The sequence below is a fragment of the Aegilops tauschii genome, chromosome 1 (genome assembly GCF_002575655.3).
Source record: "Aegilops tauschii subsp. strangulata cultivar AL8/78 chromosome 1, Aet v6.0, whole genome shotgun sequence".
Lineage (NCBI taxonomy): Eukaryota > Viridiplantae > Streptophyta > Magnoliopsida > Poales > Poaceae > Aegilops > Aegilops tauschii.
Genome location: NC_053035.3, coordinates 494,263,341 through 494,334,222, shown reverse-complemented (window position 1 = coordinate 494,334,222; position 70,882 = coordinate 494,263,341). Strand labels below are relative to the sequence as shown.

The following is a 70,882-nucleotide window of genomic DNA, read 5'->3' as shown; positions in this document are numbered from 1 at the left end:
GAATGAGAAAGACAATACCCAGTTTAACACCTTCCTTGACCATTTATCCGTAAGTAATGTTATTCATCGCAATTAGTAATATTGTCTTGCTCTGTCCCATACTTTCTAGCTTCCTCCTAATAAGACTCACATTCTTTTTGAAGGAAATATGCCCTAGAGGCAATAATAAAGTTATTATTTATTTACTTATATCATGATAAATGTTTATTATTCATGCTAGAATTGTATTAACCGGAAACTTGATACATGTGTGAATACATAGACAAACAGAGTGTCACTAGTATGCCTCTACTTGACTAGCTCGTTGATCAAAGATGGTTATGTTTCCTAGCCATAGACATGAGTTGTCATTTGATTAACGGGATCACATCATTAGGAGAATGATGTGATTGACTTGACCCATTACGTTAGCTTAGCACTCGATCGTTTAGTATGTTGCTATTGCTTTCTTCATGACTTATACATGTTCCTATGACTATGAGATTATGCAACTCCCGTTTACCGGAGGAACACTTTGTGTGCTACCAAACGTCACAACGTAACTGGGTGATTATAAAGGTGCTCTACAGGTGTCTCCGAAGGTACTTGTTGGGTTGGCGTATTTCGAGATTAGGATTTGTCACTCCGATTGTCGGAGAGGTATCTCTGGGCCCACTCGGTAATGCACATCACTATAAGCCTTGCAAGCATTGCAACTAATGAGCTAGTTGCGGGATGATGTATTACGGAACGAGTAAAGAGACTTGCCAGTAACGAGATTGAACTAGGTATTGAGATACCGACGATCGAATCTCGGGCAAGTAACATATCGATGACAAAGGGAACAACGTATGTTGTTATGCGGTTTGACCGATAAAGATCTTCGTAGAATATGTGGGAGCCAATATGGGCATCCAGGTCCCGCTATTGGTTATTGACCGAAGACGTGTCTCGGTCATGTATACATAGTTCTCGAACCCGTAGGGTCCGCACGCTTAACGTTACGATGACAGTTTTATTATGAGTTTATGAGTTTTGATGTACCGAAGGAGTTCGGAGTCCCGTATGAGATCAGGGACATGACGAGGAGTCTCGAAATGGTCGAGACATAAAGATCGATATATTGGACGACTATATTCGGACATCGGAAAGGTTCGGAGTGATTCGGGTATTTTTCGGAGTACCAGAGAGTTACGGGAATTCGTATTGGGCCTTAATGAGCCATACGGGAAAGGAGAGAAAGGCCCCAAAGGGTGGACGCACCCCTCCCCTTGGACTAGTCCGAATTGGACTAGGGAGGGGGGGCGCCCCCTTCCTTCCTTCTCCTTCTCCCTTCCCTTCTCCTACTCCAACAAGGAAAGGAGGAGTCCTACTCCCGGTGGGAGTAGGACTCCCCCCTTGGCGCGCCCTCCTCCTTGGCCGGCCGCCTCCCCCCTTGCTCCTTTATATATGGGGGCAGGGGGCACCCCATAGACACAACAATTGATCTCTTGATCTCTTAACCGTGTGCGGTGCCCCCCTCCACCATAATCCACCTCGATTATATCGTAGCGGTGCTTAGGTGAAGCCCTGCATCGGTAGAACATCATCATTGTCACCACGCCGTGGTGCTGACGAAACTTTCCCTCAACACTCGGCTGGATCGGAGTTCGAGGGACGTCATCGAGCTGAACGTGTGCTGAACTCGGAGGTGCCGTGCGTTCGGTACTTGATCGGTCGGATCGTAAAGACGTACGACTACATCAACCGCGTTGTGTTAACGCTTCCGCTTTCGGTCTACGAGGGTACGTGGACAACACTCTCCCCTCTCGTTGTTATGCATCACCATGATCTTGCGTGTGCGTAGGAATTTTTTTGAAATTACTACGTTCCCCAACAGTGGCATCCGAGCCTGGTTTTATGCGTAGATGTCATATGCACGAGTAGAACACAAGTGAGTTGTGGGCGATATAAGTCATACTGCTTACCAGCATGTCATACTTTGGTTCGGTGGTATTGTTGGATGAAGCGGCCCGGACCGACATTACGCGTACGCTTACGCGAGACTGGTTCTACCGACGTGCTTTGCACATAGGTGGCTGGCGGGTGTCAGTTTCTCCAACTTTAGTTGAACCGAGTGTGGCTACGCCCGGTCCTTGCGAAGGTTAAAACAGCACCAACTTGACAAACTATCGTTGTGGTTTTGATGCGTAGGTAAGAACGGTTCTTGCTAAGCCGTAGCATCCACGTAAAACTTGCAACAACAAAGTAGAGGACGTCTAACTTGTTTTTGCAGGGCATGTTGTGATGTGATATGGTCAAGACATGATGCTAAATTTTATTGTATGAGATGATCATGTTTTGTAACCGAGTTATCGGCAACTGGCAGGAGCCATATGGTTGTCGCTTTATTGTATGCAATGCAATCGCCTTGTAATGCTTTACTTTATCACTAAGCGGTAGCGATAGTCGTAGAAGCATAAGATTGGCGAGACGACAACGATGCTACGATGGAGATCAATGTGTCGCGCCGGTGACGATGGTGATCATGACGGTGCTTCGGAGATGGAGATCACAAGCACAAGATGATGATGGCCATATCATATCACTTATATTGATTGCATGTGATGTTTATCTTTTATGCATCTTATCTTGCTTTGATTGACGGTAGCATTATAAGATGATCCCTCACTAAATTATCAAAGTATAAGTGTTCTCCCTGAGTATTCACCGTTGCGAAAGTTCTTCGTGCTGAGACACCACGTGATGATCGGGTGTGATAGGCTCTACGTTCAAATACAACGGGTGCAAAACAGTTGCACACGTGGAATACTCAGGTTAAGCTTGACGAGCCTAGCATATAACAGATATGGCCTCGGAACACGGAGACCGAAAGGTCGAGCGTGAATCATATAGTAGATATGATCAACATAGTGATGTTCACCGTTGAAACTACTCCATCTCACGTGATGATTGGACATGGTTTAGTTGATATGGATCACGTGATCACTTAGAGGATTAGAGGGATGTCTATCTAAGTGGGAGTTCTTAAGTAATATGATTAATTGAACTTAAATTTATCATGAACTTAGTCCTGATAGTATTTTGCAAATTATGTTGTAGATCAATAGCTCGCGTTGTTGCTTCCCTGTGTTTATTTTTGATATGTTCCTAGAGAAAAATTATGTTGAAAGATGTTAGTAGCAAAGATGCGGATTGGATCCGTGATCTGAGGATTATCCTCATTGCTGCATAGAAGAATTATGTCCTTGATGCACCGCTAGGTGACAGACCTATTGTTGCAGGAGCAAATGCAGACGTTATGAACGTTTTGACAAAAGCTAGGTATAATGACTACTTGATAGTTTAGTGCACCATACTTAACGGCTTAGAATCGGGACTTCAAAGACATTTTGAACGTCATGGACCATATGAGATGTTCCAGGAGATGAAGTTAATATTTCAAGCAAATACCCGAGTTGAGAGATATGAAGTCTCCAACAAGTTCTATAGCTAAAAGATGGAGGAGAATAGCTCAAGCAGTGAGCATGTGCTCAGATTGTCTGGGTACTACAATCGCTTGAATCAAGTGGGAGTTAATCTTCCAGATAAAATAGTGATTGACATAATTCTCTAGTCACCATCACCAAGTTAGTAGAACTTCGTGATGAACTATAGTATGTAAGGGATGACGAAAGTAATTCCCGAGCTCTTCACGATGCTGAAATCGACGAAGGTAGAAATCAAGAAAGAGCATCAAGTGTTGATGGTTAACAAGACCACTAGTTTCAAGAAAAGGGCAAAGGGATAGAAGGGGAACTTCAAGAAGAACGGCAAGCAAGTTGCTACTCAAGTGAAGAAGCCCAAGTCTATACCTAAGCCTGAGACTAAGTGCTTCTACTGCAAAGGGACTGGTCACTGAAAGCGGAACCGCCCCAAGTATTTGGCGGATAAGAAGGATGGCAAAGTTAACAAGCTATATTTGATATACATATATTGATGTGTACCTTACTAGTGTTTATAGTAGCCCCTGGGTATTTGATACTTGTTCGGTTGCTAAAAATTAGTAACTCGAAACAGGAGTTACAGAATGAACAGAGACTAGTTAAGGGTGAAGTGACGATGTGTGTTGGAAGTGGTTCCAAGATTGATATGATCATCATCGCACGCTCCCTACACTTTCGGGATTAGTGTTGAACCTAAATAAGTGTTATTTGGTGTTTGCGTTGAGCATGAATATGATTTGATCATGTTTATTGCAATACGGTTATTCATTTAAGTTAGAGAATAATTGTTGTTCTGTTTACATGAATAAAACCTTATATGGTTACACACCCAATGAAAATGGTTCGTTGGATCTCGATCGTAGTGATACACATATTCATAATATTGAAGCCAAAAGATGCAAAGTTAATAATGATAGTGCAACTTATTTGTGGCACTGCCGTTTAGGTCATATTGGTGTAAAGCGCATGAAGAAACTCCATGCTGATGGGCTTTTGGAATCACTTGATTATGAATCACTTGATACTTGCGAACCATGCCTTATGGGCAAAATGACTAAGACTCCGTTCTCCGGAACAATGGAGCGAGCAACTGACTTATTGGAAATAATACATACTGATGTATGCGATCCGATGAGTGTTGAGGCTCGCGGCGGGTATCGTTATTTTCTGACCTTCACAGATGATTTGAGCAGATATGGGTATATCTACTTGATGAAACATAACTCTGAAACATTTGAGAAGTTCAAAGAATTTCAGAGTGAAGTGGAAAATCATCGTGACAAGAAAATAAGGTTTCTACGATCTGATCGCGGAGACAAATATTTGAGTTACGAGTTTGGCCTTCAGTTAAAACAATGTGAAATAGTTTCACTACTCACGCCACCTGGAACACCACAGTTTAATGGTGTGTCCGAACATCGTAACCGTACTTTATTAGATATGGTGCGATATATGATGTCTCTTACCGCTCTACCACTATCGTTTTGGGGTTATGCATTAGAGACAGCTGCATTCACGTTAAATAGGGTACCATCTAAATCCGTTGAGACGACATCTTATGAACTGTGGTTTGGCAAGAAACCAAAGTTGTCGTTTCTTAAAGTTTGGGGTTGCGATGCTTATGTGAAAAAGTTTCATCCTGATAAGCTCAAACCCAAATCGGAGAAATGTGTCTTCATAGGATACCCAAAGGAGACAGTTGGGTACACCTTCTATCACAGATCCGAAGGCAAGACATTCGTTGCTAAGAATGGATCCTTTCTAGAGAAGGAGTTTCTCTCGAAAGAAGTGAGTGGGAGGAAAGTAGAACTTGATGAGGTAACTATACCTGCTCCCTTATTGGAAAGTAGTTCATCACAGAAATCAGTTTCTGTGACTCCTACACCAATTAGTGAGGAAGCTAATGATGATGATCATGTAACTTCAGATCAAGTTACTACCGAACCTCGTAGGTCAGCCAGAGTAAGGTCCGCACCAGAGTGGTTCGGTAATCCTGTTCTGGAGGTCATGTTACTTGACCATGACGAACCTACGAACTATGAGGAAGCGATGATGAGCCCAGATTCCGCGAAATGGCTTGAGGCCATGAAATCTGAGATGAGATCCATGTATGAGAACAAAGTATGGACTTTGATTGACTTGCCCAATGATCGGCGAGCCATTGAGATTAAATGGATCTTCAAGAGGAAGACGGACAGTGATAGTAGTGTTACTGTCTACAAAGCTAGAATTGTCGCAAAAAGGTTTTCGACAAGTTCAAGGTGTTGACTACGATGAGAGTTTCTTACTCGTATCTATGCTTAAGTCTGCCCGAATCATGTTAGCAATTGCCGCATTTTATGAAATCTGGCAAATGGATAAACAAAACTGCATTCCTTAATGGATTTATTAAAGAAGAGTTGTATATGATGCAACCAGAAGGTTTTGTCAATCCTAAAGGTGCTAACAAAATATGCAAGCTCCAGCGATCCATCTATGGACTGGTGCAAGCATCTCGGAGTTGGAATATACTCTTTGATAAGTTGATCAAAGGATATAGTTTTATACAAACTTTCGGTGAAGCCTGTATTTACAAGAAAGTGAGTGGGAGCACTACAGCATTTCTGATAAGTATATGTGAATGACATATTGTTGATCGGAAATAATGTAGAATTATTCTGCAAAGCATAAAGGAGTGTTTGAAAGGAGTTTTTCAAAGAAAGACCTCGGTGAAGCTGCTTACATATTGAGCATCAAGATCTATAGAGATAGATCAAGACGCTTGATAAGTTTTTTCAATGAGTACATACCTTAACAAGATTTTGAAGTGGTTCAAAATGGAACAGTCAAAGAAAGAGTTTCTTGCCTGTGTTACAAGGTGTGAAATTTGAGTAAGACTCAAAGCCTGACCACGGCAGAAGATAGAAAAAGAATGAAAGTCATTTCCTATGCCTCGGCCATAGGTTCTATAAAGTATGCCATGCTGTGTACCAGATCTATTGTATACCCTACACTGATTTTGGCAAGGGAGTACAATAGTGATCTAGGAGTAGATCACTGGACAGCGGTCAAAATTATCCTTAGTGGAAAAAGGATATGTTTCTCGATTATGGAAGTGACAAAAGGTTCGTCGTAAAGGGTTACGTCGATGCAAGTTTTGACACTAGTCTAGATGACTCTAAGTCTCGGTCTAGATACATATTGAAAGTGGGAGCAATTAGCTAGAGTAGCTCCACACAGAGCATTGTCGACATAGAAATTTGCAAAATACTTACGGATCTGAATGTCACAGACCCGTTGACTAAAATTATCTCACAAGCAAAACATGATCAGACCTTAGTACTCTTTGGGTGTTAATCACATAGCGATGTGAACTAGATTACTGACTCTAGTAAACCCTTTGGGTGTTGGTCACATGACGATGTGAACCATGGGTGTTAATCACATGGTGATGTGAACTATTGATGTTAAATCACATGGCGATGTGAACTAGATTATTGACTCTAGTGCAAGTGGGAGACTGAAGGAAATATGCCCTAGAGGCAATAATAAAGTTATTATTTATTTCCTTATATCATGATAAATGTTTATTACTCATGCTAGAATTGTATTAACCGGAAACTTGATACATGTGTGAATACATAGACAAACAGAGTGTCACTAGTATGCCTCTACTTGACTAGCTCGTTGATCAAAGATGGTTATGTTTCCTAGCCATAGACATGAGTTGTCATTTGATTAACGGGATCACATCATTAGGAGAATGATGTGATTGACTTGACCCATTACGTTAGCTTAGCACTCGATCGTTTAGTATGTTGCTATTGCTTTCTTCATGACTTATACATGTTCCTATGACTATGAGATTATGCAACTCCCGTTTACCGGAGGAACACTTTGTGTGCTACCAAACGTCACAACGTAACTGGGTGATTATAAAGGTGCTCTACAGGTGTCTCCGAAGGTACTTGTTGGGTTGGCGTATTTCGAGATTAGGATTTGTCAATCCGATTGTCGGAGAGGTATCTCTGGGCCCACTCGGTAATGCACATCACTATAAGCATTGCAACTAATGAGCTAGTTGCGGGATGATGTATTACGGAACGAGTAAAGAGACTTGCCGGTAACGAGATTGAACTAGGTATTGAGATACCGACGATCGAATCTCGGGCAAGTAACATACCGATGACAAAGGGAACAACGTATGTTGTTATGCGGTTTGACCGATAAAGATCTTCGTAGAATATGTGGGAGCCAATATGGGCATCCAGGTCCCGCTATTGGTTATTGACCGGAGACGTGTCTCGGTCATGTATACATAGTTCTCGAACCCGTAGGGTCCGCACGCTTAACGTTGCGATGACAGTTTTATTATGAGTTTATGAGTTTTGATGTACCGAAGGAGTTCGGAGTCCCGGATGAGATCAGGGACATGATGAGGAGTCTCGAAATGGTCGAGACGTAAAGATCGATATATTGGACGACTATATTCGGACATCGGAAAGGTTCCGAGTGATTCGGGTATTTTTCGGAGTACCGGAGAGTTACGGGAATTCGTATTGGGCCTTAATGGGCCATACGGGAAAGGAGAGAAAGGCCCCAAAGGGTGGCCGCACCCCTCCCCTTGGACTAGTCCGAATTGGACTAGGGAGGGGGGCGCCCCCTTCCTTCCTTCTCCTTCTCCCTTCCCTTCTCCTACTCCAACAAGGAAAGGAGGAGTCCTACTCCCGGTGGGAGTAGGACTCCCCCCTTGGCGCGCCCTCCTCCTTGGTCGGCCGCCTCCCCCCTTGCTCCTTTATATATGGGGGCAGGGGGGCACCCCATAGACACAACAATTGATCTCTTGATCTCTTAGCCGTGTGCGGTTCCCTCCTCCACCATAATCCACCTCGATTATATCATAGCGGTGCTTAGGTGAAGCCCTGCGTCGGTAGAACATCATCATCGTCACCACGCCGTCGTGCTGACGAAACTCTCCCTCAACACTCGGCTGGATCGGAGTTCAAGGGACGTCATCGAGCTGAACGTGTGCTGAACTCGGAGGTGTCGTGCGTTCGGTACTTGATCGGTCGGATCGTGAAGACGTACGACTACATCAACCGCGTTGTGTTAACGCTTCCGCTTTCGGTCTACGAGGGTACGTGGACAACACTCTCCCCTCTCGTTGTTATGCATCACCATGATCTTGCGTGTGCGTAGGAATTTTTTTGAAATTACTACGTTCCCCAACACTTTTTTCAACAGATGAGGTTCAAGTTGGATCCGAAAGATGATGCAACTAAACAAGCATGCACTCATGTTTTTTAGTCTGCTCTGTGACAGTATCGGTACCACCTTAGAAAATCTCACTTTGAAGGCAAGGCTAACAATGAAATCGCCCAAATATCTCCAGTGGAATATATTACAGATGAAGACTGGACAGCCCTCGTTAAACACTGGTCTGATCCAAAGTATCAGGTAGGCTATATGTATTTGATCAAACAACATATTGAACTTGTATTTATGTATGTGCCTTACAAGTGTATCTTCTTCTAGGCTAACTGTTTGAAGAACAAGACCAACCGTTCTAAAGTGAAATTCCAACAGACAACAGGATCTCGTAGCTATATTGCACACTGCGAGGCTCTTGTAAATAGCTGCTACTTCCTTCTTTTTTCGGTGTCATATTATCGTATCTATATTGACTTGTTCCAAATACAGAGGAAAGCCCGTGCGGACCAAAAAGAACCTGAACCGAATGCAGTGCAAATCTTCAAGGATTGTCACACCAGCAAGATGAAGGGCATGAGCACACCAGTTCAAGCCGTTGTTGTAAGTCCTTACTCCTTCTGCCTTTGAACTGATTGGTACTGTGATGTGTTCATTTAACTACTTGGTTTGCCGCCAATCTCAGTTACTCTGTTCACTTTTATACACAGTTGTCTTAACGTATCATTTCACCTTACATGGTTTAAAAGAGATGAAGGATATTCTTTTGGTCTTGATCTGTAATCTAGTTGTTATGTTCACGTGCGCACACAATGATAAAATAGCCTGTTTGTTTTATATCTGTTTGCCCATGATATGAATGATGTCATACTATGTTCATCCTACTTTAAACCATGTCTCTTTATCCTTAGATGTCAACGAATGTGAGGAAATAGACAATACAGTAGGCATGCTACATGGACATATGTTCCGAAAGTGATTCTATTATGTAGTTGGCACTACAATACATGCTAATGTATTACAGTAGTTCACCAAAATAAGTTATTTTTAAACGTGTAACCTACTTTGTTTGTTTGTCTCATTAGTAACTTATCTGGTACACTAATCTACAAGTTCAAACTTTCAGGAAGCTATGGAACAAATGATTGAACAGCCACAACCACCTGAAGGTGACGAGGCTACCACAGGCACAATGTCACCTCTTGCTGCAGTGCGTCAGTATCTCTCCACTAACAGTCTAAAAAGCACCTTCCTGCGTAATTCTGGGTTGGTTGTCAAGGTAACCTCGTCCAAATCGCCTACTGAACAAAATCTTCCTGCTAGACAGAGTGATATATTTGTGCTCCAGACACAAGTCCAATCCCTAATGGACGTCATTTTGGAAACAAGAATAGTGGTTGACAAATGTCATCAAGATATGAATGGTTTTGAAACCAGACTATCAGACATTCGCTTCGTTGTTCAAGAGCAATGGCGGAAAAAAGGTGAAGATCGTGCTGCTCCATCAGATTCTACAACCTGAAACATTAGCACTCAGGTCAGATGATCTGTGCTTCTATACATCTGATGGTGCTTTTATCTGCAAGGACTGTAAACTTTATGCCAACACGCCTTTTGTTGTATGGTTGGAATATATTTTGTTGTGATACAACATTTATGATGCTGCCAAAGGCTGCAGTAATTACGACGCTATTTTTGTATAGTGTAGGTTTATCTTAGTAATGTATTCGGCCGAAAGCTTCGTAGGAGCCCAACATGCCAACATTCGTCGGGCCCATTCCAATTGGGCTAAAAATGATTATGGGCCAAAATTTGCATGTAGCCCACTAAAAATATCTGGGCCTAAATCAGCATAAGCTTTCATATTTTTCTGGTAGGCCTGTGCTCATAGTGGACCTTTAACAGGCCTAAACATAATTTGGGCCCTCAGTAACAATAGACCGTTTACAGGTGTAAATATCTCAAGCCCATAAAAACATGGGTCTTTAATAGACCGAAAGTGAGATTGGGCCCTGATTGTGCCAAATAACCCACTGGTCTTAGCAGGCCAAAATGGTGGCCCATTTACGATGCGGATCTTTCACAGGCCGAAATTCGGATGGGCCGTAAATGCGCCGACCTAATACACGGGCCTTTAACAGGCCGGAAGTTCGGTCGGGCTAGATTATCGTCATTTTTATATGGGCCGTTAATGGGCCCGATGTGACATTGGGCCACATATGGCCCATGGATTTCGTCCGACGTTAACAGGCCGAAAATCACAACAGGACGAAAGTGGCCCAAATCTATAGTGGGCCTCTAACAGGCCGAATGTCAGACATGGCCGAATATGACCCAAATCCTTCACTGTCGTTTATGGGCCAAAAGTTTCAATGGCCTGTAAATGGGCCCAAATGAAGCAGGACCTTTAACAGGCCGAAAATATACCGGGCCGTAATTCGGCCCATATACTTAGCGTACTGTTAACGGGCCAGAAGTGACCATGGGCCGCGATGATGACAAGTTTAGGACAGGCCGTTGACGGGCCGATTTGACACTAGCCGTATGGGCCTTAACTGAGAATGTTGGGCCTTTAGCTGGGGCGGCCCATTATGGTCTGCAAAATCTTGTGGGCCTTTAGCTGGGCTGGCCCATTATGGTCCGCTAAATCTTGTGGGCCTTTAGCTGGGCCGGCCCATTATGGTCTGCAAAATCTTGTGGGCCTTTAGCTGGGCCGGCCCATTATGGTCCGCCAAATCTTGTGGGCCTTTAGTTGGGCCGGCCCATTTAAACTTTATGGGCCACTTTTGGGCCCGTTCACGTGTCAACATATCATAGGCCCATCTCGACCGTTGGATGAGTGACACCTGTGCCAACGCGGAGCTGACGCGTGGTTTCGTCGGCCAATGAGAATTTTACACGTGGAAAATCGGCATTGGTCGTGGCTGTTAGCGGGTTATCGGATCCAAAATCGGACCCGATAGCTTAACGGTGTCCCGTCACGGTGGATGCCACGTGTCGGTCACCCTTGACGAAAACACTTCTATGACGCACGATTTATCGTCATGGAAGTGGACACTTCCGTGATGATAATTTTGGTAATATCATGGAACACTTCTACGACAGCACAGGTATGACTATCCTGATTCTGTCATAAAATCGTCATGGATGTACATGCATGACAAAAAACGCGACCTACTGTGACAAACACGTATCATCACGGAAGTGTATTTTTTTTTGTAGTGATAGCACTGCTAATGGAAACTTCTCTGACCAAGCCTCATTACAAACAGCCCGATCTAGTCTTTCTCGGATCTCACCACGTCTCCACGTGAATTTGTCACCTATAAATTCCATGTCAATCAAAGAGCAGTCAAACAGGCAATCCCTAAAAGCTTGCATCATACGCCCTGGTCTAGGATTGCCACCATCTTTTTCTGATCCGTAGAGGATTTCATTTAGATCACCAATGACCATCTATGCTGAGTTGGAGATCCCTTTAAGACCACGCAGATATTGCCACGAAAGGTGTCTCCTGTCCCAAGCTGGCTCCCCATAGAAGCAAGTTAAACGCCAATCTACATCGTCACCAGACATAAGTACAACATCAATATAGTTTTCTGTCTTGAATTTGACGACCACACCGCTTGTATTGTTACAGAAAATAGCTAGCCCACCCCCCCCCCCCCCCGATCTACCATCACTAGCTACCTCATCCACAAGATCAAAACCCAGCTTCACCCGAAGTTCTCCAGCCTTCTCTTTATTTAAGTGAGATTCAGAAAGAAAAATAACACCAGCCCCCACCCGCTCTTGGAGTTCCAAGAGCTCACGAACCGCCGTGGCCGCCACCATGCCACGGCAGTTCCAAGCTAGGATTTTCATTGCTCCCGGCGGTCCTCCGTCTCGAAGGCCGTCGATATTGTGTTTGTATCAGTTGTAATTGCCACTCTATCCATACTAGCTTGCAAGGAGCAAAGTAGACAGATAGCCAGACTGCACGAACCTTGCTGAGAGATCGGCCAGCCCTGCAGGACAGAAAACCGATCGCGGCCGAAACCAGCGTCGGGACAAAACACCGATCGTTGCCGAAGCCAACGACGGGACAGAAACCTTGAACGATCTTGAGATTGACTCCCAATCCAATCAGCAGCCAAGATCCCGATGCAAAGACACCATGGGAGCCATACGTAACAACACTCTAGATGTAGTCTTCATGGCGTAGAAGCAAATCATGTGAGGATACAGCCGGCGCCGGCGCCGGCGCCGAGAGGCAGACGGCAGTGGCTCAACCCTAATCACGTAGCGAATTTTTCTTGCTAATCAAGTAGGAGTTTACCCACGAGAGTCAGAGGCTGCATCATCAAAGGGGTATAGAAATAATTCAGAAGCACTATGGCCTGAAGCGAAGGGCAGGAACGAACGGAATCAATGTGTTCCAATTTATCCGGTGTAAGGACAACAGCTGAGAAGTGACAAAAAATAGTGTAGACAAAAGGTAGAACCAGATCGTGCGAAGAGCTCTTCGCCCTATTGATTAGGAATGAATGAATGTCCTTTTGAGAAAATGTAGAATAATACACCTACCGAGACGAAAGCCAAGGGCGAGTTTCGTAGGTGGACGTATCGAACTAAAATAAGATCTAAGATTGACATCTTGATACAATGATTTACCATAATAATAAATAGAGTCAATGGTGACAGAGCCGTGGGAAGAGCCGCTTCTTTTTTGCGGCGGGGGCTTCCATTCACCAGCGCAGAGCCGCAGACTACGTACACGTGCTTGCGGCTAGAGATAAATCAAGTCCGTCTGAATACAAACTATCCGGATTGAGGAGATGTAAGTAGAATTCAAAAAGAGATGTTCATCTTCCTATATTTACCAAAGAAAGAGAAGGTTTCTTGTCATGGCAGGAGGCTGCTATGTGAGTCATTCTCGTTAAAGGACATGGGCTGGGGTCCACCTGCAGCAGTACTGCGTTTGTTAAAGTATATGCCGAGATCTAAAAGACATCTTAATTGGATAAGAGTCTAGTTTGCTTAACGTACTTGAATTTTCATCTCTTGTGGTTCAAGTTAGAAGGAGCCTGACTACTATTATAATGTCTGGCCGCGAGTCATGTAATAGTTAGGTTATGTTATTATGAATTAGACATCATTTGTGTTTCGGACATCGGCCATTATCGAGTTTAAAGAATTCTTGTTCGAAATCTCTATTGACGTGTGAGTTCTTGTGACGCGACGCGTAGGGGATTACAAGCTGAGCATATACGGTTTGTCCACGTTATTCCTTCGGATTGAGGGGTTGGCGTGTTGTTTCCGTGGGATTTGCGAACATCTCCGTAAACCCGCGACTTGTTCTTGCTGCGATGGAGATTTGTGCCGTGAAAGATCGGGCCAACAACGGATCGTCCCTCGTCTCGAGGTTCGCTTTTCATCAGTTCTTGGAATTGAAAAAAAATGTTTGTGAATTCAAAAATTATTCATGATTTCGAAAAGGGTGCACAAATTCAAAACAGTATTCAAGATTTTGATAATGTTCATGATTTTTTCTAAATATTTTCACAAAAACCAAATAAAATAAAAGATTGTCGACTCAAAAAAGATTTCTAATTCAATAATTGGTCATAACTTCGAAAAACAATGCACACACTAAAAAATGTTCAACAGAAAAAATGATGAATTCAAATATTGTTTCCGAAATACAGTTGTTTGTCAATTCAAACATGTTTGCTAATTCTAAAAAATATTCACATGTTTCATAAAAATGTTCACAATTGAATAAAAAATGTTCTAATATTTGGGGGAAAATATTCATGAATGCAAAAAAATGATAAATAATTGAAAGTAATGTTCACGCATTTCGACAAAAAGTTCCACAATTTAAAGAATTCACGATTATGTAAGAAAAGGTTCAAAATTTTGAAAAAAAACATGATTTTTGCAAATATTCATGATTTAAAGAAATTGTTCACTAACCAAAAAATTCTCGGAAAATCAATAAAAAAGAAAAGAAAAGTGAAAGTAAAAACTAATGGAAAGGTAAAAACCTGAAAAACCTCACAAAGAACAAACATAAATAAACTGGTGAGGGAAGGTTCTAGATCCTAACCTTCCGAAAGCCGGTAAAAACCTATTTAGCCGGCCCAAAAATGTACGTGCAGGGAGTTGGGGGTGCACGGGTGGTCGCTAACCAGCGAACCGCGTGCCCAATAGGATTGCCTGCGAGGTTAGGGCGCACCTATGTCGAAGAGACTCCCAGTGTACAGTAGGAAAACACAGACGATGTTTGGCCAGGCCAATTGTACGGGATCACTTGTGTTTTCTCACACCAATTTGGTTCTGGACCCTTCCCCGAATCAATTGATTAAGTTTTCTATGTGTTATTTTCTGCTAGTTTCTGGTGGATTACTATTTTAATTTTCGTTTTTTGTATCATTATTCTGTTCCTCATTTTCTCTAATATTTTAAAGCTCTTCTCATTCTTAGTAACATTTTTGTAATTCATGAATATTGGTCAAATTTTGAATTATTTCTTGAATTTATCACATTTTTAAATTTTATAATATATTTGGAATTTTACGAGCATATATTGAATTCATGACTAAATTTTTGAACTCATAACTTTTTAATAAAATTTGGTACAGTTTTAAATCATTATTGTCTTTAAAATCCATGAATAATTCTAAAAATATGAGAACATTTCCATATTCATGAGCATTTTTTGAAATTCATATTTCTGAATGCTTTTTGAAATCCGAAACCTTTTTAACATTGTGTTTTTTTTAATTCATGAACATTTTTTGAAATCCGGGTCAAATACATGAACAGTGTGAAAAGATAAAAGTGAAAAGGAATATAAATAGATTTCCGTTTCAGCAAAAAATACGAATAAATTAAAGTTGAAAGAATAAAAGAAAGGTGCCAGCCCAGACTGCACGGGGGTGCCCTCGTGCCCATGCGCAACCGTGGTGAGCCGGCCCATGTAGAGCGAGATCGATCCCATTTTATGTCTTCTAGGTTTGCTTGATAATATAGGTAAAACAGAACAAAAATAATCGTAAAAACCGAAAAATAAATCATCAGTTCAAAATGTTCATGGATTTTGAAAAAAATCCTGATTTTGAAAAAAGTTCATAGAAGTTGGAAAAAGATCATCAAAAATGAAAAAGTTCATCGATTTTCAAAAAACAACATTGCATTTAGAAAAGTTCATCAAAATTAAAAGTAGTTTGACGAATTTGAAAAAAAACATTGATTTCGAAAACAGTTCATAAAAATTGAAAAAAAACATTAAATATAAAAAAATATCATCTATTTGAAGAAAAAGTTCACGTATTTGCAAACAATTTATCGAACCAGGAAGAAAAAAGAAAAAGGAAAACAAAAAACAAGAAAAAGGAAGAATGAAAGAAGGAAAAGATTGTAAGTTATCATATCCTGCTGGGTGGCGGGGTTGTTACACCAGCCTACCTTGATGAGGTAGGTTGCTGGTTAGATTCACAACCAGCGCACATTTTTTGCAGATTAAAACAGAGAAATAAAAGCTACATGAGAAGCGACAGTTTGCAAAATACACAGTAATGGGCACCTGATGCGCCAAATAGGAACTGCCCGGTGTCTCACTTGTAGCGAATTGGAGGGTGCGCTCGCCAGCAGTGTCGCACATAATGCGACCAACCCAACAGCACAAGCCGTGCGTCGTTTCAAGCATATATTATTTATTTTTCCTACATTTTCGCATTCCTTTTTTTTGTATTTCAAAATTTTAAAATATACTCCCTCTGTACGAAAATACTTATCCGAGAAATGATGTATCTAGACGTAATTTAGTTATAGATATGGCCATTTTATATATTTCTTTGACAAGTATTTCCAGATGGAGGGAGTACAATTTTGAAAATTATTTTGTATTATTTTCTAAATTGCTTGTATCATTCAAAAATAATGTGCGTACCACTCAAAAAAATATTGACAGCTTTCAAGAAAAATGTCTGTGACATTTAGAAAATCTTCGTGGCTTTAAAAAATGATTGTCACATCTTTATAACAATTCTCACAAAATTTAATAATTTTTTTACCATTCTACTAAATATTCACGCGTTTCAAAAATATGCCGATCATATTTTAACAAACTAGTTATACAAATTTAAGAAAAATGTTAGCTTAATTTTGAAAAAATAATTCATACCAATCAAAATAATAAATGTGTCATTTAAGAAAAGTCCACGGGTTTCATGGATATAATTTTGACATTTTTGAAAAATGGTTATGCAATTTAAAATATGTCCGTGTAATTTTTGAAACATATTTCATATCATTATAAAAAATATTGAACATGTTTTCGAAAAATGTAGAACACTTGTTCTAGAAAATGTTGAAACTTGTATACCAAAAAAATGGTCATCATGTGTTTGGGAAATATAAGTGACGTATTCTAGAAAATGTTTCTACCTTTAAAAAAATGTAAGTGACGTTTTAAAGAAACATTCTCGCATTTCCAAAAAAAATTGTGACATTTAAAAAAAATCATGCAGTTTAAAAAAATGTTTTACCATAAAATGTTTCTACATGTATTTGAAATTATTTTACCATGTATTGAAAAAATTGTGCAAAACATACAAAAATTATACGTCGTATATTAGAAAAATGTTTGGCTTCTGTAAAATAATCTTTAACGTGTACACTATTTTTTGTATATTGTAAACATTTAAAAAATGTTTATACAATATAAAATAATGTCCGCGTACTTTGTAAAAATGTATATTATCATATAAAATGTTCAACGTGTCTTTGCAAAAATGTTGACCATGTATTAAAAAAATCAAAGCATGTATTAAATGAAAAATGTACATCTTGTACTTGAAAAATGTTTTACGTGTATCAAATAAATGTTTCAACCGTACACTAAAAATCTATATTGTGTACTTGAAAAAGGTAGACGCGTGTCGAAGAAAAAAGAAACCAAAAAATGACAAATAATAAAGGAAAATAAAGAAAATTGAAAAGGAAAAAGAAAGAAAGCAAAAACTGAAGAAAACTAATGCAAAAGAATGAAACGGTGAAACCCGAGAAGGAAGCAAAGAAAACCGAGAAAAGAAGCAGAGAGAAGTGAAGAAAGAAAAGTAAAAAACCGAGAAAGAAACAAAGAAAAAACCGATTAAAAACAAAGTAAGCATCAATCCTAAGAGAACCATTCAATAATTAATGGAAAAAAAGTACGGGAAAAGGACCAAACCAGTACAAACCAACACCCGTTGCTAGCAAAGAACGACAGGGAGGATAACAAAACGTGTCAGCCCAGTTGTGACACAAAATGCGAATTTCCCTGAGGCGAGACCTCCTAACCAGTGGCTTGTATATCCTTCTCTCCTACGATTTTCCTGGCCATTAACTGCATATTCATTTTTCTGTTCCTTCATCTTGTTCGGAGGAGCATGGCGTGAAAGTTTTTGATGCTACGTGGGATAATTCAGTCCATCACGGATTGGAGGTGGTGAAGTTGTGAGGTGATGTGATAATCCTTTTGCTTGTGTATTGTTTTGTTTCCTAGAGGTTATTCGTTTGGGGAAGAAGAAATGAAGATCATGAGTTGGAATTGCCGCGACATGCTCTCAACGGAGGCAGCTTGCGAGCTCTTGGATCTCCAAGGGTGTGTGAAAGCGGATGTGTGTTTTTTTTCCGAGTCTCGGTTGGATACTGCTAGGGCAAATGAATTTAGAGTTAAACTAGGTTTCGATCTTATTCATATAAATGAGAGCGATGTCCGGTCAGTGATACGTCTCCAATGTATCTATAATTTTTGATTGTTCCATGCTATTGTATTATCTGTTTTGGATGTTTATGGGCTTTACTAAACACTTTCATATTATTTTTGGGACTAACCTATTAACCGGAGGCCCAGCCCAAATTGATGTTTTTTGCCTATTTCAGTGTTTTGAAGAAAAGGAATATCAAACGGAGTCCAAACAGAATGAAACCTTCGGGAGCGTTATTTTTGGAACGGAAGCAATCCAGGAGACTTGGAGTAGACGTCAGGGAAGCTTCGAGGAAGCCACGAGGCAGGGAGGCGCGTCCTCACGCCCCCCACCCTCGTCGGTCCCTCGTGGCTCCCCTGACCGACTTCTTTCGCCTATATATGTCCATATACCCTAAAAACATCGGGGAACAGAATAGATCGGGAGTTCCGCCGCCGCAAGCCTCTGTAGCCACCAAAAACCAATCGGGACCCTGTTTCGGCACCCTGCCGGAGGGGGAATCCCTCATCGGTGGCCATCTTCATCATCCCGGCACTCTCCATGACGAGGAGGGAGTAGTTCACCCTCGGGGCTGAGGGTATGTACCAGTAGCTATGTGTTTGATCTCTCTCTCTCTCTCTCGTGTTCTTGAGGTGATACGATCTTGATGTATCGCGAGCTTTGCTATTATAGTTGGATCTTATGATGTTTCTCCCCCTCTACTCTCTTGTAATGGATTGAGTTTTCCCTTTGAAGTTGTCTTATCGGATTGAGTCTTTAAGGATTTGAGAACACTTGATGTATGTCTTTCATGTGCTTATCTGTGGTGACAATGGGATATTCACGTGATCCACTTGATGTATATTTTGGTGATCAACTTGCGGGTTCCGCTCGTGAACTTATGCATAGGGGTTGGCATATGTTTTCGTCTTGACTCTCCGGTAGAAACTTTGAGGCACTATTTGAAGTTCTTTGTTGGTTGAATAGATGAATCTGAGATTGTGTGATGCATATCGTATAATCATACCCACGGATACTTGAGGTGACATTGGAGAATCTAGGTGACATTAGGGTATTGGTTGATTTGTGTCTTAAGGTGTTATTCTAGTACGAACTCTATGATAGATCGAACGGAAAGAATAGCTTCGTGTTATTTTACTACGGACTCTTGAATAGATCGATCAGAAAGGATAACTTTGAGGTGGTTTCGTACCCTACCATAATCTCTTCGTTTGTTCTCCGCTATTAGTGACTTTGGAGTGACTCCTGGTTGCATGTTGAGGGATAGTTATATGATCCAATTATGTTATTATTGTTGAGAGAACTTGCACTAGTGAAAGTATGAACCCTAGGCCTTGTTTCAACGCATTGCAATACCGTTTGTGCTCACTTTTATCATTAGTTACCTTGCTGTCTTTATATTTTCAGATTACAAAAACCTATATCTATCATCCATATTGCACTTGTATCACCATCTCTTCGCCGAACTAGTGCACCTATATAATTTACCATTGTATTGGGTGTGTTGGGGACACAAGAGACTTTTTGTTATTTGGTTGCAGGGTTGCTTGAGAGAGACCATCTTCATCCTACGCCTCCCACGGATTGATAAACCTTAGGTCATTCACTTGAGGGAAATTTGCTACTGTCCTACAAACCTCTGCACTTGGAGGCCCAACAACGTCTACAAGAAGGAGGTTGCATAGTAGACATCAGTCAGGAGGCCTTGTACCGTTTACAACCTTGCAAATGAATTGGTACTAAATTACTCCTCTCCCAAGTTCATCGATAGGTGACGAGAATAATGATGCATGGAATTTGATGGGATTTAATGGAGAGCCAACTTTTGACATTAAGCATTTGTCATGGGCGTATCTTTCAACGCCATGCGAACTGAGAAAATCCTGGTGCTTACGATGTCACAGATTTGTTAGGCTTCTTTTACCTGATGTTTCCTAAATAGACATGCAGATTGAAAACACTTAAGGTCTAAAAAAAGTATGTAGAAAGAGCGACTTAACAGTTAATTCTAGTGCACATATATTGGCTTTCAATGTGCGTAAAGTCATTATTGTTATATACAAATTTTCTAGGCATGGAAAGCATCGCATCAAGCCAATAACCTTATCCAAATCAAAACATTTCATCATGATACATAAGATCTTGAGAGAATTCATCACCGTTGATAGGCTATCTATGAACAATCCCTTCACTGAGCAAAAAACATAATATTAGTACAAAAAGTGTAGATGATATAAAACTTCCGCGCTCGAATGAATGCAGCTTATGATACAAAAGAGTATATGATAATATACAGTACCTGAATAACTATAGAGCCAAACATGATTTTGGATTCATTAGGCGTATCACAACAATTTCGCGCAAAGGCCTCTAGTTTAGACGCAGAGACGACAATTATTTGCAAACGCGAAAAAAAAACCCTCAGCAATCTTTGAAGTGAAGGGGGCATCCTCGATGATGAGCTCCCCTTTGAAAGAACAAATTCCAATGTAGGGAATCTGAACTTTTCAGGTTTGTCCCATTGATCCATTTATGACTCATTGATGTATGGGTTCCATCCTACAGTGGCATGACGCTGAGGAGTTTAGGGATGAGTTGGCGTTGGTGATAGAGGCAAAGGTGTCCCGTCTTTCGATGAGATGATGGATATCGCTTTGGTGGAAGTCGACTTTGACGATCCGACTACGAACGTGCGATGACGTCGCGCCTTAGCAATCGCTAAACCAACTCCGAGAGGTTATTGACCACGCCGGAGCACGATCAACCTGACCACGAGGGTCTGTTTCCTGCGAGCAAACGAGGAACAAGCAAGAAACTGAGATTGCAATCTGGATATTGCGAATATAAGATGAAAGCTTTATTGATCAAGGTGGGGTTCTGTGACGCCTTTGTCTGGTCGTTGAACACAAACGAAGTACGCGAAGTTGCAGCTATGGCGAACTTTTAATCTAAACAAAACCCAAAGTCTAAAAGACGCCCTAAGGGCTGTATATATGGAGGAAGAGGGGGGAATTTCGTGGCCCTTGGAGAAGGGGTCCGAAACCAACCCTATCTCTTGTTTCCCCACACATACGGACTCTAAAAATAGCCTATACTCAAGTATTTCGAAATTACATGGGCCTGGCCTAATAATAAGGTGACGCAGCACCTAGAATAGCCTCTGGACGAAAGTTATGAAGTAGCATCTTGTATATTTCGTCCAAGGCTTCATGCACGCATTATGGTGGCTTCAATGTCCTGAAATCATCACTTGTAACTCCGTTCTTGTCCTCCATGCGCATGCCATCATCTCCATTCTTGTTCTTGCTCCAATGTTCATCCTTCTCAAAGCTAGGCCCTTCATTTGTAAGCAAAACAAATGTATCCAATTTAGGCAGCATCATATTCTCATGAACATTAGAATCATTACCAAGAAACGAAAGTACCTGGTAATTTAATTGGCGTGCGCGAGCTCTAGTAATTGGTCCAGTATGTATAGCAGCAGGGGCTGTGGGTGTAATAATGGTACTGATGTCCTCATCATCCTCCCCTTCTTGAAATGAAGTCGTCCTCGACGGAAGCTCATCTCCCTCACCCAAATAAGGCTTCAAATCTGCAATGTTAAAAGTGGGACTAACCCCAAAATCTGCAGGCAGCTCAAGTTTATATGCATTATCATTTATTTTCTCTAACACCTTAAAAGGACCATCAGCATGTGGCATTAGCTTTGATTTGCGCAAATCAGGAAATCTATCCATACGCAAATGTAACCAAACAAGATCTCCAGGTGCAAACACAACATGTTTTCTACCCTTATCTCCAGCAAGTTTATATTTAGCATTCATACGCTCAATGTTTTCCTTAGTTAACTCATGCATTTTTAAGATCAATTCAGCACGTTGTTTAGCATCAAAATTAACCTTCTCCGAAGAAGGAAGAGGCAACAAATCAATAGGTGCACGAGGTAGGAAACCATACACAATTTCAAAAAGGCACATCTTAGTAGTAGAATGCAATGAACGATTATAAGCAAACTCAATATGAGGCAAGCATTCTTCCCACATTTTCTTATTATTCTTCAAAACAGCCCTAAGCATAGTAGACAATGTTCTATTGACTACTTCAGTTTGTCCATCAGTTTGGGGGTGACAAGTAGTACTAAAAAGCAGTTTAGTTCCCAACTTAGCCCATAAACATCTCCAAAAGTGGCTAAGAAATTTAGTATCACGATCGGAAACAATAGTATTTGGCACACCATGCAAACGAATAATTTCACGGAAGAACAAATCAGCAACATTAACAGCATCATCGCTTTTATGACATGGTATAAAGTGTGCCATTTTTGAGAATCTATCCACGACAACAAATATGCTATCCCTCCCCTTCTTTGTTCGAGGTAAACCTAAAACAAAGTCCATAGATATATCCTCCCAAGGAACACTAGGTACAGGCAAAGGCATATATAAACCATGAGGATTGAGTCGTGACTTAGCTTTTTGACATGTAGTGCAGCGAGCAACAAAACGCTCAACATCCCGTCTCATCTTTGGCCAAAAGAAATGTGTAGCAAGTACGTCCTCCGTCTTCTTCATGCCAAAGTGTCCCATTAATCCTCCTCCATGCGCCTCCTGCAACAACAAAAGACGAAGAGAGCTAGCTGGAATGCATAGCTTGTTAGCACGGAACACAAATCCATCATTAACGACAAACTTGTTCCAGGTTCTTCCTTTTTTACAATTCTGCAAAATATCTTTAAATTCAGCATCATGCACATATTGATCTTTGATGGTCTCCAAACCAAATATTTTGAAGTCAAGTTGTGAAAGCATAGTATAGCGACGAGACAATGCATCAGCAATAACATTTTCTTTACCCTTCTTGTGTTTAATGACATAAGGGAAAGTTTCAATGAATTCAACCCATTTAGCATGTCTACGATTCAGTTTAGCTTGACTTTTAATATGTTTCAAAGATTCATGATCAGAATGTATAACAAATTCTTTGGGCCATAAATAATGTTGCCATGTTTCTAAAGTCCGAACAAGAGCATATAGTTCTTTATCATAAGTAGAATAATTCAGACTAGGCCCACTCAATTTTTCAGAAAAGTATGCAACAGGTTTACCATCTTGTAATAACACACCTCCTAATCCAATTCCACTAGCATCACATTCAAGCTCAAAAGTCTTATTAAAATCAGGAAGTTGGAGTAAAGGAGCATGTGTCAACTTATCTTTCAATACCGTGAAGGCTTCTTCCTGTGCGGTACCCCAAACAAAAGGCACATCCTTCTTTGTAAGCTCGTTGAGAGGTGCAACAATGGTGCTAAAATCTCTCACAAAACGCCTATAGAAACCAGCGAGTCCAAGAAAACTCTGCACTTGTGTGACCGTTTTGGGCTGCGGCCAACTCTCAATAGCTTCAATCTTGGCTTTATCAACTTCAATTCCCTGTGGAGTAACAACATAGCCAAGAAAAGATACTCGGTCGGTGCAAAAGGTACACTTCCCAAGGTTACCAAACAAATGTGCATCACGTAGAGCAATAAAAACAGCATGTAAATGTTCTTCCAAAGATTTGCTATAAATCAGTATATCATCAAAATAGACTACCACAAATCGTCCAATGAAAGCACGTAAAACTTCGTTCATTAGTCTCATGAAAGTACTAGGTGCATTAGTTAACCCAAAAGGCATGACTAACCACTCATATAAACCAAACTTAGTTTTAAATGCAGTTTTCCATTCATCTCCCAATTTCATACGAATTTGATGGTATCCACTACGCAAATCAACTTTGGAGAATATTGTAGAGCCACTCAATTCATCAAGCATATCATCTATCCTAGGAATAGGATGACGATAACGAATAGTAATATTATTAATGCCTCTACAATCAACACACATACGCGACGTACCATCCTTTTTAGGCACTAGTATAATAGGAACAGCACAAGGACTAGAGATTCGCGTATATAACCTTTGTCGAGCAGCTCCTGTACTTGACGCATAATCTCCTTCGTCTCCTCTGGATTGGTACGGTATGGTGCACGGTTGGGTAGCGATGCACCGGGAATTAAATCAATTTGATGCTCAATCCCTCGAATAGGTGCTAATCCCGGTGGCACGTCTTGTGGGAAGACGTCAGCGAACTCCTGCAAAATGTTAGTGACAGCAGGGGGCAAAGAGGAAGGCACGTCCTCGAATGAAAATAATGCCTCTTTGCACACAAAAGCATAGCAAAAAGATTTGTTGAAATCTAGCTCATCAATATCAGATTTTGTGGCAAGTAAACATGCACTTTTCAATTTAATTTCAGAAACAACACTAGATGGTTTATTATTAGGTTTCATTTGTTGCTCAAATTCTTTTGCCACAATCTGATTTTCACTCTTATTTTTCTCCTGTTTTGCTTTATTAGCTCTATTAATGTCATCTTTTAAAATGGAATCAGGAGTCATAGGAAGCAAAGTAATATTTTTATCCTTATGAACAAGAGTATACTGATTGTTTCTAACATGGTGTACAGAATTTTTATCAAATTGCCATGGTCTACCAAGTAATAAGGAACATGCTTGCATGGGTACCACATCACAATCAACATAATCAGCATATGTAGAGATACTAAAATGCACACGAACAGTACGTGTTACCTTAACCTTGCCGCTGTTGTTGAACCATTGGATGTAGTAAGGATGTGGATGTGGTCTTGTGGTGAGAGATAGTTTCTCCACCATCTCCATGCTAGCCAAGTTGTTACAGCTCCCTCCATCTATGATGACGCGAACAGAACGTTCCTTCACAACTCCCTTTGTATGGAACAAATTATGCCTCTGATTTTGCTCTGCTTGTGTGACCTGCACACTCAAAACACGTTGAGCAACTAAACATTCATACCTGTCAGCGTCTTCAGGAGCCATGTATTGCGTCTCATTTTCAGAATCATCTCCACCATGTTCTTCACGTGTAATAAGAGCCAAAGTCTCCTCATCATAGTCACTAGCGGACTCATACCCACCATCCTCAGTAGCAATCATCACACACTGAGATTTGCATTCTCTCGCATAATGTCCTCTTCCCTTACAACGACGACAAATAATATCACTTGTGTGCCCTGTTGACGCCATGGAAAAAGAAGAGCTCTGCGCAGGCCCGGCAGGTGTGCTCTTGGCAGAGAGTGGTGGTTGTGCCTGCTTTCTTGTATCACGGCTGGAGGTGGCACCTGATGGAGGTGATGGTGAAGTGGAAGTAGAGGATGCACGTGGTGTCCATGATGAAGGTCGACCTGCAGAAAAGTTAGTTCGCGCCAATGCCTGTCGATCCTGCACTTCACGTTCAGCTTTACAAGCAAGATGGAATAAACGAGTGATATTATTATAATCCTTATACTCTAGAATGGTCTGAATCTCTTTATTTAATCCACCCATAAAACGTGCAAGCATAGCTTCATTCTCCTCAACAATACCACATCTAATCATGCCAGTTTGTAATTCCTGATAATATTCTTCTACAGAATTTTTCCCTTGTCTTAAGCGCTGCAATTTTTGAAGTAATTCACGTTGATAATATGGTGGAACCCAACGAGTACGCATAGCAGTTTTCAAAGCAGCCCAAGTAGCTGGAACAGCATATAATCTACAATGTTCAGACCACCAAACACATGCAAAGCTAGTGAAAGCACAAACAGCAGCAGGAACACGTCTCTCCTCAGGATATTGTAAACATGTAAATCGTTGTTCAGTTTCTAACTCCCAAGTAAGATATATATCAGGAACATATCTACCCTCAAATGGTGGAATATTCAATTTCAGTTTAGGGAGATGGTCATGATCTCGTACCTGAGGTGGTGGTGCCGGCCTACCGTTGCGAATATATACCTGAGGTCGACCTGCTGGTGGTGGTGCTTGTGGCTGCACGTAGTTCTGATTTTGATCAACCTCATCCTCATAATCGCCCGCATAATCGTCATCCTCCTCAGCCGCCGCAGTAGCAGGAGCCAAAGAAGCATCAACAGTAGGTGCAGCGGCACCCGAATTTTGACCAGTCTCAATTGGAACGCGCTGTGCTCGTCCCACTTGATTTGGAAGGCGGCGTTGGAGATGTGGTTGTTGTTGTTGTAGAGGTGCGACATATGCAGCCAGTGGTGGTTGGGGAAGACGCTTGAGTAATTCAGTAAACTTGTTATCCAGCTTTGTCTCGAACGACTTCTCCACGACATCTATCTTCTCCATAGCCTCTTCAAATCTTTTTAGCACATCTCCCACCTGGTCACTCATCATTTGCTGAAATTTATCATGCAACTCCTTGTTCGTCATGTTCTCCCAATCAGTCTCATCGGCTTGTGATCCTGTCATGGTTAGCAGCAATAGAAACATAAAAGAATATGATCCTACAGACTACTAGGAAGTGGTGGTGATGGTGGTGTGTCACAAATCCTTCAAGCGAATCTCAAATTCTTACCAGTTCTTACCCAGCAGCAGGTGGTGATCGGCAACCGTTGTAGTCAAAACTCTCAAAGCTTGGATAGAGCGATTACCAGGGAGAGTCAAACGCACGATGTAGATGTATGTGGAGCTGGGAAGGCTTATAATATGGTAGCAAAAATGGTCAGCAATAATCAATTCAGAGATGCAAAGTTGAATAAACGCTCAACGACGGTACTGTGCTGGTCCTAGGTTATACCGTGCTAGAGACGCGAGCCTAGAACACTAACAAAATCACGGCGCTGCACGTAAACAAGGGAAAAGCACACGCTGGATTTTTTTTGCTCTTTTTTTTCGCGCTCTTTTTTTTGCGGAAAAACACTATAATGACGAGTGTCTCAAAACTCTTCTCAGGTCAAACTGACAGGATAGGCACAAAAATTTTTTGACTATTTTTTTTCGGAAATCAGGGCAGCGACGATGAAAAAGTGCGACAAAAAATCACTATGATGGCGAGTGTCTCAAAACACTCCCCGGGACCTAAAAATAGGATAGGGAAAGAATATTTTTGGTCGCCGAAATTTTGGCCTAAAAACTGCCCGGGGGTCTCCAGACTCTTTTTTTTTCGAGACCTACTCAGGCAAGGAAACACGAAACGGAAAATAGATGGATCTCTAAAACAAACCGAATATGAAAAGAACTCGGATTGGTGGTGGATATATGGTTACGGATTCAGAGCGGTGGCCGATAAGCAATGGTGGTAGATGGCAAGGCGATGATGATGGTGTGGCAGCGACGTGACAACTTATGACCAGAACTCGAAACTCTAAAAGACTAGACTCTAAGACCAGCAACTTGACACGACGATGCAACCGCAAATTCAACAAAGCAAAAACCCTAAAAAGATTATGCAAAGGCTCAGATTGGTTCGGATATGATGAACTAACCCTAAATTTTTTTGTGGCTTTTTCGTGGACTGTAGGTATGAAGAACAGACTCGATCTAAACTACGAAAAACTGTAAAATCTCACCGAGCAACCTGGAAATCTGATACCACTTGATAGAGGTAAAGGTGTCCCGTCTTTCTATGAGATGATGGATATCGCTTTGGTGGAAGTCGACTTTGACGATCCGACTACGAACGTGCGATGACGTCGCGCCTTAGCAATCGCTAAACCAACTCCGAGAGGTTATTGACCACGCCGGAGCACGATCAACCTGACCACGAGGGTCTGTTTCCTGCGAGCAAACGAGGAACAAGCAAGAAACTGAGATTGCAATCTGGATATTGCGAATATAAGATGAAAGCTTTATTGATCAAGGTGGGGTTCTGTGACGCCTTTGTCTGGTCGTTGAACACAAACGAAGTACGCGAAGTTGCAGCTATGGCGAACTTTTAATCTAAACAAAACCCAAAGTCTAAACGACATCCAAAGGGCTGTATATATGGAGGAAGAGGGGGGAATTTCGTGGCCCTTGGAGAAGGGGTCCGAAACCAACCATATCTCTTGTTTCCCCACACATACGGACTCTAAAAATAGCCTATACTCAAGTATTTCGAAATTACATGGGCCTGGCCCAATAATAAGGTGACGCAGCACCTAGAATAGCCTCTGGACGAAAGTTATGAAGTAGCATCTTGTATATTTCGTCCAAGGCTTCATGCACGCATTATGGTGGCTTCAATGTCCTGAAATCATCACTTGTAACTCCGTTCTTGTCCCCCATGCGCATGCCATCATCTCCATTCTTGTTCTTGCTCCAATGTTCATCCTTCTCAAAGCTAGGCCCTTCATTTGTAAGCAAAACAAATGTATCCAATTTAGGCAGCATCATATTCTCATGAACATTAGAATCATTACCAAGAAACGAAAGTACCTGGTAATTTAATTGGCGTGCGCGAGCTCTAGTAATTGGTCCAGTATGTATAGCAGCAGGGGCTGTGGGTGTAACAATGGTATTGATGTCCTTATTAGTTGGTGGCATGGACCTGCCAATTAGGGGAGTTAATCTGGACCTGCCAATTAGGGAAGTTAATCTGGACCTGCCAATTAGGGGATTTAATCTCTAGCATATGTAACTCTTTTCAGTCCTCGGTCTCCATCATGCTTGGCTTCCTTGCTCCCGCAAATGTTTTTCAAATGGCGTGTGCCAATCGAACCTGCAGTACTCCTAGCGTAACTGGTTTAGCTTTCCGGCTCCCGCAATGATTTCTAGCATTCCATCGTGTGACAACCTAAGCTGCAGTACTCCCGGTTGATCTATCCAAGTGCACCGTGTCCTAGATGCAATCAAAAGATCAACTCATGTATACAATGCATTGCCTCTTTATTTGCACACCAGCTAACTCCATTTTTAATTGCACTGATTCTCTGCCATGTGATGGATGTAAAGATGCCGGTTGTTGTCTTGATTGATTTGCCAAGGGTGATCGCATAAATTACCATGATAGATCTTCACCGGCCGATTTCCAGAAAGAAGAAATATGTCGTGCATCGCTTGCCCGCACCAGCCTCCAACGCCAGCAAGTAGGGCGTTGATTCTATCAACCACAATAGCGAGAAGAAATAGAATGGCGCCGATGATGAGGAATGGTGGGGTTGGGACGTGGGAGAGAAGGTGACGTTGGCGACGGACTACTTGTCTGGGTAATACGCCATGGCTGTCGTGGACCTCGTGGTCAGATGGACGGGTCTCGATTGAGTTCCAATGCACGTGGGCCATCCAGATGAGAGGGCATTGGCGAAAAGAAAGCGGAGCCGATCGACACATAACGTGGGAAGGGCTTGACCAAAGATGAGCAGAATAGGGAACGATACTCTTTATTTTGATAGGAGAGATATTGTTATCCCCTCCAAACTCTCTGAATCCTTGTATCAAAGCTATCCTATGGATTATTGATTCCTTGGGTGCATAGTAGTGTTGACAACAGGATGTTAGTTGCATGAATTTTCCAATATTCATACATTCCATTAGATTTGATTCATACCACTCCCCATTCACAATCAATGAACTATGTGTTGCTAATCACTGATGCATGTGCACTTTGGGTGGAGCAAGCCCTCGACAAACGACAGGCAGACTACTCCATGGAGGCCCCGGTGATTGAGGATATAAAAGTGCAGGCTAAGCTGTGGTTTCGCATTGTAAGCCAGATGTCAATTCTGCTGCTCATACTCTAGCACAACTGGGATTAAATGTTCCATCGGATGTAATTCTTCAATGGGATGATGATGTACCAGCGGATATTGCTGGGATTATAAGGGCCTATAGTGCCCATATCGTTTTCCAAGGGGAAAATGAACTACGTCTTGCTGGATGGCATGATCACATCTAATGTTCAGACCCTGTACCGCCAAATCCTGTACCGAATGGTCTGCTCATTCTTAGCATATACATCAAACTTAAACAACATGTGTTTCTGATTCCTCTCACTCCTATCGACAACACTCTAAACTTGTATTATTTGGCTTGCTACTTTCCCTTCCATGGATGGGTAGCGAAGTGACAAGGGGCCGGGAGCAAGGCCACATCCTCATATATATAGCATACACTTCTAAGCAAATCAATATTACATGGTACTACTACATGAGATGTGCTATCCTCTAAGGGATAACTCACCGAAATAAATCATAAACACATGCTAGGACGATACGAGCAAAACAATGCTACATGCTACCATGATAGCCGCTATCCTGAAGGGCTCCTCACCTAATATATCTTAAACACGAACTAGGACGATATGTACGCCGCTGCCCACTCAAATACACAAAATCTGATTAATACTCCCTTCGTTTCTAAATACTATAAGTCTTTTTAGAGATTCTAATATGAACTGCATACGGTGTAAAATGAGTGAATCTACACTCTAAAATACATTTATATACATTCTTATGCAGTACATATTAAAATCTTTAAAAACACTTATATTTAGGAACGGAGGGAGTACTTCTCTGTCGCGCTAATATTCGCAAGTGATTTTCAAAGCAGTCTCGAGCTACGTAGTCACAACTCTCAATCAACGGTCTTCCGATAAACACAACTCCACATGAATTTCACACAAAGAAAAATTGTGTACGCGTCATAATACCATAAGAGCAACTCCAATGAGGCTACCCATTTCATCCGCCCATGTCCGTTTGGGTCGCGCGGACAAAAACGCCGGTCCAACACGCCGACCCAAACCCAAAATGCGTCCGCACTAACCCAAACCTAAAATGCGTCCCCTCGGTGTTCGCCGCGGTCCCACATGTTGGCCGGCCAACCACCTCACGCGGTCGTAATTAATGGCGACCACCAACCGCGGGTTCACGTGTCAGCGATGGCGGGCGTCCTTTTTTTAATCCAAGCGTGCGCGGGAGGGGGGGGGGCTCATCCACTTCCAGCCTCCTGTCCCCATTTAGCCACCTTCTTACTCCCCCGTCGGCGACAAACCTAGCGCCACCATGGGCTTCTTCGCCCGCAAGAACATTGGGGTGAAGAGCGACGACAACCATATTCTTTTGCAGAAATTGCTTCCGCTAGCTGTCCGGAACACATTGCCAAAGGAAGTCGGCGTTGCATTGGTTCGTGTCGGTAGGTTTTTCAAGAAAATATATTCTCATGCCATCAAGTGATATGGAGAAGCTAGAGGAGAAAAGGCTGAGACGTTGTGCACTCTTGAGGCCATATTTCTGCCATCATTTTTTGATCTTATGGTTCATCTTCCAACCCAGGTGAGGCTAGGAGGGCCAATAAAGTACAACAACATGTACCCGATAGAAAAGGTCATCCCTAAACCTATTTTCTTGGTATCACATGGTTTCTTCCTTGTTTCCAAAATAATCCGATATATGTTATGTATATACTATATATGAACAATACGAAGCTAAAGGGGTTTGTTCGTACCAAGAGCCATCCTGCCGGGTCAATTGCAGATGGCTATCTATTTGATGAGTCCCTTACATTCTACTCCTGTTATTTACAAGGATGTGAGACTAGATTGAATAGAAAAATGCAGAAATGATGACCCACTAGCCCAATGTATATGCTATGACATTTTTATCAACAAGGGTCGCTTTTTGGCTCTAAAAGCATACAATGACCTTAGATCACAAGTCATGGTTGCAAGAACATCGATATGTTTTGTTTAATTATGATAACATAGGTCCATACTTGAAGTATGTTATTCTAAGATTTTTTTTTCATTTGAGCTTATGACCGATATTTTGTCATAGTGCTGAATTTGCATACTTGTGGGTTCTCACTTCCATCTGAAAAAAAAGAAAAAAAATCCTCACCTCCATCTTAAAAAAGAACGAACCTCACTCAGACAATCATCAAGTGCCACGTGGTAGGTTGTGCACTCGTTTCCATCTAACAATAATAAGCGGATCCTCTCCTCCATCTCAAAAAAGAGAACCCTCACCTCCTCCATCTGAAAAAATTAAAAAAAGGAAAAGGCAAAAAAAAAAAACCATTTCCATCAAAGCCAACCAGAGGGCGCCACTTGGCATAGCCCAATGTTGGCCCTTTCTTCCTCCCGGCTGTGATTCTCTTGTGTGTGGCCTGCGGATGGGCTCGCTACGTGTGTGGCCTGCCCTTGAACAGGCCGAGCACTCCTCCCCGGCCCATCGTATCCACGAACCCCTCCTCGTCCTCCTCCTCTATTTATACGATCCGGTGAACGAACCCTAATCCCAACCCCGCAGCCGCCGCCCGTGCTCCTTCATTAGCCATTGTTTTCTTTTTTTTCTTGTTCGTTCCTGGTATTGTTGATGCGATGAAGAGCTAGTTTCTATTGATCCGCCGTCTTCAATGGCGGCGGCGTGATGCTCACCTTTACTACTGGTTCGTATTCACCGAGCATCCACCCAGCCAGATCTCCCATTCTTGTTTTTGATTTACTTTTCTTTTCTCTCGATCCAAAGATCTATCCGTGCTAGCTTATTTTCGTTCGCCACTTCTTATTTTCTTGTTCGTTCCTCGTATTGATGCCACGAGTTCGTTCCTGGTATTTATGCCATGAAGAGCAGTTCCTATTGATCCGCCGTCTTCAATGGCGCCGGCGTGATGTTCATAGGTTTAGGGTTACCGAGCATCCGTCCAGCCAGACAGCCCATTCTTTGTTCAGATTCAGTTTTCTTTTCTTTCGATCCAAGATCTATTCGTGTTAGCTTCGTACATAAGTTTCGGTTTCTTTCGGCGAAGATCCCAGCAGAGAGGTGTTGAATCTCCCTCGTTGAGTCCTCTCTAACAAATTTTTAATCTTCGCACAGTGACGACGCCGTGGATTTTGTGGATGTGTGATTTTCCTGGTTCTGTCACATCTGTTGCCATGGATACATCTTTTATCATACTAGTATCCAACCTTCTGTTTTTCATCCGAGGGACCTATGGATGGACAGCCCTTCCAGTGCTGTGTCTACCAAGTTTGCCTTCGGACATTATATAGCAAATTGTTCTTCAATCATCTTGCTTGAAACTCTTTTTTTGTGAGATGGAAACGTTTGCTGACATTCAATTTATGTATAATCCAACGAATTTTTGCTCCTAAATTTCTGTCTTATAAAATAGACCCAACGAGCGATGATTCAGGCAGCCTCTTTGTCCCAATCAATGGCAATGGTGGTGTTGCGTTGCTCGGAGAGTAAATCTTCTGCTCTTCAGATTAGCTGAGGGGGTGGCTCTGCTTCCCTCCTTGAAGCTTGTCTAGTAGTCTTAAGAACATCAACTAATCGTCCTTTGTATAACAAGTATAGTTCTGTGACGAGCGATGATTCAGGCAGCCTCTTTACCATTACAGTGGCATTGGAGGTGTTGCGTTGCTCGGAGAGTAAACCTTTTGCTCTTCAGATTAGCTGAGGGGGCGGCTACGGCTTCCCTCCCTGAAGCTGGTCTAGTAGTCTTAAGAACATTATTATCAGTATATTTCTCATACCCAATTTGATTTTGACATTTTTGTTTGTGAAATGGTAGTTCAATTCTTGGTTGGTGATCCATGAAAACAAATGATGATAGCAAGACAGGGACATCAGAACCCTGAATTTCAGGGTTATGACAGACTACGTCTATAATGGGAATCTCTCTGATGTTTTTCGGTTTCCAAGTGATATTGATCTGGTTTTCTTTTTCTCAATCATTCTTTGGAATATGGTTTTCTTTCTCGTTCGCAATTTAGATCTTGGATGACAATGCTCGGCTTAGGTTTGGCCTCATCAAACATTGCGAGTACAGCTACGTAGAACCAATGACTGTTCACACAATTGGCAACTGAAGCTATACAGGAACAATGAACATCTTTAACTAACCCAAGGCTTCCAGACGGCCCTTTCTGAATCGTATGGAAGCAAAACAAATGATGGAAGAAAATCATTTACGTATACTATGAATAAATGGAGCCCTTATGAACCTATATTTGACTGATCATATTCGTTTACCAGGACTCGGAGTGTCAGTTCAACGGTTCCTACAACATTAAGAATAAATCTAAGATTAAACAAAAATGGCATTTGTTTTTTTGCAACTGAAGCTTGACAAACACTTGTGTAATGAGGGATTATTCAGGCAACCTTGTGTTATTGAATTTTAAGTTTCAGCCTTGTGTGAAAAATACCAATCTATACATCAATGCAAATGTTGAGGGACAATTTTTTGAGATATTTTTATTTATTTTTACTGGATATAATCCTTAAAGCTGCCTGATGATGATCAAACTTATACTTTCGTTCTTCTGATGTGCCATTTTGTGGCGCTGTGCGGAAGCAATTTGGAGACCTGAGCTGAGGAAATGCTTGATTATATAGTTCTTACCCAATAATTGCCAATTTTGCTATTTTTTTTCCATGTTTTCTTAGTCTGTGATGAAAAAATGTTTTGTGTTTGTTGCTTCACAACTGGAAGGATGACATGTTGATAACAGTTTGGTCATCCTGTAGAGGGGAGCATAGATGAACGGAAACACCAGCCAGCATTAAACAGCACTGCGCTCTATCAAACCGTGTTGTGTTACCTGTCTTCTGGCACATTTTTTTTATTTCTTGATATTTTAGTTCCTGACTTTGTAGCTTGTTAATCTGGCAAAAGAAATCATTACACGTGCTTCGGTGGAGATATTGCCGTGGAGCAATCGGTGGACTGTTATTGCAGCAGCAATTATTTTATTTTGTAAATGCAAATCCTGTGTCATCAAATTGATGCATTAGGTGGAAGTCGGGTGCATGGGTAGTAGGAATCTGTTTAAACATCACTTTTTTCAAGCAATCAATCAGTTTTGTCTTGTGATGATCAAACTAATAGTTCTTCTGATGCGCAATCTCATGGCGTGGTGCGGAAGCAATTTGGAGACCTGAACTGAGGTACCACTATGTAAAAACAGTTTTGGTTAAAATTTCATATTTTTAGTGTAGTGTTGCAAATGGAAATGATTATTTTTTGTTATACTCTTTTTGCAGTATTGCTGTCTTGGCATGTGCTCCTTCACATCTGTAAAAATACCCTGACATAAACAGTTTTTTTTTTTGCGGGTGGCAAACAGTTTTTTTAACTGCACACATTATACTAATTAACCCATTAATAAAACGGAGTCAGAAAGACCGACATCATACATGCTTCCAGGAAACTTACATCACATAATAAAAAATATTACGAATAAGTCAAACGCCAGTGGTTGAATCTAAAATCTTCCGATCTTTAGATTAGCTGAGGGGGTGGCTTTCCTTAACGTTTGTCTAGTAGCCTTAAGAACGTTTTCTATCTGTTTCATACACAATTTGGTTTCTTTTGGCGAAGATCCCAGCAGAGAGGTGTTGAATCTCCCTCGTTGAGTCCTCTCTAACAAATTTTTAATCTTCGCACAGTGATGAGATGCCGTGGATTTTGTGGATGTGTGATATCTCTGGTTCTGTCACATCTGTTGCCATGGATACATCTTTTATCATACTAGTATCCAACCTTCTGTTTTTCATCCGAGGGACCTATGGATGGACAGCCCTTCCCGTGCTGTGTCTACCAAGTTTGCCTTCGGACATTATATAGCAAATTGTTCTTCAATCATCTTGCTTGAAACTCTTTTTTTGTGAGATGGAAACGTTTGCTGACATTCAATTTATGTATAATCCAACGAATTTTTGCTCCTAAATTTCTGTCTTATAAAATAGACCCAACGAGCGATGATTCAGGCAGCCTCTTTGTCCCAATCAATGGCAATGGTGGTGTTGCGTTGCTCGGAGAGTAAATCTTCTGCTCTTCAGATTAGCTGAGGGGGTGGCTCTGCTTCCCTCCTTGAAGCTTGTCTAGTAGTCTTAAGAACATCAACTAATTGTCCTTTGTATACCAAATTTAGTTTTGTGACGAGCGATGATTCAGGCAGCCTCTTTACCGTTACAGTGGCATTGGAGGTGTTGCGTTGCTCGGAGAGTAAACCTTTTGCTCTTCAGATTAGCTGAGGGGGAGGCTCTGCTTCCCTCCCTGAAGCTGGTCTAGTAGTCTTAAGAACATTATTATCAGTATATTTCTCATACCCAATTTGATTTTGATTTTTTTGTTTGTGAAATGGTAGTTCAATTCTTGGTTGGTGATCCATGAAAACAAATGATGATAACAAGACAGGGACATCAGAACCCTGAATTTCAGGGTTATGACAGACTAAGTCTATAATGGGAATCTCTCTGATGTTTTCGATTTCCCTAAGTTAAATTGATCTGTTTCTCTCCTTTTCAATTATTTTCTCTGAAATATGGTTCTCTTTCTCTTGCAATTCAGATCTTGGATGGCAATGCCCAGCTCATGGTTGGCCTCATCAACATTGTTGTGCATACGCTAGATTGATCCAACGATGTATTAAGAAGGTACACAATTGGCAACTGAAGCTTAATAACATTTTCATGAATATGAACAGACATTTTTTATCCAAAAAACAATGAACATGCTGACCCTGGTCTACTAACCCAAAGGCTTCCTGATGGCCCTACAATGGCAATGGAGGTGTTGTGTTGCTAAATTTTATATTTTGGTCAGTTCAATATTTTGGTCAGTTCAATATTTTGGTTAGTTCAGTATGTGAAACAAATCACTGCACGGTGCCTACAGAGCTTCAACATTAGCATACAGAGAAGATTGATTCAAAGACGCCATCTGTTTACATCATTTGCAACTGAAGCTTAGTCTGTTGCTACATCTGTGCAAATGTTCTGGGGACAACTTCTTTTTGATATTTTTTTCTTGTACTGGATCTAATGCTTAAAGCTGTCCGATGATGATCAAACTAAATACTTTCGTTCTTCTGATGTGCTATCTCATGGCGCGTTGTGGAAGCAATTTGGAGACCTGAACTGAGGAAATGCATTTTTTCCATGTTTTTTTACTTGTAGTTTGCGATGGAAAACATGTTTTTGTGTTTGTTGCTTCACAACTGGAAGGATGGCCTGTTGATAACAGTTTGGTCATCCTGTAGAGGGAAGCATAGATGAACGGAAACACCGGCCAGCATTAAACAGCATGATGCTCTATTAAACCGCGTCATGTTACCTGTCTTCTGGCACATTTCTAACATACATAGTGCATATTTTTATTTTTTGAGATTTTAGCTCCTGATTCTGCAGCTTGTTAATTTGGTGGAAGAAAGCCAGCATTGCATGTGCTTCGGAGGATTGAACTTGCAGGAAGCTCAGTCAGTTTTGTTCGGTGACGATCAAACTAAATACTTGTCTTCTAAAGTTCTGATGCGCTATCTCATAGCTCAGTTCGGAAGAACACCTATGTTTCAACCTCATTATGCCTACCACAGATCATCATTGCCAAATCAAACGAATTTACATGATTGACAAAGCAGTTTACATGATTTTAGCCGAGTCCACTGTACTTGATCTTTGAGTGACCAAACAACTTACACATCTTTGTTGAGAAAACCCTTGAGTGACCACTGTACTAGTCGTGGCATGAGGTCTTGATTATTTGTGCAATGATGATACTATTACCCAGCTCATTATGAGACCTCCCTTTGTGGGCAGTCGTGATATGAACTTCTCTTTTGTATCTGAGCCCACTCACATTTTTCTTACCCTACACAGAGCCCGTGTGGGCTGCCTCCTGCTCACGTGCTCACGTCACACACGGTGTGTGGGCGGATGTCTAGTATGCCACACGTGTGGGCGGACCCTTTTCTTACAATTTCTTCAGTACAGTTCGGTACATGAAGGCTAGTTTTTTGGAAAATAAACACAGCTAGACTGTTACTGCTGCAGTGATGATACAACATAATCCTTGTCTCCATTTTCTAACATTCTCAGTTGAAATAACTGGACGAGCAAATGATGCAGGCACCCTCTTTGTCCGATTACAATGGCAATGGAGGTGTTGTGTTGCTTAATTTGATATTCTTTTGGTTTATCATTGTTTGGTCAGATCAATATGCGAAAGAAATCACTGCATGGTGCCTACAGAGCTACAACATTAAGCATATAGCAAGATTGATTTTTTGTTTTTGTTTTGTACTGGATCTAATGCTTAAAGCTGTCTGATGATGATCAAACTAAATACTTTCATTCTTCTGACACGCTGTCTCATGGCTCGGTGCGGAAGCGATTTGGAGACCTGAACTGAGGAAAAACTGTATGTAAAAACAGTTTTTGTTAAAATTCTATATTTTTAATCGTAGTGTTGCAAATCGAAATGATTTTCTTTCTTGTTGTACTTTTTTTGCTTTATTTTTTCTTGGCATACGCTCCTTCACATCTGGAAAAATGCCCCGATGTATACAGTATTTTTTTAAACTACTAACCAATAAAACAGAGTTCGGAAACTGCTAGAAAAACCAGGACATGATACGTTTCCTGGAAACTTAGAAATAACATCACATAAAAAATAATATACAAATAAGTCAGTTTCTGCAAACAACCAAATCTAAAACTATCAGTCGAATGCCAGTGGTCAAATCTAAAATATTCTGATCTTCAGATTAGCTGAGGGGAGGCTTTGCTTCCCTCACTGACGCTCATCTAGTAGTCTTAAGAACATTTTCTATCTGTTTCGAACACAATTTGGTTTCTTTTACAGTCTCTTAAGGATGATCTACCTGTTTCTTAGAAATTTGGTTTCCTTTGTATTTTAGTTGCCTACCTGAGGGACCTATGGATGGACAGCCCTGCCCGTGTGAATGTTCATCAATCATCTTGATTTAAGTTTGGTCAAACAAAATATCTCCTGTATTATGTTTTTTCAGTCTTAAAAGCATGTAATTTATGGAACGAGCTATGATTCAGGCAGCCCCTTTGTCTGATTTCAGTGGAATGGAGGTGTATTGTTGCTCAGAGATTGAATCTTCTGCTCTTCAGGCCCTGTTTGGTTCAGCTTTTATCGACGGATTCCGCTGCCGCGCAGCAGAATGTGAACCAAAGGGCGAACCCAGCAGAATCCGATTCCAGAAATCCACTGCGAAAATCTGAACCAAAAGCGGAAGCAGCCCATGACGTGCTTTCCAAAATCTGATTTCGCTGCGGGCCAAAATCTGAAAAAGCTGTATCAGCTGGTTTGCCAAATGACCTACATCTTTTTCACATCAGATTTTCCACAACTGTTTTTCCACAGCAGATTTTTCACAGCTGCTTTTAGAAATCCACAGCCGAACCAAACAGGGCCTCAGATTAGCCGAGGGGCAGGCTCTGGCTTCCTCTCTGAAGCTTGTCTAGTAGTCTTAAGAACATTATCTATCTGTTTCAATTCAATTTGATATTCTTTTGTTTGATGTTTTCGACATATCAATCAGTGCTTGGTCAGTTCAGTATGTGAAATGAATCAAAATTTTGCTGGTTCTTTTGCATCTTCTTCTGTGAAGATTGACCTAGAACGAGCGACGATTCAGGCAGCCCTTTTGTCTGATTACAATGGCAATGGAGGTGTTGCATTGCTCGGAGAGTGAATCTTCTGCTCTTCAGATTAGCTGAGGGGGAGGCTCTGGCTTCCCTCTCTGAAGCTTGTCTAGTAGTCTTAAGAACATTATCTATCTGTTTCAATTCAATTTGATATTCTTTTGTTTGACGTTTTCAACATATCAATCAGTGCTTGGTCAGTTCAGTACGTGAAATGGATCACAATTTTGCTGCTTATTTTGCATCTTCGTTTGTGAAGATCCACCTAGAAAACTTGGATGGAACGAGCGATGATTCAGGCAGCCCTTTTATCTGATTAGCTGAGGGGGAGGCTCCGGCTTCCCTCGGTGAAGCTAGTCGAGTAGTCTTGAGAACATTATTATCAGTATGTTTCATATACCCAATTTGATATTGTATTTTGACATTTTTTGTGGAATTAATGAACCACATGATTTGGTTTCTCTAGTTTCCTCTTTCTTTGCTTTGCTGGCAGTAAATTTCTTGTTTGGGGATCAACCGAAGCAAATGATGAGAACAAGACAGGGACATCAGAACCCTGAATTTCAGGTTAATGACAGACTACGTCTATAATGGGAATCTCTCTGATGTTTCTGATTTCTCCAAGATAAATTGATCTGTTTTTATGTCTATTCTTTTTTCATTTTTCTTCAAAATCCAGATCTCTTTCCCGTTTGTTAACTTTTGGCTATTCGGATCTTGGATGTGAATACTTGAAGCAGATCATGGTCACGACATTGTTACACCATTGGCAACTGAAGCTTAACAACACATGAGTATGATCAGATATTTTGTATCGGAAAAACAGTGAACATGATCTTTAGCTGACTCAAGGCTACTTTTATTCATAGGAATAGGAAAGATAGCGGATTGCCATACCTTGCCCATTTGAATCCTATGGAAGCAAAACAAACGAATTGATCCAAGTGTCTGTTTGATGGAAGCATAGGAATTTTTCGCACATCTTTCCAAGAGCTTGCAACTATAAAAATCATGTAAAAATACTATGAATCACACAAGGCCTTATAAACAGGACATTTGACTGAACATGATCAGGCGTTTTGACTCAAAAACAACCTCATCATCTTAAACTGACTCGAAATGAACACAATCTTTAACTGACTGAAGAATTGAAAGCAAACACATCATAGTGGCACAGCTATTTATTTATTTTCATATATTTATAATTGTTCATTACAAACCATCAATAACTACCATTCTTGCCTTTCTAACAACTGAATGAGTAAATCCTTTGCTCTTCAGATGAGCTGAGGGGGAGGCTCTGCTTCACAACTGGAAGAATTAACAGCTTGGTCATCCTGTAGAGGAAAGCATAGATGAATGGAAGCACCGGCCTGCATTAAACAGCATGACGCTTTATCAAACTGCACCCTGTTACCTGTCTTCTGGCACATTTTGTAGCATTAGACAATGTGCACATAGATTTTATTTTTTATTTGTGATTTTGTTGTTTGTTCCTGCATTCATTTGGTGGACAAGACATAATTTTGATTTCTTGATGTTTTGTTCAGTAAAAAATCAATTCTGGTGGTGTTTCATTTCTTTTAGTTTCTATTCCGAGGTTGCGTTCTCGATTTAGATGGAAGTGAGGATCCTTTCCCCAGCTTATCGACTATGATTATACTGTGCGCAAATGTAATCCTTTTTCAGAGGATTCCAAGCCAGAAATCTGATCCATCTCGCCCAACAATTTGGTATTTTACCTTTGTTTTCTCTGTATGTATTTTACCTTCCTTTTCTCTCTTTTTGTATTTTACCTTTATTTTTCTGTTCGGATTTGTAAATTGAATGGAAGTGAGGATCCTTTCCCCAAATGATCGACCATGTTTATACTGTGCGCAACTATAATCTCACCGGGATTCCTAGCCAGAAATCTGATCCATCTTTGGTTATCTTTGCCACCCTGTTTTTTTTATTTCGTTTATTTTCACTAATGAGAAACTGAATGGAAGTGAGGATCCTTTCCCCAAATGATCGACTATGATTATACTGTGCGCAACTGTAATCCCACCGGGATTCCAAGCCAGAAATCTGATCCATTAATTTCTGCTTCCTTTGTCCTCTTTGTGCATTTTCTTTGCTTCTTTTGGCAATTAGGGTTTATGCTTTTGGCAATAACATTTCTGTTATAATTTTGGTTTAGAGTTGGTTGAACTGTTCTACTACTGTTATTAAATTATTTCTATTGGACTGTCTTGGATGCTGTTAGAAATCCAATTTCTTAATGAGACCCTGAACCGAGGAAACAGTACTCCCTCCGGATGGGTATATATTAATCGGCTCGTCATCGGCCAGGCATGGCGCGTTCTCTGCCTTGATAGTTATTGTCCTTGTGTATTAAAAGGTTGTGCATGCATAATAGTTGTCATCGGTTTGTAAATTAGTTCCAGTTTTTGGGTTCTGTTTTATGATGGGCTGTGGTGATGCTAAAACAAGATATTCCTGAGGTTTTCTTTGAGGAATACAAAATATAATGTTTGTTTTCTTCTATGCACTTGCACATGTTTTAACCAGCACTCCATACCATATGATTGTAGCTTTGCTACGAGTAGTTTTAGTAACTTAGACATCTGAATTTTTACCAAGAATGAAGTAGTTGCACATAGTAGATGGGCTGAGCAAATGATCACGGGACTAACAAACCATGAATAACTACAATATACAATGGGCATCTACAATACTTGTCCCCAAGGATTGTAAATAATCCAATGCCACCGTCTCAAGGCCATGCTCTGCTCCACATGAGCTGCTGCTGCTGCTGCTGCTTCTTTGATCCACTGCTCAGCTTTTATTCATGACTTAGCCCTCTTAAGCTTGCTGCGACCTGCAATCATCGGAAAATGGTTAATTATCTTCCTTTAGACACAAACATGCACTTGATTCTTGTCCTGCGGTTGCCCTCTTTGCTATTCTAATTCACCTTCTCTGATTGCCTCTTTGCTATCTGAACTCATTTCTTGTTCTGTCTTGTCTGAATCCTCAACTGCCGTGATGGTTTTCTGTTTCGCCTTCTCTCTTCTTTCCTGTGGCATCAAACTAGTACATAGGTATTTGTTCATGATTGGCTTAGCAGCAATTCAGAGTCATCACACTTCAGTAAATACTAAAATGCTTTAGAAGCAAGACATTCGTAAGTAACCTACTTACCATCTCTTCCAACCGTTCTTTCTTCAGGAGATAATTGGCGCAAAAGAAATTTTACATCATTCAATGATTGCGCCAGATTCACAGTAGCTCTATTAACTTTGTTTAAAACAATGAAATGGAAAACTCCTTGTATTCAACGTCTTTTATGGGCTTTCTCCTTCGTCAAAAGATTTTGAGGACATGCTCATCATTCAAAAGTACATGTCCTCAAAATCAGCTCTCTGCTCTCTGCTCATCATTCTCCATCTCACCAAAACACAAAGTGTACGCCAACAAGCTCATGCTGTGCTCCATAACTTCTATCCCAAGGTGTAACGACATGACCAAAACGTTCACCAGCTGTTCTACAAGAAGTATGTCAGCTGCTGCTTCTTCCTCGAGGTTGTTCCACTGCTTCAGCTCGTTCATGACGGCACCCTCAGCAGCGAAGCTCGCGGCAACCTGCAATCGTCAGATGACGGTTCAGTGATTTGCTCATGCAGTTCTACGAACACAAAGATGCAATGCAGGCAAGGGCAGCAAGCAACTCACCTGATTCTTGGCCTGCCTTAGATCTTCCATCGTCAGCGGCCTAAGGTCGATGAACGCCTCCGTGTCACCTTCAACCTTGGTTTCTGAACTATCCTCTTTGCTTTCTGAACTGCCCTCTTTGCTATCTTGTTTTGAATCAGAATGATCGAATCCATTGATCGATGGTTACAGGCCCCCTTTTATATGTCCCGAAGAGACACGACGATCCCTCGAGGGGGCGTCGGTTCCAGGAGATCGAAGGGAGGCGTCGGTTGCGGAAACGACAGTTTGGGCAAGGGGAGATTTTCCCCTAATTATAGAATTAGTTTTAACACTCCCCCTAATCTACGCTTGACCATGTAGATCATCTTCACGATTGTTCGGGAAGCTCTATCATCTCAAAAGATTCTCCTTCAAAAGTTCTTCATAAAATCTTTGATGAGATCCTTAAACATATACTCACAAAGAAAGATAGCATAATGTGATGTCATTAAAATGAGGATATCTCAAGAAGAGACTCCCCCTGACACCTGCAAGTCCCTAAGTCTTCGCATACCAATTCCATGAACACATTTCTGGAATGTAGAATTTGGTAGAGACTTGGTAAATAAATCAGCAAGGTTGTCGCATGATTTGACTTGCAGAATGCTTATTTCCCTGCTTTTCTGAAGATTATGGGGGAAAAACCATTTAGGAGAAATATGCTTGGTGATATTACTCTTGATGTATCCTGTTTGCATCTGCGCAACACAGGCCGCATTATCTTCATAGATAATGGTAGGTGATTTTATCGAACCCATTCCACATGACTGTTGTATGTTGGTTATCATTCTGCGAAGCCATACACATTCGCATGTTGCTTCAAATAATGAAATTATTTCAGAATGATTGGTAGATGTTGCCACCAGAGTCTGTTTCGAAGACTTCCATGATATAGGAGTGCCATCATGTAGGAACACAAAGCCGGTCTGAGATCTGGCATTATGGGGATCAGACAGATAACCGGCATCTGCATATCCAATCATATCAGAGTCCTGATTTTTCTGGAACTGGAAAAATAGGCCAAGATCCTTTGTGCCTTGGAGATATCGAAAGATATTCTTCACTCCAGACCAATGACGTTTGGTGGGAGCTGCGCTATGTCTAGCAAGTAGATTCACTGCAAATGCAATATCAGGTCTTGTGCAATTTGCAAGATACATAAGCGCTCCAACAGCACTAAGGTATGGAACTTCAGGTCCCAACACCTCTGAACGGATCTTTCTCTATGTCTAGAGATCGAACCACCATGGGAGTTTTAGGTGGATAGGACTTGTCCATATTGAATTTCTCCAATATTTTCTGGATATAGGCAGGCAGATTGGTGTACCATGATTCCTGAGGGAAGATGCTCAAGTTGAATACCTAAGCAAAATTTGGTTTTACCCAAATCCTTCATCTCAAATTCCATCTTTAGGTGATTGCGTGCTTCATCAATGTCTGGTGTGCTGCCGATGATGTTGAGATCGTCAACATACACAGAAATGTTGCAAAATCCTGTAGAGGACTTCTTGATGAAAACACATGGGCAATCAGCACTATTGGAGTAACCTTTTTGAAGAAGGAACTCACTGAGTCGGTTGTACCACATCCGTCCCGACTGTCTTAAGCCATATAATGACTTATTCAGCTTTACACAATACATGTTGCGTTCTGCATTTTTATTCGGGACAGAGATTCCATCAGGAACCTTCATATATATGTCCGAATCTAGTGACCTGTAAAGGTATGCGGTCACGACGTCCATCAACTGCATAGATAGACGATTTTGCACTGCCAAGGATATAAGATATCGGAAAGTGGTTGCACTCATTACTGGAGAATATGTTTCAGTGAAATCAATGCCGGGTTTTTGCATGAAACCTTGTGCTACGAGCCTTGCTTTATATCTCACCACCTCATTGTTCTCATTCCGTTTCCGGAGAAAAACCCATTTGAATCCCACAGGGAAAACACTAGGAGGTGTAGGTATTGCTTCAGTGAATACCTTTCTTTTGTTAAGCGAGGCAATTTCTGCTTGGATTGCATCCTTCCATTTAGGCCAGTCGGAGCGCTTTTGGCACTCAATGATAGACCTTGGATCATGATCAGTGAGAAGGGTATCTGCAATCTTTTCAGCAAAATATATGTCGACAGTCGTAGTCTTACGGTCAAATGATTCTCCAGAATCAACATAGTTGATGGAAATTTCCTGCACCCCTAGTGACTCTTCGTGATTTCCCAATACGATCGAGTCTGGGTGTTCCGATGTCCCAGTCAGTTTGTGCATACTGGAACTGGGTTGTGGAGGTTGCCCTTCCACTGGGTGTATACTACCCATCAGGTGTTTGTCAATGTTGAGTTGACCTGCAATTACTGACTCTGAGGTTTTTCTCCTTGATTTCCTTTGCTGCTTGCTATAAGCATGCTCCGGGTCAGAGGCCGTACTACTCCCCCTCTTTTTAGGAATAGGGAGTTGAGTGGTTTTTATTGGTACCTCCACTCTTTCTGGCGCGTTTCTGGCCAGGTTTAAGGATTTTGTAACACCTTTCAAATCAGTAAATGAATCTGGCAGATTATTTGCAAGATGTTGCAAATTAATGATCTTCTGAACTTGAAGTTCGGTCTCTTGGGTACGTGGATCAGAGGATGAAATGGCATGAGCATTCCAATCAATTTTCGGGCATTCTTTCTGGTACTTGAAATCTCCCCCTAATGCCGGAAAATGTTCCTCATTAAATATGCAATCAGCGTGACGGGCTGTGAACAGATCCCCAGTCAGGGGTTCCAGGTACTTGATAATCGACGGCGATTTGTACCCCACATAGATCCCCAACTTCCTGTGTGGGCCCATCGATGTCCGCTGTGGTGGTGAGATCGGGATGTATGCAGCACATCCGAACTTACGCAGATGGGAAATGCTTGGAGGATTTCCACGTACCAATTCTAGAGGGGAAGAACTGTGATATGCAGTTGGCCTCAATTGTATCAAGTCAGCAGCGTGTAAAACAGCGTGACCCCAACAAGAGGTTGGCAAGTTGCAATTCGTCAACAAAGGTCTTGCAATGAGTTTGATCCTCTTAATCAACACTTCAGCCAAACCATTTTGTGTATGGACATATGGAACAGAGTGCTGAACTTCAATCCCCAAAGCCATGCAATAATCATTGAAAGCACGTGAGGAGAATTCTGCAGCATTGTCCATTCGAATTGATTTAATTCGACTTTCAGGATAATGGGCTTGCAACTTAATGACTTGCCTCATTATCTTGGCAAATGCATGGTTTCGTGTGGATAGAAGACACACATGTGACCATCGTGTAGATGCGTCAATCAGAACCATGAAATACCGAAAAGGTCCAGATAATGGCTGAATGGGACCACAAATGTCTCCTTGAATACGTTCAAGGAACTGAAGTGGTTCAGCTTGTATTTTGAGGTGTGAGGGCCTCAAAATTAGCTTTCCCGTGGCACAAGATGTGCACACAAAATCAGAAGATTGAGGAAATTTTGACTCAAGCAAATTATGACCAATGGAATTGCTAGTAATTTTTCTCATCATCCCTATTCCAGGATGGCCTAGGCGATCATGCCAGGTTTGGAATGCGTTAACATTCTGAAAAATTACTTTGTATGCAACATGTTCCACGGGTTTGATATACGTATAGTACAAACCAGACGATAGAGAAGGAATTTTCTCATGTACCTTTTTGCCATATTCGTCATCTTTAGTAAAGAGTAGATACTCCTCTTTGTTGTCTTCATGGGTTTCAATATGAAAACCATTTTTACGGATATCTCGATAACTGATCAGGGTACGTGCAGAATCGGGATACAGTAAAGCATCCTCAATGGTCACATATGTACCACTTGGGAGGGTGAATATGGCACGTCCAGTACCAACAATCACAGTATCGCGTCCAGCGATAGTTAGAATATCTCCATTCGTCTTTTTTAGAGTTTGGAAATATTTCATCTCCCTCAGTATGGAGTTTGTGGCACCACTGTCCACAAGGCATAATTCCTCTTCCATCGGATTGTCCCCGTAGAAAACTATATAAAACAAAGAATTTTCAATAAGAAAACCTCATAGTAATATATAGAATACAATCTTTATTATATCAAATGTGCTGATACAATACAATATAAAGACAACAACAAACTTATGTTCTTATTACAATCATCACAAATGGACATAATTAAGTAGATCACTAGGAGATTGAGGGACTAGTCGAAGTCGCCAAACACGTTGTTTGCGGTGTACTCAATCAACGTGTTCTCCATTTCAGCAGTAGCCTCAGGCAGATAAGGAACCACGGCGTTGCTCGGTCCAGGAGGAACATCGTGCGAACCACCAGCTCCTTTTGCGTTATCAGGATGAAGGTTGAAGTTGGCTTCAAACCTTTTCCCTTGAGGTGCTTTGCGTCCCTGAGATTGCTGGTACAGCATAACCAGATGCTTGGGCATTGTGCACTTTTCAGTAGAATGCGTGGAGCATCCACACTTGTTGCAAAGCTTAGATTTATCAAGCCTGGGCTTTGAAGTGCCTTTTCCCTTGCCTGGGTATCTAGATCTCCTGTTCCCATTGCGCTTTCGCTTATGCTCGAAATTGGATTGTTTACCCCGAGGGGTACCATTAAACTTTTGTCTATTTGCAACATTCAGATGGACTTCAGGTAAAGGTTGTGCCCCAACTGGGCGCTGAGAGCCATTCTTAGCAAGTAGCTCATCATGCTTTTCAGCCTGAAGTAACATGTGAATAAGCTCGGAATAGACAGTGTAGTTACGAGCATGGTATTGTTGTTGGAGGATCCTATCTGAAGGGAGCATAGTAGACAAAGTTTTCTCTATCTTGTCCCCCTCAGTAGGTTCCTTCTCACAAAAGCGCAGTTTGGAACATATCTTATGAACAACATGATTGTACTCACCGATGGACTTGAAATCCTGAAGACGGAGATGAGTCCAATCATGGAGTGCTTCGGGCAGGACTACTGCCTTCTGCTGTTCATACCTCGTTTTGAGGGCCAGAAACAGAGTACTAGGAGATTCCTCCTGTAAATACTCAGACTTGAGATCTGGATGAATATGATGCCTTATGATGAATAAGGCAGCATAGTTCTGCTGTTCTGTTAGCGGCGTGGCCCCAGCCGGGAGAGGAGTCTCCGGGGGTTGTATTGCACGCACTATCCCACGGGACGCAAGACTGATCTTGATGTCCATAGCCCATGTAGGGTAATTGTGGCCATTGAGGGCAAGCTCCTCAAACTCTTTGGCAGTCATCTTTGCCTACATGGGAAACCAGAGATAATTAATTTACGGGTGGTAAATTAAAAACCATCATGGTTGTGTAATAAGAATGCAAAAATTTGATACTCAAGTGTAAACTTGAAAAATTCTCAACCTCAATTGTGTGAACATAACACTTTGAAGATCACTTAGATCTCACAGTAATAGGCTACATCGCCATTACCTTGTGTATGCTACAATTCAGATATAAGGAATACACGTTGGAGGTAATCGTTTGTCGAGAATGACAAAGCGTAGACCTCACAGTAAGAGAGGATAGTCTGCAAATGAGCAGTAGATCACAACTCATTACCTTGTGATTCCAAATAAGATGAGGGAGAAACATTCAAAAATTTGCAAGTTTGATATGCGAGAGAAGATCTCAATCGCAAAGACATGTTCAATAAAAATGAGATGTGGTAAACACATGGAACATGTCATTCTTCCCAGATGAAATCCGGTAATTTATTTATATTATCAATCCATTACATAATATAAACACACTAATAATTACACAAGTCCTAGTCAGATTTAATCTAGAACTGGACTAGCATGTAAGTAGCAGTCAAACTAGGTACTAAACAGGGTCTAAAACTGCACCATATACAATAATTAGTACTAGACTAATAAAAACAGAGATTAAAAAAAAACTTGAAGGGAGCAGGTCGATCGCCTGGGCCTGGGCCTGCCACCGCCGACCGAGGCCAGCCCGCAGCCACACACACCGCATAAGAGGAGGCGAGGGGTGGGGCGGTTACGGATAAGGACCCGTCCCGACCCGCACCACGCTCGATCCCCCACCACCACCAGCGCTTGCAAGGAGCAGGGAGCCCAGTCGCCGGCGATTGGGGCAAGTGCCGGCGCCTCCCCTCGCATCTCCAGTTGTCAGCGACGCGACACCGACGAGGCCTCTTCATCTGAAGAGGAGACGACGACGGTGGAGGCCTGGCGCAGTGGAGTAGCGGTGAAGCCGAGGTTCGCCGGAGCCCATGAGCCTGGGCGACGGCCGGGGCGGCGGTCGAGGGCTGCGACGGCACGCCCGAAACGCCGCTCCGCGCGGCTGCTCGAGCCCGCGGCTGTCTCCTGTTGAGGCGTGCCGGCGGCGGCGGCAGCGCCCTCCATGCCGACTCCAAGGCGGATGACACCAGAGGCGCCGGATGGAGCGGAGATGAAGGCGAGCGCTTCCTCTGCATTCACCGTCGAGCGCATCGGCACCGGGGCGTAGCCAGGCGGGCGGAGGCTCGGGCCAGCGGCCACGGCATCAGGCGTCGGCGTTGACGGCGGGATCCATGCGGCCGGCGGAGGAGGAGGTGGAGGCGGAGACCCAGTGGGCAGGGCAGGCGCGGTAGCGGCCCCGTGCATCATGGGGGCGCTCGGGCCGGCCACCAGCCAAGGGTCGTACCCCATGGGCTCCTGGCCACGGGCGCGGGGAGCACCGCAGTGGGCGCGTCCAGGAGCACGGGAACCGTGTCCAGGGGCGTGGTGAGCACCGCGACGGGCGCATCCAGCGGCGCTGCGGCCGAACTGTCGGATGGCTTGCATCCGGCGACGGAAACGCCGGAGTCCACCCACTCCATGGTAGCGACGACGGTATCGACGACCATCCTCGCGGATCAGGCGGAGGAAGAAGGAAACGAGGTTAGGCATCTCACCGGCGGCGAGTGCTCCCTCTCTTCTCCTTTCTCGGATGTTTCTTTTGCTCTCGCTGGCTGTTCTACGTGCGTGATAACGTGTTTTGAATCAGAATGATCGAATCCATTGATCGATGGTTACAGGCCCCCTTTTATATGTCCCGAAGAGACACGACGATCCCTCGAGGGGAGGCGTCGGTTGCGGAAACGACGGTTTGGGCAAGGGGAGATTTTCCCCTAATTACAGAATTAGTTTTAACATATCTGAATTCACCTTCTTTGAGGCGTCTTCTTTGTTGTCTGAACTATCATCATATGTAGTGGTAGTTTTCTGTTTCGCCTCCCTTTTCCTTCTTTCCTGAGGCATCAAAAAATGAATCGTTGGACAAGCACTATGGATGTTCAGCAGGAGGTGTTTGTTCATCATAGTTCACAGTTGGTTTGGCAGCACTTCAAAGTCATCACACTTTAGTAAATGCTCAAATGCTTAAGGAAAAGCCGTTTATAAGTAACCTTTGCCATCTCTTTCAACCGTTCTTTCTTCAGGAGCTCCCTTACGGGTCGGTAAGCAGCTGTCACACAAAGATTACATCCGTGCCTACTACCGCACGCAATCAGCGACAGGATGCGAGGCAGCGGTACTACCGCTCACCAGGAGCGGTACTACCGCGTAGGACGCGGAAGTAAAAAATTACTTCCGCGCCTACTTCCGTGCGCGCCAGCGTTCTGGGCTAGAGGCAGCGGTACTACCGCTCACAGGAGCGGTGCTACCGCCGGCCCCTGTGGTACTACCGCTCCCTTGAGCAGTACCACCGCACGCCATAGAGGCTTTAGCACTTGGATGCCTTCAAAACGCAGCTAAAGACAACAGATGGATCCAATAAAACCAGAACTGCCATAACTTCTGCAAATGAGCTCCGAATTGAGCAAACTCAAACTTGTTGGATACAAGACAACGAGTGGCATCAAAACTTATATTTAGGAACGGAGGAAGAACTTCTCTGTCACGCTAATATACAATGTGATTTTCAAAGCAGTCTCGGAGAGCTACATAGTCATAACTCTCAGTTAGCGGTCTTCCCATACGCACAACTCCACGTGCATTTCACACAAAGAAAAATTGTGTACGCGTCATAATACCATAAGAGCAACTCCAACGGGGCGACCCATTTAATCCGCCCATGTCCGCTTGGGCCGCGGCGGACAAAAACGCCGGTCCAACGTGCCGACCCAAACCCAAAATGCGTCCCCTCGGTGTCCGCCGCGGCCCCACATGTCGGCCCGCCAACCACCCAACGTGGTCGTAATTAATGGCGACCACCAATCGCGGGCCCATGCGTCAGCGATGGCGGGCGTCCTTTTTTAATCCAAGCGTGCGGGGGGGGGGGGGGGGGGGGCTTATCCACTTCCAGCCTCCCGTCCCCATCTAGCCACCTTCTTACTCCCCTGCCGGCGACAACCCTAGCGCCACCATGCGCTTCTTCACCGGCAAGAACATTGGGGTGAAGGGCGACGACAACCATATTCTTTTGCAGAAATTGCTTCCGCTAGCTGTTCAGGACACATTGCCAAAGGAAGTCGGCGTTGCATTGGTTTGTGTCAGCAGGTTTTTCAAGAAAATATATTCTCATGTCATCTTCATAAGTGATATGGAGAAGCGTCCCAGAAGGGCGTGCAAGCGCTGTTGCCAACTGTGATGGTCGTGGAGGCATAGAAGAAGCTCGGATCAGCCTCATCACATGGGTTACCCAACCCGATCCAAAGTTTCGCCGGCTCCTTTCATTGAAACCATAGCCATCGCAACCTTAGCGCCCTTGCAAACTTTACCGTGTTTAGCACCCCAAGTCCTCCATACTTGATCAGGCGATAGACAGTGTCATTTGCTATAGCCTTAGCAACCATTGTCTTGCCAGTTCTAGGTGGCCCAAAGAGCAATATTCCGCGGCAAGGCTTTAGAAGTCCTCCCTTGAAAAGGTCGGGCCGTTCACGAGGAAACGTAACCAGCTCCTAAAGAGACTCTTTGATATCAGCCAGGGCTCCAATGTCTTTCCTAGCTCACTGGGTGGTATAACCTCTAGTCTGATAAGCTTTTCAAACTCATTGTCCGGTACCAAACAAGATTCTGGAGTACTAAAATAAACAGAGGTGTACCCTATTTTCTCAAGCATGTTTTGAGCGACATTGGTCTTGTTTTAAATAAAATGGAACCGCTTACCTTGTTTCTATATTGCCTTTTGTAAATATATGCAGACCAAAATGCACAAGCAGCTGAACATAACTTACTGTTTTGGTGGTGGAGCATCGCTATCTTTAACAGGTGATTTATCATTCTCAGGTTTCTTAGATCCAGGTGCAACTTTCAGACCATCCTTTGCGAACAGTAGAAGTTACCCTCAGCCTCAGGTAAAGTAGTCCACTATTTTAAGCATATGCACATCATAAGTACCTCGTTTGCTTCCAGTTTCAGAGTGTCTTTCCCACCAAGGCCAGTTTCTTGAAAAATGCTTAATCCATGGGACGAAACTGTAAAGTAACATTTTGTTAAGATAATCCGATGAAAACTAACTGATACTAACATTATGATAGATGGTTAAACCTTTTGGAAGATAAAAGGAGCTTCCCATTTTTGTACTCAGGATCCTTGATATGAACCAAATGGTAAGGGACAGCTGACACAGTAATTTCCTCAATGTAATTGCTGAGAACTATAGTGTCTGGTTGGCTGATTGAGCTCAAATCATCGTAGTCTAGATCGTCTGCCCAAAGTACCTCCATAATGTGTGATTTTTTAAAATAAAAGGCATACGCTCGACTTTATGGAAAAAGCCAATAGGCAGCAGACAATGTCACCCCAGTCAACCACAACCCTTATCCTTATGGGCAAAATATAGAAACGAACACGTTTAAGGACTGCAAGTCTGCAACAACAACAATAAACCAAGTTTAATGGCACGTAGGCCAACTACCTAGCTAGGTGCAAAACACAACCAAGGACGACCACCAGGTAGAGCCACAACCCAGCCTAAGGCACCGCAGCATGATCTGACCGGTGAGCGCGAGATGGAAGACGCCGTTTCCATCCAGTCAGATCTCCCATCCTTCTTTCAGATCCAATTTTCTTTCTCTCGATCCAAGATCTATTCGTGTTAGCTTCGTATAAATTTCTCTTTTCTTTCGCCTCTTCTTCTTCGTTCCTACTCCCTCCGTTCCAAATTACTCGTATATTGATGCGACGAAGAGCTAGTTTATATTGATCTGCCGCCTTGAACGGCGGCGGTATGATGTTCACCTTTACTACTACTACTACATCCGCCGCATGCAACCCCAGCCATTCAAGGCGGCGGCATGACTTGCCCGTAATGTGCCCGTGAGATCAAGGCGCTCCCGCGCTCCATAAACGACACAACGATGACCACCGTGCCCGGAGTTCCTCTTGCGCCTGCTGCAACTCCGGATCTGTGGTTGGCAGTGGTCAATGCGTGTGGCGACCGACTCATCAGGCACATTACGGGCAGTTCGGAGCGGCGCGTCCAGGTTAGGCATGGCCACCTCCCGCTCCCTACTCCCCGCGCTCCATCTCGCCGTTGTCGTCCACCTCACCGAGCCGCCGGGGACGCTCGACACAGGGTGCACCTTGCCGAGGCACAGTGCGGCTGCCCGACTGCGTCTACCGCCCACCTCCAAGCACTGCCCGTCGTCCGCCGCGCTGGATTGCACATTGTGCTTGTTCTACCGCGCGTGGCCGAAGGACACCGAATATGCTCTGGCCCCAATCGGCTCCGGGGCTCAGGAGCAGTAGTAGGTCGCTGGCCAGGGGAGTAGCGCCACAGGCCCACAGCGCGATGGCCAGCGCGGCGCACCAACGGCAGATCCGGCAACGCGGAGTCCGGCGAGATGTCACCGGCGAGGAGCAGGCTCTGCAGGACTGACGGTGGACGGGACTGACGGTGCGTGCTGCTTTAGTGCTTTCTTCTGCTGGTGTGAGATTTTCTTTAGCTAGCTCCGACTGACCAAAGAAGTCTCTACATAAACATCTTTTTTGTACTAATCCGTCCTTGAAACACATGCGATTTTCGCTTCATTGCTTCTCAGCTGCTTCATCAGCGCGTTCTCTTCCTCGGTCTTCATCAGCAAGGAGTAGAACAGAAGAAAAGAAAAAATGCTTCCACATCCTCTTTGGTGCAACATCTGATGAACAAGGAAGAGATATGTAGTTCCCCGTTTACACCTTCTATTTTCCGAAGGAAATGTGTTTTTTCTTTGTTTCATATAATTTTTGGATTTCCAGCGTTCTTTTATTGACTTGTTGCCGTATTCTTCCGCACTGGTGCGGCGTGGATTCCGGGGATGGCATGAAAATCAGATGGAATGTGAAGTGCATGGCAGTCAGTTATATTCTTTTCTCTTCTCAACAATCGCATTTCCCCCCTCTTCATACGTGTGTACGCCGTGCCGGATGTGGACGGGTGTTGCTTGGGAGATTTATCTCCTTTAGAGTATCTTCAACAGGCGCGTGGTAACGCGGCGCGCTAATTTTTTTTCGCAACGTCGAAATAGCGTTTTAGCGCATGGAGAAGGGTGGTTGTTTTATCAGGAACTGCAAAATTTAGTGCGCCACTATAGCGCTTCATCAGGCATGGTAAAATCCAGCGCGCGCGACCAACTGGTGCGTGGAATTTTTTTGAAACAACATATACGAAAAATATATGAAATAACACATAGTTCAAATTCGTAGCATAGTTCAAGCCCCAAACCATAAGCAGGTTCATACAATGCATAAAAATAGATAAAACTACTTCTCGTCCTTCTCAGTACTATTTTCCAATTTGCATGTGCAGCTGCCAGCCGCAGTGGAATTGGCAGGTAGATTGTCCGCCTATTTAAGGCGTTCATTGATTCCGGTCTGTTTCATGCTTCATTCGGCTCATGTACTTCTTTAGAGCATCTCTAATAGGCGTGCGGTAGCGCGGCGTTTTAAAAATATTTTGCAGGCCGAAATAGCGTTTTAGCGCGTGCAGGAGATTGGTTGCTTTACTAGGCGCTGTAAAATTTAGCGCGCTGCTATAGCGCTTTACCAGACGCGGTAAAATCCAGCGCGTGCGACCAATCGACGCTTGCAAAAAATTCTTTGCCTGGTCGCGCGTCCGCACGTCGATGAAACTCATCTGTGACCGAGGCCGCCCGAGGTGCCACGCCACCGCGTCGTACGCGCGGGCGGCCTGGGTTGTCTCGAACGTGCCAAGCCCGAGGCGTGTATCGCCGGAGCGGATCTCCACGTAATACACACTGGAGGGGCGGAGGCGGACACCGCGGTAGCCCGAGCTGCTCCGGGGGCGCGATGGCATGGTGGGACGCTGGAAGAGGCGGGGTAGAAGGCACGGCGACGGCGGGGCGCCGGAGGAGGCGAGGAAGAAGGCGCGGCGGGAGGAAAAGAGTGGCGGTTGGCGGGCGCCCGCGCGCGGCTTTTAACCAGCGCCCTGGGCGACGCGCTCCAAAACTGCCGCGTGCGCTGCTGCTTTTTCCCGCGCGCCCATTTTTTCGCGTGCCTGCTGGAGTGCGCCGCACGGCTTCTCGCACGTCAAATTGGCAGTTTATCCAGCGCGCCGGATATTTCGCGCGCCCGTTCGAGATGCTCTTATATGACGAGACGGATGTTTTGCTGGCCCTCCTGGTCACGTTTTGCTTCGCCGTTGTGTGGTTCTAGAAGTCTTCCTTTTTGCGAACCAACCTGTGGTTGGATGGTTAGAGGGACTGTGGTATCCCCAGCCCATCAGGGTTCAAATCCTGATGCTCGCATTTATTCCTGGATTTACTTCAGGATTTCCGGCGATGCACATTCAGTGGGAGGAGACGTTCCCGTCGACAACGAGGTGCCTACGGTGACTTCGTAAATTTCAAGATGATATGCCGGCTCGGTCTTTCGGGGGTGCTCATAGGGGTAGGGTGTATGTGTGTGCGTTCATAGGGGCGAGTGTATGCGCGTGTATATGAGCGCTTGTGTCTGTACTGATGTTGAAAAAAATAAGTCTTCCTTTTGCCGGGGTCGCTATGTGAAGATCCATGATCAAAGTTTTAATAGAGCTTCTCCTTGAGTGTGTGTTTGCATGTATTGCTGGTAATTTTAAGGTAATTATTTTGGGAACTTTCCATATGGTTATCTTTTGTTAGGACCATATTGTTGGGGCATATTCTCGAGGATGGGAGAAAATAGTACATGGTGGAAGCATTTATTAAATTGCCAAACAAAATTGGGAAGTAATATTAACTTTGGCAATCTCACTTCTATGAAATCAGGTGTGGTATCTTTCTATTTCTTTATGTTCTTTTAGTTATGATGATATATAAACTCATGTATCTATCTAAGCAACATTGCATTGCATAGCATTTATATTATGTTATATTATTGCATTGCATTGTACTTATTTTTAAAGGCAAAATCTAAAGAAAATAATAATCAGTTAGAGAGATGGAGGTATATATAATTGAACAAAAATTATAATTTAGAGAGATGAAAGTATAATTTAGTGTATATTAAGGATAGAAATACCATAGTGGGGCATTTTATCAGTTGTTATATATGTTAGTTCATATTACTCAATGATGAAGTAATGTACTTTTATTATACAAATCAGCATTTCATGGAGATGACTCCCCGTCGAATTCAATCCAATTATACATGGATGGTATTAGCCTAGATAGAGATTGACTGTAGGATTTTTTTCCTTAATATTTTATATCTTCGATTATGTGCCAGCAACTTCATTACACCTAAACATGTACTACAAATAATTTTGGTTCAATCTTTTTCGAGTATAGAAAAGTCTAGCGAAAGTGCATCTTAAAATCGTATAGTGACTCGATGATACACCATTGTCACCCATCCAAATTTTTGACCATGCAATATATACATGACATGAACTGTCTCTTTTTTTTCACCTTGAAATCTTTGTAAACTCCTGGAACAAAATTCAGAAACTGCATTTTTTTAATATGCCATGGTGAGTCACGTTTAGATCTCTCCATTACATCACGTTTCAATTCTGGATAAAGGAATTCTGGTTCAGGTTTAATTTCATATGATATTTAGACACATAAACACTTGATGTGTTGTAGTGCTGATAAATAGAAGATACAACCTAGGGTGTCAAAAAAAAATCGATTTGAACCCATTGTGATGCTCAATTACTAAAGTTTGACTGATTTTAGGGTGTTGTAGAAGCATTGAAGTTTGACTAAATTAAATATGTGATAATTTATGGATTACTATTGGCTTTTTTTTTTTATTTTTTTAGCCGCAAAAAAGAAGATTACTATTCCACTCTTCCATAAAATTGGCCAATAGTCTATGGGTTACTATTCCACTCTTCCATAAAATTAGCCGACCTTCATCTTCATTGTCATCCATCATTGGCCTAGACCAGCCATGTAGCCCATCCATATTTTCAATGAGAAAGGCAGGACTCCACATTTCAAGAATGGCTATCAACAATCACTATCCATAGTCATGCGACTGCCACGTATTCTATTCTAAGACTCAATGACACATGTTATAAAAGACTTGACACTTGAAGAGTTGAAGGCGTGAAATAGATAATCAAACAACAAAAAGGATCAGCACATCTGAAGGCACGAAATATATACACATGACATGTCGATGGGGGTGCGGCGTGCGGGCATAGCTAGTTTAACCTGTATATATGCGATAAATCAGGAGTGGACATGCCACCACACGCGTCCAGAATCCACAACGCACGCTGCCGCACGATGCGTGCAGCTTTAATACCCTCCGGCCGGATAAGGAATTCACCTCGTCGTATAGCATTCGGTATAGCGTGTGTATTTGCACCTGACACATGCAGTGCATGGCCCGCGAGGCAGCGCGTGCATTAATCCCACACCCAACATCCCAATGGCAACAATTCAACGATCTAGCAGCCCACATGCGGGCAACATATCTGGTGATACCGCAACTCAAGTGATACAATGCTCCGATGGATCATGGGCCTTTGGATTATGTTGGAAGGGACACGATGAAGGCACACGTGATGAGCAGCCTCTCCACCGCAAAATATACAAAAACACTCTGATTCATGTTATTAATTAAGCATCACGCCCTTTTCCTACTAGTACTATACTAGTTTATGAGTCTCGGTTTCACTTACGGGCAGAAAAAAAGGCTTGCTATTGTGCAATCTCCATATAAAATTATGCCATCTCCGTATTTTGCTTTTATACTGCTAAAAGTTCAACAAAATAAATCTAGTAATTTTTTGGTTACTTTGTCTGTCGAACACTAATAGTAGTCTGGTATGTCTAGTCCGTAAATTTGCATATAATGTCAATTATGATAATCCACAAAGAGTACTATTATAAATGAATATTTTCCGTTGTTGGTCCTCACATATTCCATGTGCCGTTCTAGCTTGTACAATCTCAAATCAGTTGGACAACTGACCTAGTACATGCTATATTTGCTTTCACGGAAGCTAACTGAGTTTTTTGTAGAGAATGTACAAGCAAGCATTTCCAGCTATCTTGAAGAGGAACTGAATCTAACTGAGTGAATGTTGTGGTTAATTAAAATGCACAACTTTTTTTCTAAGTTAACACCTACAGTTTTAGAATGTGTATATGTTTTTTACCAGTAGAGCGTGTCGTACTTTTTTTTTCTTGTGATAACAAGGTTACATGCATCATTTCACGCATGCTTCTGCTAAATAAACAATGGGCAAAATTGAGGAAATCCAGAAATCATCATCTTCCCATTCCCTTGGGCTTAATTAAGTATAGAATCCCGGGTGTTTCTGGTATATTCTGCGGTGGAGGAGCTGGTCATCACCCTTGCATTCATCATGTCCCTTAGAATATGATCTAGCGGTCCAGGATTCATTTGAGCATTGTAGCACCTGAGACCCGTATTACTAGATATGTCCTCCCCACATGCGATGCACATATTAAAGACACAACAGAGGAGTGAATACGCTCAGCTGCCCCTGCAAAACGTAAATGCACCCAACAATCCATTGATGATCCATCAACGCAACGGCCTCCTAGCTGCGTGTCTCCCGCAACAAAGAAATTTGGAGAGATGCTTACGGGCGTGCCGCAGCTAGAAGACGACGACGACATCGCTGGATTTTTTTCTACTTGCTAAACGCGAGAGAAGCGTGCAGTGGGTATGTTGTGCAACCGATGCGCTCTCCGTCTGTGCAGAACCCATCTCCACACCTTGCTCTGTTCGTCCACGGTCGACGGAAAGACGAGATGCGCATTGTGAGAACCAAACTTGGCAACAGCTCAGTTATGTCCAGCCAGCGCCCAAAGCAATTATTCAATCGGTTGGGCGTCGCCTGGCCCGTGTATTCATATGACATTAAATGCAGCCCTGACCCACACAACGGCCGTATAAAGTGAGGTATTTGGGAAGCTTGTAATTAAGCCGCCCGGTATTCCAGATGGCTTATTAAAAATAGTCATCACGACGCACAGGCGGACGTCCTGGATATGGGCTGCGCGTGGCCGCATGTCCCAAAAATCCGCGTCGATAAATCGCGAGTGGACATGCCACCACGCGCGTCCGGAATCCACAACGCACGCTGCCGCGCGATGCGTGCAGCTTTAATACCCTCCGGCCGTATAAGGAATTCACCTCGTCGTATAGCATTCAGTATAGCGTGTTTATTTGCACCTGACACATGCAGTGCATGGCCCGCGAGGCAGCGCGTGCATTAATCCCACACCCAACATCCCAATGGCAATAATTCAACGATCTAGCAGCCCACATGCGGGCAACATATCTGGTGATACCGCAACTCAAGTGATACAATGCTCCGATGGATCATGGGCCTTTGGATTATGTTGGAAGGGACACCATGAAGGCACACGTGATGAGCAGCCTCTCCATCGCAAAATATACAAAAACACTCTGATTCATGTTATTAATTAAGCATCACGCCCTTTTCCTACTAGTACTATACTAGTTTATGAGCCTCGGTTTCACTTACGGGCAGAAAAAAAGGCTTGCTATTGTGCAATCTCCATATAAAATTATGCCATCTCCGTATTTTGCTTTTATACCGCTAAAAGTTCAACAAAATAAATCTAGTAATTTTTTGGTTACTTTGTCTGTCGAACACTAATAGTAGTTTGGTATGTCTAGTCCGTAAATTTGCATATAATGTCAATTATGATAATCCACAAAGAGTACTATTATAAATGAATATTTTCCGTTGTTGGTCCTCACATATTCCATGTGCCGTTCTAGCTTGTACAATCTCAAATCAGTTGGACAACTGACCTAGTACATGCTATATTTGCTTTCACGGAAGCTAACTGAGTTTTTTGTAGAGAATGTACAAGCAAGCATTTCCAGCTATCTTGAAGAGGAACTGAATCTAACTGAGTGAATGTTGTGGTTAATTAAAATGCACAACTTTTTTTTTCTAAGTTAACACCTACAGTTTTAGAATGTGTATATGTTTTTTACCAGTAGAGCGTGTCGTACTTTTTTTTTCTTGTGATAACAAGGTTACATGCATCATTTCACGCATGCTTCTGCTAAATAAACAATGGGCAAAATTGAGGAAATCCAGAAATCATCATCTTCCCATTCCCTTGGGCTTAATTAAGTATAGAATCCCGGGTGTTTCTGGTATATTCTGCGGTGGAGGAGCTGGTCATCACCCTTGCATTCATCATGTCCCTTAGAATATGATCTAGCGGTCCAGGATTTATTTGAGCATTGTAGCACCTGAGACCCGTATTACTAGATATGTCCTCCCCACATGCGATGCACGTATTAAAGACACAACAGAAGAGTGAATACGCTCAGCTGCCCCTGCAAAACGTAAATGCACCCAACAATCCATTGATGATCCATCAACGCAACGGCCTCCTAGCTGCGTGTCTCCCGCAACAAAGAAATTTGGAGAGATGCTTACGGGCGTGCCGCAGCTAGAAGACGACGACGACATTGCTGGATTTTTCCTACTTGCTAAACGCGAGAGAAGCGTGCAGTGGGTATGTTGTGCAACCGATGCGCTCTCCGTCTGTGCAGAACCCATCTCCACACCTTGCTCTGTTCGTCCACGGTCGACGGAAAGACGAGATGCGCATTGTGAGAACCGAACTTGGCAACAGCTCAGTTATGTCCAGCCAGCGCCCAAAGCAATTATTCAATCGGTTGGGCGTCGCCTGGCCCGTGTATTCATATGACATTAAATGCAGCCCTGACCCACACAACGGCCGTATAAAGTGAGGTATTTGGGAAGCTTGTAATTAAGCCGCCCGGTATTCCAGATGGCTTATTAAAAATAGTCATCACGACGCACAGGCGGACGTCCTGGATATGGGCTGCGCGTGGCCGCATGTCCCAAAAATCCGCGTCGATAAATCGCGAGTGGACATGCCACCACGCGCGTCCGGAATCCACAACGCACGCTGCCGCGCGATGCGTGCAGCTTTAATACCCTCCGGCCGTATAAGGAATTCACCTCGTCGTATAGCATTCGGTATAGCGTGTTTATTTGCACCTGACACATGCAGTGCATGGCCCGCGAGGCAGCGCGTGCATTAATCCCACACCCAACATCCCAATGGCAATAATTCAACGATCTAGCAGCCCACATGCGGGCAACATATCTGGTGATACCGCAACTCAAGTGATACAATGCTCCGATGGATCATGGGCCTTTGGATTATGTTGGAAGGGACACGATGAAGGCACACGTGATGAGCAGCCTCTCCATCGCAAAATATACAAAAACACTCTGATTCATGTTATTAATTAAGCATCACGCCCTTTTCCTACTAGTACTATACTAGTTTATGAGCCTCGGTTTCACTTACGGGCAGAAAAAAAGGCTTGCTATTGTGCAATCTCCATATAAAATTATGCCATCTCCGTATTTTGCTTTTATACCGCTAAAAGTTCAACAAAATAAATCTAGTAATTTTTTGGTTACTTTGTCTGTCGAACACTAATAGTAGTCTGGTATGTCTAGTCCGTAAATTTGCATATAATGTCAATTATGATAATCCACAAAGAGTACTATTATAAATGAATATTTTCCGTTGTTGGTCCTCACATATTCCATGTGCCGTTCTAGCTTGTACAATCTCAAATCAGTTGGACAACTGACCTAGTACATGCTATATTTGCTTTCACGGAAGCTAACTGAGTTTTTTGTAGAGAATGTACAAGCAAGCATTTCCAGCTATCTTGAAGAGGAACTGAATCTAACTGAGTGAATGTTGTGGTTAATTAAAATGCACAACTTTTTTTTCTAAGTTAACACCTACAGTTTTAGAATGTGTATATGTTTTTTACCAGTAGAGCGTGTCGTACTTTTTTTTTCTTGTGATAACAAGGTTACATGCATCATTTCACGCATGCTTCTGCTAAATAAACAATGGGCAAAATTGAGGAAATCCAGAAATCATCATCTTCCCATTCCCTTGGGCTTAATTAAGTATAGAATCCCGGGTGTTTCTGGTATATTCTGCGGTGGAGGAGCTGGTCATCACCCTTGCATTCATCATGTCCCTTAGAATATGATCTAGCGGTCCAGGATTCATTTGAGCATTGTAGCACCTGAGACCCGTATTACTAGATATGTCCTCCCCACATGCGATGCACATATTAAAGACACAACAGAGGAGTGAATACGCTCAGCTGCCCCTGCAAAACGTAAATGCACCCAACAATCCATTGATGATCCATCAACGCAACGGCCTCCTAGCTGCGTGTCTCCCGCAACAAAGAAATTTGGAGAGATGCTTACGGGCGTGCCGCAGCTAGAAGACGACGACGACATCGCTGGATTTTTTTCTACTTGCTAAACGCGAGAGAAGCGTGCAGTGGGTATGTTGTGCAACCGATGCGCTCTCCGTCTGTGCAGAACCCATCTCCACACCTTGCTCTGTTCGTCCACGGTCGACGGAAAGACGAGATGCGCACTGTGAGAACCGAACTTGGCAACAGCTCAGTTATGTCCAGCCAGCGCCCAAAGCAATTATTCAATCGGTTGGGCGTCGCCTGGCCCGTGTATTCATACGACATTAAATGCAGCCCTGACCCACACAACGGCCGTATAAAGTGAGGTATTTGGGAAGCTTGTAATTAAGCCGCCCGGTATTCCAGATGGCTTATTAAAAATAGTCATCACGACGCACAGGCGGACGTCCTGGATATGGGCTGCGCGTGGCCGCATGTCCCAAAAATCCGCGTCGATAAATCGCGAGTGGACATGCCACCACGCGCGTCCGGAATCCACAACGCACGCTGCCGCGCGATGCGTGCAGCTTTAATACCCTCCGGCCGTATAAGGAATTCACCTCGTCGTATAGCATTCGGTATAGCGTGTTTATTTGCACCTGACACATGCAGTGCATGGCCCGCGAGGCAGCGCGTGCATTAATCCCACACCCAACATCCCAATGGCAATAATTCAACGATCTAGCAGCCCACATGCGGGCAACATATCTGGTGATACCGCAACTCAAGTGATACAATGCTCCGATGGATCATGGGCCTTTGGATTATGTTGGAAGGGACACCATGAAGGCACACGTGATGAGCAGCCTCTCCATCGCAAAATATACAAAAACACTCTGATTCATGTTATTAATTAAGCATCACGCCCTTTTCCTACTAGTACTATACTAGTTTATGAGCCTCGGTTTCACTTACGGGCAGAAAAAAAGGCTTGCTATTGTGCAATCTCCATATAAAATTATGCCATCTCCGTATTTTGCTTTTATACCGCTAAAAGTTCAACAAAATAAATCTAGTAATTTTTTGGTTACTTTGTCTGTCGAACACTAATAGTAGTCTGGTATGTCTAGTCCGTAAATTTGCATATAATGTCAATTATGATAATCCACAAAGAGTACTATTATAAATGAATATTTTCCGTTGTTGGTCCTCACATATTCCATGTGCCGTTCTAGCTTGTACAATCTCAAATCAGTTGGACAACTGACCTAGTACATGCTATATTTGCTTTCACGGAAGCTAACTGAGTTTTTTGTAGAGAATGTACAAGCAAGCATTTCCAGCTATCTTGAAGAGGAACTGAATCTAACTGAGTGAATGTTGTGGTTAATTAAAATGCACAACTTTTTTTTCTAAGTTAACACCTACAGTTTTAGAATGTGTATATGTTTTTTACCAGTAGAGCGTGTCGTACTTTTTTTTTCTTGTGATAACAAGGTTACATGCATCATTTCACGCATGCTTCTGCTAAATAAACAATGGGCAAAATTGAGGAAATCCAGAAATCATCATCTTCCCATTCCCTTGGGCTTAATTAAGTATAGAATCCCGGGTGTTTCTGGTATATTCTGCGGTGGAGGAGCTGGTCATCACCCTTGCATTCATCATGTCCCTTAGAATATGATCTAGCGGTCCAGGATTCATTTGAGCATTGTAGCACCTGAGACCCGTATTACTAGATATGTCCTCCCCACATGCGATGCACATATTAAAGACACAACAGAGGAGTGAATACGCTCAGCTGCCCCTGCAAAACGTAAATGCACCCAACAATCCATTGATGATCCATCAACGCAACGGCCTCCTAGCTGCGTGTCTCCCGCAACAAAGAAATTTGGAGAGATGCTTACGGGCGTGCCGCAGCTAGAAGACGACGACGACATCGCTGGATTTTTTTCTACTTGCTAAACGCGAGAGAAGCGTGCAGTGGGTATGTTGTGCAACCGATGCGCTCTCCGTCTGTGCAGAACCCATCTCCACACCTTGCTCTGTTCGTCCACGGTCGACGGAAAGACGAGATGCGCACTGTGAGAACCGAACTTGGCAACAACTCAGTTATGTCCAGCCAGCGCCCAAAGCAATTATTCAATCGGTTGGGCGTCGCCTGGCCCGTGTATTCATACGACATTAAATGCAGCCCTGACCCACACAACGGCCGTATAAAGTAAGGTATTTGGGAAGCTTGTAATTAAGCCGCCCGGTATTCCAGATGGCTTATTAAAAATAGTCATCACGACGCACAGGCGGACGTCCTGGATATGGGCTGCGCGTGGCCGCATGTCCCAAAAATCCGCGTCGATAAATCGCGAGTGGACATGCCACCACGCGCGTCCGGAATCCACAACGCACGCTGCCGCGCGATGCGTGCAGCTTTAATACCCTCCGGCCGTATAAGGAATTCACCTCGTCGTATAGCATTCGGTATAGCGTGTTTATTTGCACCTGACACATGCAGTGCATGGCCCGCGAGGCAGCGCGTGCATTAATCCCACACCCAACATCCCAATGGCAATAATTCAACGATCTAGCAGCCCACATGCGGGCAACATATCTGGTGATACCGCAACTCAAGTGATACAATGCTCCGATGGATCATGGGCCTTTGGATTATGTTGGAAGGGACACCATGAAGGCACACGTGATGAGCAGCCTCTCCATCGCAAAATATACAAAAACACTCTGATTCATGTTATTAATTAAGCATCACGCCCTTTTCCTACTAGTACTATACTAGTTTATGAGCCTCGGTTTCACTTACGGGCAGAAAAAAAGGCTTGCTATTGTGCAATCTCCATATAAAATTATGCCATCTCCGTATTTTGCTTTTATACCGCTAAAAGTTCAACAAAATAAATCTAGTAATTTTTTGGTTACTTTGTCTGTCGAACACTAATAGTAGTCTGGTATGTCTAGTCCGTAAATTTGCATATAATGTCAATTATGATAATCCACAAAGAGTACTATTATAAATGAATATTTTCCGTTGTTGGTCCTCACATATTCCATGTGCCGTTCTAGCTTGTACAATCTCAAATCAGTTGGACAACTGACCTAGTACATGCTATATTTGCTTTCACGGAAGCTAACTGAGTTTTTTGTAGAGAATGTACAAGCAAGCATTTCCAGCTATCTTGAAGAGGAACTGAATCTAACTGAGTGAATGTTGTGGTTAATTAAAATGCACAACTTTTTTTTCTAAGTTAACACCTACAGTTTTAGAATGTGTATATGTTTTTTACCAGTAGAGCGTGTCGTACTTTTTTTTTCTTGTGATAACAAGGTTACATGCATCATTTCACGCATGCTTCTGCTAAATAAACAATGGGCAAAATTGAGGAAATCCAGAAATCATCATCTTCCCATTCCCTTGGGCTTAATTAAGTATAGAATCCCGGGTGTTTCTGGTATATTCTGCGGTGGAGGAGCTGGTCATCACCCTTGCATTCATCATGTCCCTTAGAATATGATCTAGCGGTCCAGGATTCATTTGAGCATTGTAGCACCTGAGACCCGTATTACTAGATATGTCCTCCCCACATGCGATGCACATATTAAAGACACAACAGAGGAGTGAATACGCTCAGCTGCCCCTGCAAAACGTAAATGCACCCAACAATCCATTGATGATCCATCAACGCAACGGCCTCCTAGCTGCGTGTCTCCCGCAACAAAGAAATTTGGAGAGATGCTTACGGGCGTGCCGCAGCTAGAAGACGACGACGACATCGCTGGATTTTTTTCTACTTGCTAAACGCGAGAGAAGCGTGCAGTGGGTATGTTGTGCAACCGATGCGCTCTCCGTCTGTGCAGAACCCATCTCCACACCTTGCTCTGTTCGTCCACGGTCGACGGAAAGACGAGATGCGCACTGTGAGAACCGAACTTGGCAACAGCTCAGTTATGTCCAGCCAGCGCCCAAAGCAATTATTCAATCGGTTGGGCGTCGCCTGGCCCGTGTATTCATACGACATTAAATGCAGCCCTGACCCACACAACGGCCGTATAAAGTAAGGTATTTGGGAAGCTTGTAATTAAGCCGCCCGGTATTCCAGATGGCTTATTAAAAGTAGTCATCACGACGCACAAGCGGACGTCCTGGATATGGGCTGCGCGTGGCCGCATATCCAAAAATCCGCGTCGGTATATATGGCAGGTCTCACCAACCATGATATAAGCACCTGTTGATGAATAGTAATGTGAAAGCATTAACAGTGTCACGGGCAACACACTGATCTTTCATACTGTATTTGGTAGTAGTACACAACACATATCACTGTTACATAAAGCTTTCTCGTACACATAGCATAATTGCTTCACATGCAGCACTGCGCACATTTATTCGGCTGGCTATGCTTTGAGAGCATTGGGTGTTCCAGGTTCCAGCTGCGGTTGTTCTTCTAATAGAGGGGGAAACGGGGAACAGGATGCAGATACAGGTCCGCCTTCTTGGTAACTGTGGCTCCAAACACCTCTGTCATGTCTACTTCCTCAGGGTTAACTCCGGCGGGCAGCTCCCAATCATAATGGTAAAGAAGACTAGCCAGAGCAATCTCAATATTGGCATTTGCGAATCCTATCCCCGGGCAGATTCTCCGACCGACCCCAAAAGGAGTGAACTCGAAGTTCGTGCCTCTAAAGTCCGCAACACCGTCAGCCTTAAACCTCTCCGGCATGAATTTCTCCGGCTCATACCAGTACTTCGGGTCCCTAGATATTGCCCATACGTTGGTGACCACAATTGCGCCTTGTGGCACGACGTGTCCTTGAATCTTGCAATCTTGCAAACACATTCTGGGTACGAGTGGTCCGGGAGGGTGCAGCCGCAAGGTCTCCTTGATAACTGCTCTGAGGTAGTGTAGGTCATTTAGGGCAGCCTCATGTACTCTGGCCTGTCCTGCAAGAACATGGCGTATCTCTGATTGTGCTTTCTGCATCACCCCTGGGTTCACCATTAATTCAGCCATCACCCATCGCAGGGTAATCATTGTGGTGTCAAGCCCCGCACCGAATACATCCTATGAAAATGATAAATGCATACATATAAATAATAGCATGTTTTTCAATTAATGTTCAGCTATGTTTTCTCTTTAACCCATAATCAGCTACCCAGTTATTTTTCTATTTTCCTTCATATATGGTGATAGGAATAGGATCAAAGGTACCCACAATATACCAACATCTATCAGGCAGCTCGTTTTATATATAAAGCGAGGCGAAGGCTGTTTCGAGAGTATGAGCCTTAGTTTTCATTTTTCTGGTCGAGTAAGGAGGATTGAAGCAGTTGCACTTCAAGCAAGTTCTTGTGGTAGTAAATACAGTATCAAGTTCTTTTGTTTAGGGTAGTATCAAGTTATTTTGGAAACAGAGTAAATCTCAAGTTGTCAACACCACACTAGGTGAGAGTCTTTACCAGTTTGAAACGCTGGAGTTGCAGAGAGCGAGAGAGATCATTGATGATCTTACCTTGAGCACTTCTCTTATGACGCCGTGGGTTATGGAAATTGGCATGTCGGCTTCCTTCTGGATCCTCAGCAACACGTCCACCATGTCACGCTCGTCGTCAACTCTGGCCGACCTCCTCTCCTCGTGAGTCCTGAGGATGGTCTCCATGAGGCGGGACATCTCCTGTCGGTAACGCGCGGCCTTGCCGCGTCTCCGCGGCAGAAGCCGCACCAGCCGTGACGAAGGGAAGAGATCGCGGAGGTCAAACAGCGACGACAGTTGCACTCCTTGCCTGACCAGCCTGTGGAACGCGGTGCGCTCGGGCAGCTTGTCCCCGTAGATGGCGCGGACGACCGACTCGAGCACGAACTCGTCGAGCCGCTCGTCGATGTTGACGAGCTGCGGGCCAGCACCGGGCGTCGCCGCCCGTAGCGACGAGACGAGGCAGGCAGCCTCCTCCTCGCGGATGCGCCCGAACGACCTGACACGGCGCGCGCTGACCAGCTCCGTCATGATGATCCGGCGGATCACGCGCCAGTGCTCGCCGTAGGGCGCGAACATGATCCCCTGGCCGTGCCTAGTGAGCTCGTCGACGCCCGGGCCGGTCAGCCGCTCCGAGAAGGCGACGTCGTGGCCCTTGGCGATGTCCCGCACGGCCTCGGCGGAGGAGACGACAACCAGCACGCGCTCGCAAACCCGGAGCAGCATGAGCGGGCCGTAGTGGAGTGAGAGGTCGCGCATGGTGCGGTGCGGGAGCCCGCCAAGCAGGTGGTGTAGGCTGCCGATGACCGGCAGCTGCCACGGACCGGGAGGTAGCCCCCGGTCAGGCCAATGCCGCGTGTGCTGGGCGCCGCCCAAGACGGCGCGCAGGACGGCATAGAGGAAGAGAGCACAGAAGAGGCATAAGCCGAAGCGGTAGTATGGCAGCAGCAGCAGCGTGGTAAACTGCTCCATGGGCGGAAGCGAGAGAGTTATGAAATGTGCAGACGAACAAGAGGGGGATATATATATGCGGAGGGACTAAAAATCAGTCACTGATTTCTATCAGTCTCAGTGGACGCCTCCATTGAATATTTTTTATGCTAGCTGCTTGTCAGGTTTAAATCGGCCTGTTAGGATGATGCGTCCAGCCTGTTTCTTTTTGTTTATTTGTTGGGCTGTGGTTAGAAATAGACCGTGCAAAGTGCAAAGAGGAAGCGTGTTGTCTTGTTTTTTCTCATTTTTTCTACTAGACTAGCATGTGTGTCCTCCACGCTCAGTGTCTTTCCCTATATCTTTTAGCATGTCATGATCAATGCACACTCTTAATTTTTCTCCATGTTTTTTTATTTTCCTCCATGATGTGTGTCAAGGTTTGCTCATATAAGATTTGGTTATATGATAATCTATTTAATCTATGCGCCAAGATTGGTGCAAATTTGTGTTGCATTTCCTTTTTCTGGTCGCAATATTGTTTATATTTTTTTTCAAAATGGCTTGAGCCAATTCATTTTGGATTTCAAGGATAGTTTTCCTTTTGAATTTTATTTTTGTTGCTTCTTTTGAAATTATTACTTATTTCCATTCTTCTAATTTTTTCTTGTTCTCTTTTCTCTCATAATTCTTTCTTTGAAGTATGTTTGTGTTTTTTTTTTCATTTTTATTTTTTATATTTCACTAATTCTTAATTGTTCACATTTATTTTTTGTCATTTTTAAAATCGTACTATCAGCTACATGTACATCCATCCACATGTGACTGCATTGATTATTTGTTTATTTTTTTGCCCTTGTTCCTTGTCGCGTTGATTATTTCTCTCAACTGTATTTTCATTTTATTTTTAATTTTAATTTTATTAAAAAATTAAACATTTTTGTAATTTTGTTTTAAATATTTTTTATTAAAAATATTTTTTATTTTGAAATTGTGGTTGCTCAATTGCACCCTACTGCAATTGCATGTCTCCAATGTGACTGCAACTCAGTGGTGTTTTGTCAGGGGTGAGGGCATAGTTTCATGTCTATCACTAAACATGCAATGACAAGCCGCATCGATTACAACTGTACGTCTTCAATCCGACTGTAACTATATGGTGTTTCATCAGGGGAGGGGGTAGTTGGTACGCAATTGCATGTCTACCACCAGGCATGCAACTATGTAATGTCTCGTCGGGGATGGGGTAGTTGCATGTCTGTCAGTATCCCTATTTTTTGTTAATTTATGCGCTCAAGAGATGGCGTATGAAATATGCTTGAACCGTTGCAACCATAAGAGTAAGTGTAACGGTTTTGGCATCTATGTATGGGAGTTTAAAAACGCAGTGCTAACTCAGCCAATCTATTTTTTAATTTCCATTTTTTATCTTTTTATTTTATTTTAAGTTATTTGTCATGATATTTTTTTTTACTTTTTTGTGTGTCT

General features: G+C 43.0%; 3 protein-coding genes, 1 long non-coding RNA gene, 17 other non-coding genes and 1 pseudogene across 21 annotated transcripts; 19 read left to right on the top strand and 3 right to left on the bottom strand.

Moving 5' to 3' along the window:
- The first annotated feature begins 32,432 nt into the window (after nucleotides 1-32,432).
- On the top strand, nucleotides 32,433-42,186 carry LOC120966328 (uncharacterized). Its single transcript, XR_005759797.3, has 2 exons — nucleotides 32,433-40,201; nucleotides 40,916-42,186. It is a non-coding gene; the product is annotated as an uncharacterized lncRNA (long non-coding RNA).
- Nucleotides 33,364-33,499, top strand: LOC120973078 (small nucleolar RNA snoR77). Its single transcript, XR_005767200.1, has one exon. It is a non-coding gene; the product is annotated as a small nucleolar RNA snoR77 (small nucleolar RNA).
- LOC120973080 (small nucleolar RNA snoR77) lies at nucleotides 33,551-33,686 on the top strand. The gene has a single exon (XR_005767201.1). It is a non-coding gene; the product is annotated as a small nucleolar RNA snoR77 (small nucleolar RNA).
- LOC120973049 (small nucleolar RNA R44/J54/Z268 family) lies at nucleotides 33,772-33,865 on the top strand. Its single transcript, XR_005767172.1, has one exon. It is a non-coding gene; the product is annotated as a small nucleolar RNA R44/J54/Z268 family (small nucleolar RNA).
- Nucleotides 34,464-34,559, top strand: LOC120972973 (small nucleolar RNA Z159/U59). The gene has a single exon (XR_005767105.1). It is a non-coding gene; the product is annotated as a small nucleolar RNA Z159/U59 (small nucleolar RNA).
- LOC120973114 (small nucleolar RNA snoR137) lies at nucleotides 34,652-34,797 on the top strand. The gene has a single exon (XR_005767232.1). It is a non-coding gene; the product is annotated as a small nucleolar RNA snoR137 (small nucleolar RNA).
- Nucleotides 35,043-35,128, top strand: LOC120972975 (small nucleolar RNA Z159/U59; annotated as a pseudogene).
- On the top strand, nucleotides 35,946-36,081 carry LOC120973077 (small nucleolar RNA snoR77). Its single transcript, XR_005767199.1, has one exon. It is a non-coding gene; the product is annotated as a small nucleolar RNA snoR77 (small nucleolar RNA).
- On the top strand, nucleotides 36,133-36,267 carry LOC120973081 (small nucleolar RNA snoR77). The gene has a single exon (XR_005767202.1). It is a non-coding gene; the product is annotated as a small nucleolar RNA snoR77 (small nucleolar RNA).
- Nucleotides 36,353-36,446, top strand: LOC120973048 (small nucleolar RNA R44/J54/Z268 family). The gene has a single exon (XR_005767171.1). It is a non-coding gene; the product is annotated as a small nucleolar RNA R44/J54/Z268 family (small nucleolar RNA).
- LOC120972971 (small nucleolar RNA Z159/U59) lies at nucleotides 37,014-37,109 on the top strand. The gene has a single exon (XR_005767103.1). It is a non-coding gene; the product is annotated as a small nucleolar RNA Z159/U59 (small nucleolar RNA).
- LOC120973112 (small nucleolar RNA snoR137) lies at nucleotides 37,168-37,313 on the top strand. Its single transcript, XR_005767230.1, has one exon. It is a non-coding gene; the product is annotated as a small nucleolar RNA snoR137 (small nucleolar RNA).
- Nucleotides 37,724-37,812, top strand: LOC120972940 (small nucleolar RNA SNORD29). The gene has a single exon (XR_005767073.1). It is a non-coding gene; the product is annotated as a small nucleolar RNA SNORD29 (small nucleolar RNA).
- Nucleotides 38,280-38,375, top strand: LOC120972974 (small nucleolar RNA Z159/U59). Its single transcript, XR_005767106.1, has one exon. It is a non-coding gene; the product is annotated as a small nucleolar RNA Z159/U59 (small nucleolar RNA).
- On the top strand, nucleotides 39,626-39,763 carry LOC120973075 (small nucleolar RNA snoR77). Its single transcript, XR_005767197.1, has one exon. It is a non-coding gene; the product is annotated as a small nucleolar RNA snoR77 (small nucleolar RNA).
- Nucleotides 40,153-40,246, top strand: LOC120973051 (small nucleolar RNA R44/J54/Z268 family). The gene has a single exon (XR_005767174.1). It is a non-coding gene; the product is annotated as a small nucleolar RNA R44/J54/Z268 family (small nucleolar RNA).
- On the top strand, nucleotides 41,253-41,351 carry LOC120972965 (small nucleolar RNA Z103). Its single transcript, XR_005767097.1, has one exon. It is a non-coding gene; the product is annotated as a small nucleolar RNA Z103 (small nucleolar RNA).
- Nucleotides 41,462-41,556, top strand: LOC120972969 (small nucleolar RNA Z103). Its single transcript, XR_005767101.1, has one exon. It is a non-coding gene; the product is annotated as a small nucleolar RNA Z103 (small nucleolar RNA).
- LOC120972968 (small nucleolar RNA Z103) lies at nucleotides 41,619-41,713 on the top strand. The gene has a single exon (XR_005767100.1). It is a non-coding gene; the product is annotated as a small nucleolar RNA Z103 (small nucleolar RNA).
- Nucleotides 42,187-47,575: 5,389 nt separating the features above from the next.
- Nucleotides 47,576-48,628, bottom strand: LOC109736470 (uncharacterized). The gene has a single exon (XM_073506523.1). It carries the CDS (start codon nucleotides 48,626-48,628, stop codon nucleotides 47,576-47,578), a length of 1,053 nt encoding a protein of 350 aa, XP_073362624.1.
- A 6,526-nt stretch (nucleotides 48,629-55,154) lies between these two features.
- LOC141039199 (ethylene-responsive transcription factor ERF013-like) lies at nucleotides 55,155-55,610 on the bottom strand. Its single transcript, XM_073506522.1, has one exon. The coding sequence runs from the start codon at nucleotides 55,608-55,610 to the stop codon at nucleotides 55,155-55,157; it is 456 nt and encodes a 151-aa protein (XP_073362623.1).
- An 11,644-nt stretch (nucleotides 55,611-67,254) lies between these two features.
- On the bottom strand, nucleotides 67,255-69,460 carry LOC109736472 (desmethyl-deoxy-podophyllotoxin synthase). The gene is made up of 2 exons (XM_020295695.3): nucleotides 68,504-69,460; nucleotides 67,255-68,055 (listed from the first exon to the last, which is right to left on the bottom strand). The coding sequence occupies exons 1-2, from the start codon at nucleotides 69,434-69,436 to the stop codon at nucleotides 67,438-67,440; spliced, it is 1,551 nt and encodes a 516-aa protein (XP_020151284.1). The 5' UTR covers nucleotides 69,437-69,460; the 3' UTR covers nucleotides 67,255-67,437.
- Between the last annotated feature and the right edge of the window lie 1,422 nt (nucleotides 69,461-70,882).

Coding starts and splice junctions, on each gene's coding strand:
- LOC109736470 (XM_073506523.1), bottom strand. CDS start 48,628: ATGACTGCCAAAGAGTTTGAGGAGCTTGCCCTCAATGGCCACAATTAC.
- LOC141039199 (XM_073506522.1), bottom strand. CDS start 55,610: ATGCCATCGCGCCCCCGGAGCAGCTCGGGCTACCGCGGTGTCCGCCTC.
- LOC109736472 (XM_020295695.3), bottom strand. CDS start 69,436: ATGGAGCAGTTTACCACGCTGCTGCTGCTGCCATACTACCGCTTCGGC. Junction 68,056..68,503: donor TCATAAGAGAAGTGCTCAAG/GTAAGATCATCA, acceptor TCATTTTCATAG/GATGTATTCGGTGCGGGGCT.